Genomic DNA, 72,089 nt, shown 5'->3' on the forward strand with positions numbered 1-72,089 from the left:
TCCTTCCACTAGGCCTCCACTGACCACACCACTGCTGCCCGTGTACCCCTGGAACCAATTTAAAATTGCCTACAGCCAGCCCAATTTTTTTATTTTAGGCCTTCGATGCCTGTCTGCGGTCCATTCTTTCAACTACTACTACACTGACCAGGGCACTGCTGGCCGTGTACCCCTGGAACCAACATCAGAAAATATAAAAATAAGTATTTTGCTTATAAAAAAGAAAATACTGGTGAGATATCAAATGCAGACATTTTAACATTAAAAACAAACACACAACTCTAATCTGGTACAGTACTAAAAATGGCCACCAGCTACAATTACTTTCTCCTGCAAGTAGTTAACTGAAAGTTTTTTTAAATTGAAAACACACATATGGCATCCACCGAGTGTTGTCCTGTCGCGTCTTCTTTATATTATTGCCGAGAAGATGCAAAATAATGAAAATAATAAAATCATTAATTACCAAAATAATAGAGAAAGTCAACACCACATTGCAAATAAACATTCATTCCAAATAAAGAAGCAGGGCGCGTCCGAGGGTGAGTATATACCTAATAAGAATATAATCACCCTCGGACGCGCAATGCTTATTTCCAACAGCCTTCCTTCCTAAGAATCAGCCCTTCCGTCGTGTAGAGAGACGTTGTGTTACACTCCAAGGTGTTCCCCAGGTTGCCTTTCCTGAGCTTCGATCTTCCGGCTCTCGTTTAGTAGTTCTTGGAAACTACTCTGCATTAGGCCTTCAAATTGGGTATGGGGTGTAGAGAGATGGTGTGTTCCACTCCAAGGTGTTCCCCAGGTTGCCTTTCCTGAGCTTCGATCTTCCGGCTCTCGTTTAGTAGTTGTTGGAAACTACGCTGCATTAGGCCTTCAAATTGGGTATGGGGTGTAGCGAGAGGGTGTGTTACACTCCAAGGTGTTCCCCAGGTTGCCTTTCCTGAGCTTCGATCTTCCGGCTCTCGTTTAGTAGTTCTTGGAAACTACACTGCATTAGGCCTTCAAATTGGGTATGGGGTGTAGAGAGAGGGTGTGTTACACTCCAAGGTGTTCCCCAGGTTGCCTTTCCTGAGCTTCGATCTTCCGGCTCTCGTTTAGTAGTTGTTGGAAACTACGCTGCATTAGGCCTTCAAATTGGGTATGGGGTGTAGCGAGAGGGTGTGTTACACTCCAAGGTGTTCCCCAGGTTGCCTTTCCTGAGCTTCGATCTTCCGGCTCTCGTTTAGTAGTTCTTGGAAACTACACTGCATTAGGCCTTCAAATTGGGTATGGGGTGTAGAGAGAGGGTGTGTTACACTCTAAGGTGTTCCCCAGGTTTCCTTGCCATTGCTTCGGTCTTCCGACTCTCGTTTAGTAGTTGTAGAAAAGTACACTGCATTAGGCCATACAAAATGGGTATGGGGTGGAGAGAGATGGTGTGTTACACTCCAAGGTGTTCCCCAGGTTGCCTTTCCTGAGCTTCTATCTTCAGGCTCTCATTAAATTGTGGTTAAATGGAACAACTGCATTTGGCGTACTAGTTGGTTTGGGGCCTACTATCGGTGTCTGCCACTCCTTGCTGTTCTCCTCCACTGAACAAAGCTGTGCCGCCTGTTTACTACGGTTGCCAATTTTGAACTGCATTTCGACTACTTACTGATTTGGCCCTACTCTCTGTGTCAGCCTCTCATTCCAGTTGTCCTCCACTGCAATGCCCCCTGGTTATTCCTGTGTTACCAATTTTGAACTGCATTTAGCCCACTTTCTTCTTTGGGCCTATATCTGTGTTTCCACTTCATCGTGCCCATTGCCCAGCCAGTGATAGATGAGTCTGCTGGTACATTGACCCATAACGCAACATTCCCCGTGCACGCTACACAACAACATTGTGACCCTGCTGAAAGTCAGGTTGCTCTTCCCGCATACCATACCACCTTACACGGGGACAAAGAGGAAGGTGCAGATGAAAGTGCAGGTTCCTTCATCAGGTGGGGGGAGGAATACTAGTTGGCGACGTCACTGGCACAGGGCCTCTCATAGTACGCAAAAGTGTTGCTGCCGGTGGGAGGCGCCCCCGCCGTGCAAACACACCGCTGTACTTTGAGGGGCCCTGTGCCAGTGCCAATGCCAACGAGTGGGCCCCCCCTGCTTGCTCAGGTTCACAGCACTTGCAAAGTTGAAATACTTACCTCTCCCTGCTCCACTGCCGTGACGTGGTCCAGATTTCCTGGGCCCACTAATTACTTGAACCAGCCCTACCCCCCACAACTTTAGCCAAATGACCCCCAATTTCAAATGCCTTCCAATTATTATAAGGTAAATTACGCTTGACAAGCTTCATTAAGAAGAATGGATGGTTTTGACATTAAAATGGCCACTCTAGGTGTTTTCCTGGCCCCCACTCACTGCCGACTATGCTGCCCCATTGACTTGCATTGGGTTTCGTGTTTCGGTCGATCCCGACTTTACGTCATAATCGGCCGATTTCACTCGACCCGACTTTGGACATAGTCGGGTTTCGCAAAACCCGGCTCGACTCTAAAAAGGTCAAGGTCGCTCAACTCTAATGGCCATCGTTAACCGCACCGGCCAACATGAAATGAGGTCATGAGACGGCCTGCACTAACAGGGTATTGCCAAGGGATAACACAAGAGCGCAGTTTCCTGTACTGCAAATAACAACGGTAAGGAATCTGCGCACAGCACCTAGGTGTAAATTTGTACACCTGTGCTGCGTCTCCTTAAAAAGACTAGTAGTCACGCCTCCACTACTGTTTGACAGTATAATGGGCTAAATAGTGTACGTGTTTAATTCAGCGTGTGCAAGGAGCAAAATTAAATAGAGCAACCTTTGACTTGTGCATCATTAATGCTGTTCAAGGTGTGGCTCTTGTACCTTGCAACACCTGAGGGGGGGGTTAAAGGTAACCTTTGAAATTGGTTCAACTAGGCTTCGGCCTACACTCTGCTCCTCTACTCCTCCTGCTGACCCTGGGCTCAAACACCGCTAGTTTCTGCCCGGAACTGCTAGCTGCACAGAGAAAAACACCAGTCAATGTGTTCGTGGGGTTCAGCACCGCCAGCTGTTCCCCTGCTGTGTAGTTGGCATCGTGTCCAGCACAAGCCACGCTGGCACAACCGACCAAAAGCTGCCACCAGTGCAGGCTTCGGCCTACACTCTGCTCCTCTCCTCCTCCTGCTGACCCCGGGCTCAAACACCGCCAGTTTCTGCCCGGACATGCTAGCTGCACAGAGAGAAACACCAGCCAATGTGTTAGTGGGGTTCAGCACCGCCAGCTGTTCCCCCGCTGTGTAGCCGGCAAAGTGTCCTGCAAACGCAACGCAGACACAAAGCTGCCTCCAGTGCAGGCTTCGGCCTACACTCTGCTCCCCCTGCTTACCCTTAGCTCCAACACCGCTAGTTGGGGCTCTAGGAAGACAATCTTTAATAGGCAACGCATCTGGGTTCCAGCACCGCCAGCTGGTTCTCGGCAGTGTTCTTGTCACAGGTACTCCCTCGTGCCAAGCCTGGTTTCAGCACCGTCAGCTGTTTCCGGGTTGTGTCAAGCTCACTGAGACGCCTATGCTTGCCCCGTCGTGGTGCGGTCGGGTTAGCCAACTCCAGGGTGCCTCCAGTTTAGGAGCTTCCTATGTGGGCTGCGTGAACTGGTAGTCAAGGCTGGTTCTGTAGTGCCAGTAGGCCCAGCTCCCCCTGTAGGACTGTTGGGGTTCGGTAACTGCGGCTGCCTCGCGGCCTAGCTGTTCTCTCCTCTCCTGTGGGCCTTGGGGTCCACCACCTGGTTCCAGCACCGTCAGCTGGTTCCAGGCCGAGCCTTTGGCTTAGGTGCCTCCTCCTGGGTATCCGAGTTCCGCCAACGTCAGGCGGTCCTTGGTAGTGCTTTTAAGCGCGGGCACCTACAGCTTAGTAACCGGGTTCCAGCACCGCCAGCTGGTCCTCGGTCGTGCCATTGGCTCTTGCACACTGGGGCAACGCATCTGGGTTCCAGCACCACCAGCTGGTTCTCGGCAGTGTTCTTGTCACAGGTACTCCCTCGTGCCAAGCCTGGTTTCAGCACCGTCAGCTGTTTCCGGGTTGTGTCAAGCTCACTGAGACGCCTATGCTTGCCCCGTCGTGGTGCGGTCGGGTTAGCCAACTCCAGGGTGCCTCCCGTTTAGGAGCTTCCTATGTGGGCTGCGTGAACTGGTAGTCAAGGCTGGTTCTGTAGTGCCAGTAGGCCCAGCTCCCCCTGTAGGACTGTTGGGGTTCGGTAACTGCGGCTGCCTCGCGGCCTAGCTGTTCTCTCCTCTCCTGTGGGCCTTGGGGTCCACCACCTGGTTCCAGCACCGTCAGCTGGTTCCAGGCCGAGCCTTTGGCTTAGGTGCCTCCTCCTGGGTATCCGAGTTCCGCCAACGTCAGGCGGTCCTTGGTAGTGCTTTTAAGCGCGGGCACCTACAGCTTAGTAACCGGGTTCCAGCACCGCCAGCTGGTCCTCGGTCGTGCCATTGGCTCTTGCACACTGGGGCAACGCATCTGGGTTCCAGCACCGCCAGCTGGTTCTCGGCAGTGTTCTTGTCACAGGTACTCCCTCGTGCCAAGCCTGGTTTCAGCACCGTCAGCTGTTTCCGGGTTGTGTCAAGCTCACTGAGACGCCTATGCTTGCCCCGTCGTGGTGCGGTCGGGTTAGCCAACTCCAGGGTGCCTCCAGTTTAGGAGCTTCCTATGTGGGCTGCGTGAACTGGTAGTCAAGGCTGGTTCTGTAGTGCCAGTAGGCCCAGCTCCCCCTGTAGGACTGTTGGGGTTCGGTAACTGCGGCTGCCTCGCGGCCTAGCTGTTCTCTCCTCTCCTGTGGGCCTTGGGGTCCACCACCTGGTTCCAGCACCGTCAGCTGGTTCCAGGCCGAGCCTTTGGCTTAGGTGCCTCCTCCTGGGTATCCGAGTTCCGCCAACGTCAGGCGGTCCTTGGTAGTGCTTTTAAGCGCGGGCACCTACAGCTTAGTAACCGGGTTCCAGCACCGCCAGCTGGTCCTCGGTCGTGCCATTGGCTCTTGCACACTGGGGCAACGCATCTGGGTTCCAGCACCGCCAGCTGGTTCTCGGCAGTGTTCTTGTCACAGGTACTCCCTCGTGCCAAGCCTGGTTTCAGCACCGTCAGCTGTTTCCGGGTTGTGTCAAGCTCACTGAGACGCCTATGCTTGCCCCGTCGTGGTGCGGTCGGGTTAGCCAACTCCAGGGTGCCTCCAGTTTAGGAGCTTCCTATGTGGGCTGCGTGAACTGGTAGTCAAGGCTGGTTCTGTAGTGCCAGTAGGCCCAGCTCCCCCTGTAGGACTGTTGGGGTTCGGTAACTGCGGCTGCCTCGCGGCCTAGCTGTTCTCTCCTCTCCTGTGGGCCTTGGGGTCCACCACCTGGTTCCAGCACCGTCAGCTGGTTCCGGGCCGAGCCTTTGGCTTAGGTGCCTCCTCCTGGGTATCCGAGTTCCGCCAACGTCAGGCGGTCCTTGGTAGTGCTTTTAAGCGCGGGCACCTACAGCTTAGTAACCGTGTTCCAGCACCGCCAGCTGGTCCTCGGTCGTGCCATTGGCTCTTGCACACTGGGGCAACGCATCTGGGTTCCAGCACCGCCAGCTGGTTCTCGGCAGTGTTTTTGTCACAGGTACTCCCTCGTGCCAAACCTGGTTTCAGCACCGTCAGCTGTTTCTGGGGTGTGTCAAACTCGCTGAGACGCCTATGTTTGCCCCGTCGTGTTGCAGTCGGGTTAGCCAACTCCAGGGAGCCTCCAGTTTAGGAGCTTCCTATGTGGGCTGCATGAACTGGTAGTCAAGGCTGGTTCTGTAGTGCCAGTAGGCCCAGCTCCCCCTGTAGGACTGTTGGGGTTCGGTAACTGCGGCTGCCTCGCGGCCTAGCTGTTCTCTCCTCTCCTGTGGGCCTTCGGGTCCACCACCTGGTTCCAGCACCGTCAGCTGGTTCTCGGCAGTGTCTTTTGCTCTTGTACCTTCTGCTCCCCATCCTGGTTCCAGTACCGTCAGCTGGTTCCGGGCAGAGCCTTTGGCTTAGGTGCCTCCTTCTGGGTATCCAAGTTCCACCAACGTCAGGTGGTCCTTGGTAGTGCTTTCAGGCACGGGTACCTCCTGCTTAGTAACCGGGTTCCAGTAACGTCAGCTGGTCCTCGGTAGTTCCATTGGCTCTTGGACCTTCGGCTACCCATCCGGGTTCCAGTACCGTCAGCTGGTTCTCGGCAGTGTCTTTTGCTCTTGTACCTTCTGCTCCCCATCCTGGTTCCAGTAACGTCAGCTGGTTCCGGGCAGAGCCTTTGGCTTAGGTGCCTCCTTCTGGGTATCCGAGTTCCGCCAACGCCAGGCAGTCCTTGGTAGTGCTTTTTAGCACGGGTACCTCCTGCTTAGTAACCGGGTTCCAGTAACGTCAGCTGGTCCTCGGTAGTTCCATAGGCTCTTGAACCTTCGGGTAGCCATCCGAGTTCCAGTTCCATCAGCTGGTTCTTGGCATTTTCTCAGCCTTCTTGTACCTTCTGCTACATTTCCAAGTTTAAGACCCTAAAGTCGACGACCCGGAAGACCACCCCGATGATGACGACGACGACCCGGAAGACCACCCCGATGACGACGGCGGAGACGACGACGGCGGAGACGACGACGGCTGAGACGACGACGGCGGAGATGACGACACTGGAGACGACGACCCTGGAGACGACGACATGGAAGACCGAGAAGCAGAAGAACAAGAGGCTGCAGAACAAAGAGCAGAAGAACATTAAGCATAAGACTTAATATCAGAGCAAAAGATATTATCTAAATTATATGCAGAAGAAGACTAAGCAGTGTATGTCCGTTCCTCCTCGTGGTGCCCCTGGATAAAGCCTGATGCTGCAGGCCAAACTGAACGCGGACAAATGTAACTTTTGTGACTGGCAGAACGGAAGGTGTAAAGTAAAGTAACCGCCGTGGGAATGAACCCACCGTATAACTACCACTTACCCATGGTGTGCCACTACCCGATGTAAAGTGTCCGCCCGAAAGCCCCGACGCGCGTTTCGCGTATTATGTTGCTTCCTCGGGGGGCAGCCACGGCGGTTACTTTACTTTGGCTGGTGGTACACAGATAGGTGCCAGTAGGGGTAGCATTAACATCTAAACTGTAATTTACCCTGCTCTTTGGCAGTGATATTCAGTACATATATACAGCAGTTTTCTGTGTACTAATATGGGTATGTGCTAGGCTTTATATAGCCTCCCCCATTTTTTCAGGCTACGGTTGTGTAGTCTCCCTGCCATTTTTTGTATTCTACCCAGCATTGTTGCACACATGTGTGTGCTGTATTGCCCATTCTTTGCTTGTTTGCATTTACTGTTTTTGAAGGCACTTTACCCTGTGCCCTTATGCATGTGCATATCCCTTTGTATGTGTTCTGTTGTTTATCATACACCGTATCCTCACATTTTGCATGTATTTTCTATTGATTTGTGTTTAATAAAATTTATTGATTTTTTATGGTAGTCTCGTATATTATATGTATTTGTTTTGGGGCATGATGCTCTTTTGAATTTATAGGTTTATAATATATATATTGCACCTAGTTTTCTGGCTGCATAATTTCTTCAATTATAGTTTTAATCAAATTAACCTTTAACCAATTATGATAAGTGTATGTGTCACAGTTTGTTTATGTGACAAGCAGTGATGAGTGAACACTAAAATGCTAAGATGCTTGTTATTGGAATGGAGCAAATCGTAATGCTAGGGTGCGAGCAACGACCTGAGTAACAAGTATAATGGACATAAAAGGGAAACTCAAGCATTTTATGGTGGCCCTCCACAGAGGTCTGGAGGGGTCTAAAATTTGCTTACATCAATGGAAACAACACTGAAATCGCATGGAAACTGCATGAATAAGACCCCTTTTAGATCTGTGAATCCCAGGTCGCTGCTTGGAACAATGTAGTATTATGCCACTTTTATGAAGGTGCGGGGGGGCATAATACTGTGCGGGGTGGGCATAATACTGTGCAGGGGAGGGGGGCATAATAATGTGTGGAGGAGCTGGGGGGGAGGAATACTGTGCGGGGCATAATACTGTGTGGAGGAGCTGGGGAGGAAAATACTGTGCGGGGCATAATACTGTGCAAAGGAAAATAATACTGTGCGGGGGCAATAATACTGTGCAGGGGGTGGGCATAAAACTGTGCGGGGGGCATAATACTGTGTGGAGGAGCTGGGGGGGAAATACTGTGCGGGGGCATAAAACTGTGTGGAGGAGCGGGGAGCCCATAATACTGTATGGAGGAGCTGGGGAATAATACTGTGTGGAGGAGCTGGGGGGACGTAATACTGTGTGGAGGATCGGGGGTCCCATAATACAGTGTGGGGGAGCTGGGGGGCATAATACTGTGTGGAGAAGCACGGGGCCCACGATACTGTATGTAGGAGCAGGGGGCCCATGATGTGCTGTATGGAGAAGCATTACATGGGTCCCATAATACTATATGGAGGACTATGAGGTGCCCATAATACTGTATGGAGGAGCATTATATGGGGCCAATAATACTGTATGGAGGAGCATTATATGGGGCCAATAATACTGTATGGAGGAGCATTATATGGGGCCAATAATACTGTATGGACGACTATGAGGTACCCGTAATATTGTATGGAGCACTATGTGTTGACCATAATACTGTATGGCGGACTATGAGGTGCCCATAATACTGTATAGAGGACTATATGGTTGATCATAATACTGTATGGAGGACTATGAGGTGCCCGTAATACTGTATGGTGCACTGTGTGGTGCCTATATTTTGTACTATATCTGTTTTTATTTATCTGTGCATCAGGAATCGTGGCATGTGTTAAAGAGACCCATGAAAACCTGGAGCCGACCCTGGCGACAATGCACATCAAGATGAATACCGGCTGCTACTGTGACAGGGTGCTCTGCTCTGTGACAGGCCATGTGTTGAAGTTACATGGCAGTCTTGTTAAATGACTCCTGCAGCCTTTGATAGGCCGGCAGCCTTTCAATGTTACTGCTATGTGACGTCAGCGCGCGGCCTGCCACAGAGCAGAGCGCCCTGTCACAGCTGCAGTCGGCAGCCATTGTAACGACCACGCTGAGTATGAAGCCAAAAGATGTCACTGGTGATCACTGTATTACCCGTACACTGTACAATATATACAGAGCTCATGTGTATAATGTCACTGGTGATCACTGTATTACCTGTACACTGACACTATATACAGAGGCACTGTGTACATTGTCACTGGTGGTAATAACAGTGTTGTTAGTATTGTGGTTTGTATTCATAATCAATATTGTAGTATTTGGGCACTATGTGTTGGTAATTTGTGGTCTGTTCACGGCGTGTCAGTATTTCTCCTTGTATGTGGTATCATGTGGTCCCTATATGCTGGTAATATTTATTTTTATTTATTTTTAGTCATTTATATAGCGCTATTAATTTCACAGCGCTTTACAGACATTATTGCCACTTTCCCTGATGGGGCTCACAATCTAGATTCCCTAGCAGTATGTCTTTGTAAATGTGGGAGGAAACCAAAGTACCTGGAGGAAACCCACGCAAACATGGGAAGAACATACAAACTCATTGCAGATGTTGTCCTTGGTGGGATTTGAACCCAGGACCCCAGCGCTGCAAGGCTGCAGTGCTAACCTCTGAACTGTGCTGCCCTAATATGTCATATTATACGGTCACTGTGTGGTGGTAATATGTGATCTGTTCATGATGTGGAGGTATTTGTCCCTTGTATGTAGTATTATTCGGTCACTATGTGGTCTGGTCATGGTGTGGTGGTATTTCTTCCTGTATGTGGTAATATTGGTCTTGGTATAGTGGATTGTGTTGTGTATGGTGGTCATTTGTTCTCTCTGATATTAATTAGGAGAAGATTCTTTATTTCCATTAGAGTTTTAATGCTTTGTACACAGCGGCGGAGATGCACTTACAGGGGGTTTCCTGTGGAAAAAAGTAATCACCTCTCCACAGGATAAGTGATAACGTATTGATTGGTGGGGGTCTGACTGCTTGGACCCATTCAGCAAAATGTGGAATTTTTTATCCCCATTAGACTGGAGTGGCATGTCCAACTAGATCACTGATCCATTCATTCCCTCAGTGGCTGCACTTGTTTTTTTCTGGAAGCCCCAAAGAGAATGAATGGAGCTGCGGTCAGACATCCCACCTGCCCTTGCATTTTAAAATAGTGATAAAAGTGTCCTGTCAGGGATAAAACTTCCCCATTCTTCCGATCGGTGCATTTTCTAATGATTGGACCTAAGCGATCACCTATCCTGTGGAGCCCATCAGTGATCAGTGATAACTTGTTTTAAACAAAGAACCCCATTAATGTAAACTATTTACTATTTGTGATTATACATCCCAGTTATTGGGGCACACGGTAGATGTGCAGCAGCCACCGGTGTTTTACAGCTGATGCTCTACTATAATGACAGATATTTCCATATAGCTGTAGGGTGGGCCCCTAGAGTCCATTCCCCTGATGGGCCCCAGACACCCCAGTCTGACCCTGCTCTTCTCAAGGGGGGCCACCGGACCCCCAGGCTTCCCAGGATAACATGCGTGAAATGCCCTAACCAATCGATTAGCATGGACAGATCACACCGGGACCTTAGAACGATCCTCAGGACCGTAACCACTTCCAATGAACCAAATACTGAAGCAAACTACGGACGATGCAAGAATCCACAATCCATTCCATTTCATACTCGGTCTGACCACCCACAGAGACAGGAGGTGGAGGGGATGGAGGCCCAGCAGAAGATGGTACAAATGACTTAAGAAGGTATTTACGGAACACATTGGGGATCCGAAGCAATGGAGGAAGGCGTAAGCGAAAAGCAGCTGGATTGACAACCTCAATGATCTCATAAGGACCAATAAACCTGGGACCTAGCTTAGCAGAATTAATCTTTTGATGAATGTTTGTGGTAGACAACCACACTTTATCTCCTACCAGGAATATAGGTCCTACAGACCGTCGCTTATCCGCAAAAAGTTTATATTTGCCCTCAGCGTTCCCAATGTTCTTCTGGACCTCCCTCCACACCTCCCCCAATCATTGCACTGCCATATCCACCCCTGGACATCCAAAATCCAGCCTAGAAAATTTGCCAAAATGGGGGTGAAAACCATAGTTACAGAAGAATGGAGAGGTGCCAATGGACTGGTTAATCCGATTGTTAAAGGGACACTGTCACCTGAATTTGGAGGGAACAATCTTCAGCCATGGAGGCGGGGTTTTTGGGTTTTTGATTCACCCTTTTCTTACCCGCTGGCTGCATGCTGGCTGCAATATTGGATTGAAGTTCATTCTCGGTCCTCCGTAGTACATGCCTGCACAAGGCAATCTCGCCTTGCGCAGGTGTGTACTATGGAGGACAGAGAATGAACTTCAATCCAATATTGCAGCCAGCATGCAGCCAGTGGGTAAGGAAAGGGTGAATCAAAAACCCCAAAACCCCGCCTCCATGGCTGAAGATTGTTCCCTCCAAATTCAGGTGACAGTGTCCCTTTAAATGCAAACTCAGCCACGGGCAACAAAGAACACCAATCATCCCGCTGAGACGTAGCAAGACACATCAAAGTCTGTTCAAGTGACTGATTGGTCCTCTCCTTCTGACTGTTGGTCTAATGATGGTAAGCAGAGGAGAAGGTCAAACAAATACCCAATCTTTTACAAACTGCCCTCCAAAATTTGGACACAAATTATACCCCTCTATCAGAAACCACACTCAAAGGCACGCCATGCAGCCATACAACGTGCTCAACAAACAACTTAGATAGTGTTTCAGCATTAGGCAATCCTGCCAGAGGTACAAAATGCACCTGTTTACTGAATCTGTCAACCGCTACCCAGATTACAGTTTTGCCATTAGAAGGAGTGAGAGCAATGATAAAATCCATGGACAAATGAGTCCAAGGTCTATCTGGAATTGGCAATGGCACCAATTCCCCTGCCGGACGGTTATGGGAGCTCTTAGCACGGGCACAGGTATCACAAGCAGACACAAACACAGTGATATTAGAGGTCATGCAGGGCCACCAAATTAGCCTAGCAATGGCTTTCCGGGTGGCTGAGATCCCCTGGAGTCCACTGAGAGCAGAATTGTGGAACTCCTAGAGAACCCTCAAGCGGGACTAAACCAGGACAAAGAGTTTATTATCAGGCAAAGAGGGAGGAGCAAGAGACTGAGCCTTCCGAATCTCCTGCTCCAATTCAGAGGATACCCCCGCAACAACCACCCCGTGCTGAAGAATGGAGGAAGGAGGTTCGGGGTGACATCGGATCAAAACTGCGAGATAAGGCACCTGCCTTGACATTATTGGAACCAGGCCGAAAAGTGATTGAAAAATGAAAACGAGGAAAAAAAAGTGACCACTTAGCCTGTCTAGGAGTTAATCTTTTGGCAGATTCAATGTAAGACAAGTTCTTGTGGTCCATAATCACTGTGATCCAATGAACCGCTCCCTCCAATAAATGCCTCCATTCTTCAAAAGCCAATTTTATGGCCAATAACTCCCGGTTACCAACATCATAGTTCCTCTCAGCAGAGGAAAACTTCTGGGAGAAAAAGGCACATGGTCTTAAATTGGTCAAAGTAATGGGTCCCTGAGACAACACCGTCCCTACTCCCACTTCTGATGCATCCACCTCAACAATGAACAGTTCAGATGGATTGGGCTGAACCAATACAGGAGCAGACAAAAAACACTTTTTTAATGTAGAAAATGCTTCAAGTGCCAAGGGTGACCAAACTTTAAGACCAGCCCCCTTGCGAGTGAGATCGGTGAGTGGCTTTACCACTTGAAAAAACCCCTTCATGAATTTTTGATAATGATTGGCGAAACCCATAAAACGCTGCAACCCCTTGAAGTATCTGGGTTGCACCCAATCAGCAATGGCCTGTACCTTTCCGGGATCCATCTGAAACCCATTGGCAGAAAGGATGATCCCCAGAAAGGAAAGCTCCTGGACACAAAACAAACATTTTTCGAGTTTAGAGAACACATAATTTCCCCATTACCTGTGAAGAACAGCACGTAAATGACCAATGTGGGATTCCTTGTCAGGAGAGAACACAAGGATATCATCCAGGTATACAACCATAAAGCACCCTATAAAATCAGAAAAAACATCATTCTTGAAGTTCTGAAACACCGCTGGCATGTTCGTGAGACCGAAGGGAATGACCAAATTTTCAAACAGCCCCTCTGAGGTGAGAAATGCCATTTTCCACTCATCCCCTTCCTGAATGCGGATAAGGTTATATGCTCCCCTGAGATCAAGTTTGGAAAGCCACTTAGCCCCAGACAATTGGTTATAGATGTCAGGACTGAGTGGGAGATGGTAGATATTTCTCACCGTAATTTTATTTAGTTCCCAGAAATTGAGGCAGGGGGTGTAAACCACCATCTTTTTTCTTGACAAAAAAGAATCCCACGAGCACAGGTGAGACAGAGGGACGGATGTGGCCTTTGCGTAGACTATCAGAGATATAGTTTTTCATAGCGGTACCATCCGGGCCAGAAAGATAGTACAAACGAGCTTTGGGCAATTTAGAACCTGTAATAAGATTAATGGTACAATCATAAGGACAATGTGGTGGCAAGACCTCAGCTTTTTTTTTCAGAGAGCACTTCCCCAAAATTCTTTAGGTACTCCGGAATACCCTCGTGACTGATGGCAGACACAAAACCAGCTGAAAGAAAACCATTGGAACAATTAGGACCCCATTTAACAATATCACGAGATGCCCAGTCTATAACTGGATTATGCCTCTGCAACAAGGGAAACCCTAACACCAGTCCCGCAGGAAGATTATTCATAACACAACATGAAATTCGTTCCTGATGCAAGGAACCCACCTTGAGGAGGAACTCCTCAGAGACAAACTTAAGGACATTTTAAGCCAATGCTGTCTTATCAATGGCAACAATATGGATGGGAGTCTCTAGCCTAATTGTCCCTAACTTTAACTTGGACACCAGACTAGAGTCAATGAAGTTCATGGAAGATCCACAGTCCACAAAAGCTCCACAAAAGTGGATGCAAACCACCTCCATAACACAGTTTCACCTCTAACAAAACTTTTTGAAATTATGAAAATGGTACGTGAGAGTCTGGATGACCTCCTAGACAATCACCCAGACTTGACAGCTTGTTACTCGATGGACAAGAGGGGCAGTTCTTCTTCCAATGTCCCGGATCTCCATAATAAAAACATAATTTCCCATCACGTCGTCGCTTACTCTCTTTCTCCTTGAAGTTGGTGGCACCAACTTCCATAGTCTCTATGAATGACTTCACCTCAGACTTGGCAGGCAATACAGGAATCTCACGCTGGATAATTTCTCTCTTCCGTAAACCTCTGGTCCATACGAATGGCCGGGGTCATGACCTCCTCTAGGGAACTGGGTGGCGTATGAAGTGCCAGCATGTCCTTGAGATGATTAGAAAGTCCTGTCTCAAACAGGCATCTCAAAGCAGAGTCACCCCAAGACATCTCAACAGGCCACCATCTAAACTTAGAACAATAATGTTCAGCAGTGAGTTCATTCTGGGAAAGACCCATGATCATGTTCTCTGCTACCCTGACCCTGTCTGGTTCATCATAAATCATTCCCCAAGCTTCAAATAATCTGTCCACAGACACACATTCAGGGGCAGAAGCAGGTAGAGAGAAAGCCCACGTCTGAGCTCCCTCCCGCAGTAAGGAAATGATTATCCCCACCCGCTGACTCTCATCTCCAGAAGATCGGGGTTATAAGAGAAAACAATAGCTTGCAACTCTCCTTAAAAGTACAGAACCTCCCCCTTTCCCCAGAGAAGGTATCTGGTAGCTTGACTGTAGGTTCAGAAGAGTGCAATGAGACATCAACAGTGTTAGAGTGCTGACAGTCAGTCTGCAATGATTTTACTGTATCGGAAAGCTCCCTTTGCAGGTAGTTATGAGACAAGGCCAAGGCACTCTGTTCTACAAACGGGTCTTGTATCATCAGTGTCAAACTGTCCGTTTGATCCTCCATGGTATAGAGCGGATCCATAGAAAACAGAGCAGAGAAAAAAATGCAGAAATCCCTTTAAATGTATAGGTCAGCTATAACGTCATGCTGCTGCAGTGCAGTATAGCTCAACATCCACCAGGGGGAGCTTGAGAGGGAAGTGAGACTGCACACACAAAGTAGCACAACAGAGCAGCAGCACAGGCACCACCAAGTGGCGAGAGAGTGGTCAGACAAGCTGAGTCAAAAACCAGAGAATCAAACCAACAAACAGGAAAACACTGGAAAAAGGGCAGACAGAGGGTGTTAACAGACACAGGGCAAGTCAGGGATCACAGCAGGACAAATCAAGAGCTACCTGAGTCAGGTACACACGCCAAAGGCAGAACTATAGTTGACACCGCCAGCAGGATGCATCGGAGCTAGATAGCAAACCTGAACCCAGAATGAGGCAGAGCAAAGTTTACCCTTGATATGATCTGCCCAGAAAAAGGGCAGACAGGATTAAACCCTGGAACGGATCATGACAGTTGCAAAGACCTTTTTTGGATTAACTGGACTGTCTTTACAAGACTCAAGGACACCTAACCCTTGGCCTGGCAACTTAACCTGTCTTGGTACTCTGGCGAACAATAGCCCACTTTGAGTCTCTGGCCTCCCCTCTGCCTCTTCCTGCCTCTTTTTGCCTGTTGTGGTTCTGCAGATTCCTCCCCCTGTGCACTGCTGTCCTCACTCTGCATGTCAACTTCCCAGGTTTAGTCAGTGAGTTCATCATCCACCACCTTGTCTTCCACTTCCACACCCTGGTCCCCCATCTGACTTACTGACTAAATAACATCACATGTTGGCAATTGTGTCTCATCATCACTCACCTCTTGCGACAGTAATTGAATTTTCCTACATTCTCCGTGACATTCTCCCACATTGTGACCGTGGTTGCTTAAATATTTGGGCACCGCTACCTGCAATCTCCTCATGCCCCACTTGCAATGACAGAGCAAGAGGCCAGAATTTATAAATAGAATTGCTAACAGTTCTTTAGAGTGTTCAAGTGTGGGATCACTTGTCTTCAGGCACTCGGCATGATGGGAGGAAGGAGGATCACGGTGAGGTCTATATGGTCCATAATCATGGCTACTGAGACTGGACTATTTGTAAGACATTGTCATACTGGAATACTGACTGACAGCTTTATCTCCTATACATCTTACTACCTTTTCACACTGGTCTGGCCTCAAAAGTAGTGTTCCGTGCCCACCTACAAAGTGGGACAGGAAGCTATGTCGACATGATGTATGTGTTTGCTGTGTTCCCGCAGCAGACACAGTTTCACCTTGCTCACGGCCTTGGCCTCTGCTTTCACCATCAGCATCACATCCACTTCCCTGTCCCTTACTACGCTCTTTGTCCATTTTAAATTGCATATGATATATCCCTGTTGAAAAAACGTTGCCAGATTGCTATTGCAGGAAGGTTGGCCCACCTTAAATGGACTTCTCACAGTGTAGGAGCAATATAGCGATGCTATTGATAAGCAACCAATTCAGGCTGTATGCTTTTGATGCACAACTGGTGTAGTATAAATGGCGTACATATATATACTCCCATGCTGAAAAATATTGCAGGACTGGTATTGCAGGAAAATTTCCACCTCAGATGGACTTGTTAAGCTGCTTGCACTATATAGCCATTATATTGCTAACAACCACTTCTGCCTGTATGTTTTTGACACACATATGGTGCAGTAAGAAAAGCTTATAGTGTTTCCCTGCTCAGAACAATTTGCAGGATTAAGAGCAAATAGAATATTATTAGCTCTGAGAATGGCTTTTGGTATAAGTTGCAGCAGAAAGGATGTGCAATTGACCCTATCCTGTTTTGCACTATCCCTTCAGCACAACCTCTCTCCAAGTGCTGCCAACAGCAATATGAATATTGATTATAATTATCCATAATAAGGACTGTTGTTGCAGTTCAAATAAATAGCAATAATGTCTAATCCCTGCCTATATGAAGCTAAAACTCTGTTCCTAGCACTGGAGCGCAGCACCCCTCCCTGCCCTGCCTGTGTCTGTTGGTACACTGTGAGCAGCATGGCGTCACAGGGCTAATATAGACCCGATGATGATATGCAGCCAGACAATCACAATAATGCAGCAACCAAGATGGCTACGGCATTACAGTGACTGTCAGGCAATCCCCACATGATTATTGGCTCTCTAACAAGCGATAAACATGTGGGGTGGGGATTTGAGCATGTGCGTGAGCTTTAAAAAATACTCGCCGAGTAACGAGCACCTCAAGCACACTGATGCTCTAGTGAGTAACGAGTGACAAGGCTTTTGTTTTGTAAAAATATCTATACAGCATTTGTCACAATAGATGTATGTAAATGTGTTTTTGTATATATACAGATAGTTGGTGCCAGTCACTGGCGTAGATAGGGGTTCTGTTCGTGGGGGGAATTGTCTGGAAAAAAATCTGAGTAGAACCGTTACCGGTTTCCCTGACTACAACTATGATGGCGCGCCGCACTCTAATCGTGTAGATTCCAGCTTACCATTGATGTTGACCCCATCCACTTTGAGCTTGGACAACAGCTCTGCCACAACCCAACTAAACGATAAATTAAGTAATGATCCAGATTCACAAATAGATTTTTCTTCATTTAAATGAAATTCATAAACAGGACATAGAAGTCACAATGACAGGTGAGCTAGCTTTGATGTAACACTCACATCTATGTGTCTCAGGTGAATCCTCACCCTTAAATCACCCTAATTGTGGGTATAGGAGAACCTCAGTAAAATACTGCACTGTTACTGAAAATAAATGTACACAAAACCACCACCGATATTACTGTCTTACAGTGCCATTTAGTGGTACATACCAGTCCTGCAGAACACATAAGAAATTACAGTTATAGATTGCGACTTACAGCAGATTTTCTTTCTACTGGAGTCGCTTACTTTTCCCATCTATTCCATCTGGCCCAGACCTACATGACAACTTCTTCCTTCCATGACTTGTCTGCAAAGATTACAACAGACACATTTGATGTCTTTAGTTTCCTGCACTGTCCCTATCTATTCAAAACCTGCACAACCTTCTCATCCTGCCGACTCATGCTGAGACGCTGCTGCTGTATGGGTCCCTATTGCTGCACCTGCTGTGTGGTGTAAAAACAATGCTACTATTACTGCCTTACAAACTAATGCCTACCACTGTGTCCCTAAGGCCGGGGTCACACACAGCGAGATACGGCTGAGTCTTGCTGGTTAAAAACAAGCTCTGGCACCGGCACTCCAGAGCGGAGCGTGCGGCCGCATAGCAATACATGGAGCTGCATGCTCCGCTCCGGAGTGCCGGTGCCAGAGCTTGCTTTTAACCAGCGAGACTCGGCCATATCTCGCTGTAGTGTGATTCTGGCCTTACAAAGTAATGATGCCTTCTTTGTGCCCTCTAAATGGTAAAATTGCCCCCTAGAAAATATTAATGCCTTGTGCTAGTGCTCCAGAAAGCAGTGCCCACATTTTGCCCGTAGAACATATTTATCCATCCACAGTAATCCCACAACTTATAATAACCCCCACAGTAGTTCACAAACTGTATAATGGCCTCCATATAAGTAATGGCCTCTACACTTTAAGGTTCCTGCACAGATGTCCCAACAATGTATGAAGGGCATACCCAAAGTATGAGAGCTCAACACACTGAATAAGGGCTCCACACAGTATTGCCCACACGTTAGCTTCCACACGCTATAATGGCCTCCGCATTAACATCCAAACTGTATAATGGCCCCCACATTAGCTCCGACACTGTATATCAGCCTCTGCCACACATTGTATCCTGATATCCACATTAGCCCCCAAACTGTACAATGGCTCCCACACTGTAAAATGGCCACAATACAAGGGCTTCCACACTGTGTTATGGCCTCCACATTAGCCTCCAAACTTTATAATGGCCACTATATTAGCTAGGTAAGTGTATATGTGACGCCCCATAGGTCCTGGTTGTCACAGTGGCATTGCTTTCCTCACGGTGAGAGTGATGTCACGCTTGGAAGCAATGAAGGCTTCCTTTTATCAGGCAACATGTTCACACTCCAGGCCAGAAGGGGGAGCTCTGAACTCGGATTAAGGGTGAACTTCCCTGATATATAGATTCTGGTCTGGATGGAAAGAGAGACAGTTCGTGCCAAACAGCAGACTGGAGCAGTCTGAGGCAGAGAGACATGTTTGGGGCCGTGCAGCCAGAGTTGCTGCAGCTCCAGTATTGAGAGATACTGAAGGAAAGAACACTGTTAGTGGATGTGTAGGAGCGTGAAGCACAGGAGAGAGACACAAGGGTAAAATAGCAGTGTTTGGACTACCTCCCTGGCCAAGTGCAGATTCCAGTAGCCAGAAGATCAAGGTTTTGTCGGACTCTAGGAAGCACAGCAGAAACCGGCAGGACAGCAGGATTATTACAAGTAATCTGTCCACACTAGCACCAAGGAGGCACAGTGGCACATAGAGCCCGGGTCGTGACAGAGACCCTGTAAAAAGGCTCGAGCTGCCTGTCATACGGGTTTGTGTGCTAACCTATATGGAGGACAGAGAGAACTGTGAGGACCTTGCCAGAAGCCATAAGCAGTAAGGGATTACAACATCACCGCGCTAATAGGAAGGCTTCTAAATCCATCTGGTAAAGGGGAATCTGGATTTGCTTCCAAGCCGGCCGGACCCTGCCTGTACCTGTGATCTGGTGCCTTGGACTGAGGTTGCCTGTAGCCTACAGTTAACCAGGTAAAGAGACTGTAAACCTATGTCCTCGTTCTTACTGCAGCATTCACCATTTTCACCTAAACACCGGGAGCCTGGGGACCTACTTCACCTATAGGATGTTATATCATCTAACTGCCATAACATCACCCCAGCCAACTCCTTTAATCAGCGTCGGTCCCCACACACTGAATACCACAGGTGGCGTCACGAACACAAACTTTCTTCACCAATTCCCCCTTAAAGACCTTTCCCTTTAATTGGGTGCCCAGGGCCACGGACTGGGTCGCAGCCACAGTGACATCCCCTTTAAGTACCAGACCCGGTACCGAGTACCCCACATCCCTGGCGGGCGATTCATATATAACTTCACATTTATTTCCATCAATTAAAAGTAGGAATAGATCCAGCATGAAATACCAACTCCAGATTAACCTACTCATTTTGGCATACCGCCTTAGTCATGGAATACTGTAGGTAGGCAGCAGTACAAATGCAGATGAGAGTGTCACATTCATTCTGGCCGACCAAGCAGGAAAATAATTAAAAATATGCAATTAACATAGTAATAATAAAAAACTAATAAAAACAATAATAATTCCACATTCCACAAACTAAACTCATTATTGTAAAATAAGGTTGTCACGGGGCTACCGCGACAGAGAGGTTCCAGAGAACCGCAGCGCTCTGGGCCTCGTTCACACACAGTGAACAGAAGCTCTTCACCTATATTCTGACCTGGCTGCTTTGTGCCAGCAGTGCAGGAGTTAACCTTATTGCTGAGTTGCTGAGAGCTGGGTCTCTCTCAGCGAAGTGGATTTTGTAATCTGATCCTCTATATAGACCCAGTCCTGACTTCAGCTATTGTCAGTGATCAGTTTTACTGCCTGGCTTGGAGGTTGAAGGAGCGTAGTGTTGGTGTTGGAGGTTTATTTACAGAGATTGGTGTCTGTGGTTTTGGTTGCATGTTTAACCAGTTTTCCTTCCTAGTTTATTCCTTCTCTTCCCTTCTCTGTGTTTCCTCTGTGGTTTTGTGAGCATTTGGTGAGTTTGAGACTTTTAGTTACCTTGTCTGTATACCCTGTTATTTGTTATATTATTACACTGGTGCAGCCCACCTCCTTTGGGGGCAGAGGGGGCCACTGATGGGTCCTGCACAGAAGACAGGGATACGCTGGCGGCTCGGGCCTCCTAACCATCATAGGTACCCCTGAGATAAGGGAAAGCCAGGGCCCCATTAAAGTGGTAGGGACAGGTGCGGGTCCCAGTACGCTGTCCTGCCCCTTTAACGCTGCTTGCGGCGTGACAAAGGTCTTGCTCAATGTTCAAACCTAAGGGAACTCTGGGTTCCAGTTTGAATATCCAACACGATTCTCTATTTACCGGTAATAATTTCCTTTTTACTGAATTTTTCGGATTATAAGACGCTCCAGATTATAAGACACACCCCAAATTTTGAGGAAAAAAGAAAAAATATTTTTTAATAAAATGGTGGTGCTTCTTATAATCCATGCATCTTATCACTTACTTGAAGCGGGGTCCCAGGGTCGCTGCAGGAGGAAGCAGGATTGGGGTGATGCTGGATGCTGCAGGCCGTGCAGACTAGGATGAGGGGGCTTCGATGTGCGGCGCGGTGGTTTGGGGGTCTTGTGCTGCTGCGGGGGTCTTGTGCTGGTGCATGTCCGGTGCTGCTGTCGGGTGTTTCTCTGTGCCCGACATTTGCAGGCTGGTGCTTCAGGTGTCTCCGGTGCCCAGAGGTGCTGCGTGGGCGTCTGGCGCTGTATGGGGCTCTGCAGACATTTTGCGACAGGCCAGAGCCTCGGTAATTTCACAGTTCCCTGGGGACTCAGGGAATATGGCCACCGCCCGGGCGGCGCATGCGTAGATGGTGATCTCTGGACCAAGATCTCGAGAGATGAGATCTCATCATTGAAATCCCATCTCTTGAGATCTTGGTCCCGAAATCACATCTGCGCATGCGCCGCCCCCGGTGGCAGCCATATTCCCGGAGTCCACTGCACACGCACAGTGAACCGTGGAATTACTGGGGCTCTGTCCTGTGGCAAAATGTCAGCAGAGCCACGGGCAGCGCCAGACACCCACGCAGCATCGGCTAGCAGCCACTGGGCACACGGAGACACCCGGACACCCCCTCATCCCAGCCTGCGGCATTCACCCATGGTATCGGTAAGTCATGTCCGCTTTGCAAGACGCATCCCCTATTTCCCCCTGAACTGTAGGGGAAAAAAGTGCATTTTACAAAGCGAAAAATACAGTAAATCAACTCTGATGGATCTGTGGATTTTCTTAGTACCTTTAAATTTGAAGGTAGTAACATCTCTATTGTGAATGTGAAGGAAATGCTTGTAAACCATCGATGTATCTAATGCATTGGGATTTTACACATTAGACAAGTGTCATCTTCAAATTTTTAAAGCGCCGTTAGTACAACCTACAAATTGAATGTTACATGTGGAATATTCTATTAAATATATCACATATGCAGTATTACAGTCAGTTAATAAAAAATGTTAAAGAAAAATGACATTTTTTCTGCACAAAGCTACATGATTTACAATGATTGTACACATATTTGTAAAACCATTTATGGAAAGCCATGTACTAGTTGTTTCTTTATTTACATTTTCTAAAAATAGACTTGGGGACAGAATAAAACCCAAGATGGGAGGGTTTTTTTGCTGTAAACCTGATATTATTTTGAATAATATTATTATCTGGATTCAAGATTGTTAAGCATTTATGAATAATAGCTATAATATCTTTATATTGTGGGCTGTACTGAGTTAAACATGTGATAAGGTTAGAATTAGTATTTTGAGTGGTTTGTTTTTTAAAAGATTGTTTCTACTAATTTTCAAAACTATTTTTTGTTCAGCTAGGATATTCCCTGTTTCTAAATTTTGAGAAGATATTATTAGACTCCCTGACATAATCATTAATATGGGTACAGTTTATTTTTTTAGTTCTAATGAGTTATCCAATGGGCATTTTTTTAATGGCATGTGAAGGATCACAAGACTGAGCTTTTAGAATGAAATTGGTTGCTGTTGGTTTAGAATAGGGCAAAACAGTAATTGCCTGAGTATCTGGATTCGCTTGTAGTGTAATATCTAAAAATTTTAGTATGGTAAGAAAAATTTGTAAATTTTAAATTTAAAGAATTGTTAATATAATTGAAAACATTATCCAACTCTCATAAATTAAGAGAAGGTCATCAATAAAACGTCGGTATCATATAGTGCAAACAATTGTGAAACTAATTGTGTTTCAAAAGAAAAATAGTTATGGCGTAATAAAAATATAACAGCTAACCCAATGAATTCCTATATTTCAGGCATAAATGTGCTGAATGTATCCAAAAAAATATGAAAGACTGGGAATGGCAACATTGTGGGGAATTTTCAGATATAAGCTGATGACATTACAACTTAACTAATTAGATGTGGATTACCAACTGAATATATCAATGATGGTAACAACATGTTTTGTGTCTCCAATAGTGTTGAGCGATACCGTCCGATATTTGAAAGTATCGGTATCGGATGGTATCGGCCGATATCCGAAAAATATCGGATATCGCCGATACCGATATCCGATACCAATACAAGTCAATGGGACACAAATATCGGAAGGTATTCCTCTATGGTTCCCAGGGTCTGAAGGAGAGCTCCTTCAGGCCCTGGGATCCATAATCATGTGTAAAATAAAGAATAAAAATAAAAAATATTGATATACTTACCCTCGGACGTGCCCTGGTTGTCACCGCTGCAACCGCCATGATTCCCTTCCTAAGAATGAGCGCGTTAAGGACCTTCGATGACGTCGCGGCTTGTGATTGGTCGCGGTAGCATCATGTGACCGCTCAAACGACCAATCACAAGCCGCTACGTCATCGAAGGTCCTTAACGCGCTCATTCTGCTCCTTGGATTACTTCTGATGGTGAAGATGCCAGGACCACATATCTTGCCTTAGCTCCTGAATCCATCTTCAGTCTGTACCTTCCCCCACCCAGGGAAGAGGGGAGTAGTAGTGTACCATTAGTACACCAACCAGACTAACAAGGTAATATGAACAGGGGTAACGAAAGGCAGAGCAGAGGGGAATAACATGCACTAAAGCTCAGGGTGAGTGACTCCCTCACCACAGCATCTCCATGTAGATAGACCAACTGCAGCATCAACCTCAACAAGTGAGGAAAGGGCACATTTCAGCAAAATCATGGGTAGCGTGAAGCAGAGCAGACTCCTACTTCTGTTAATGCTGATGTTGCCACTGGCTCTGTGATGGATTATGCACTTCTGTTCTTTGAGGCCCCCTCTTGCTTGGGGCTCTGATGCAGCTGCACTGGCTGCATTGATGCATTGACAGTATCTCAGCCCTTGTTTTTGCCCCTAACTAATTCCTGGGATCACGTAAATTTTTCTGTCAAGATTTACCTTAGTTCCTGCAGCTTTTAGCCTCCTCCTTTTCCCCTTGTTGCTGAATAATACACAGAAATTCATATCATATTGCTTTTTATGGAATATCATATAGTATGAAATTAAATGACACAGATCTTTGCTGTGCTTCCATGTTCTACACTCCCACTATCCTCTGAACAGTAATATCTACCTGCTAAGTAGCAGGAAGTATCCCACAGCTGTCAAAATAGTAAGACAAAAGAGGGCAAGTTTCAGACAGACTTCAATCTCCCTTTCTTAAAGAGCCAGAGTTTTATTGCCAAATGTATACATATATTTTTATTAGTTTTCTTAATTACAAATATTTGAGAAAGATTTTACATTATGGCCTCATTTCACTTCAAAAAGTTTTCCAGGAGGTGATAGGTCCTCTTTAAGCTTTGCCTTCATCACTTCAGACATCATTGCTAATCAGTGGCACCCATTTTGGGGATGCTTAACAATGAGCATTTCTCTCACAAAATCTATTGATAAATACATCACTAATCTCTTGGATTTCCATTTGCTGCTTCACAGGATGTGTTGCGCAGTTGTCCAGCATAAATGTATAAACATTGCATTACAGATAAATTGTATTGTGGTACCATGTTAGCCAGAAAAATCGATGTGAATATTTTTCTGCCCAATGATGACAGAAGTATTGGTTCTATAATTGTTCTCTTGTTTCTACAAGACTGGGGAGTCCACCACTTCCCTGTGGGTCATTTGCATTGAAGCTGTTCCATCCTGCATGTCCACATGGATATTTTCTCTCTGAACCCTGCTTATACAGGTACTATACAAATGATGAGATTTTTAAATATATCAGATAGGGATTATATACATTAGATAGGACTGCTCTATTATGGATATACCTTGACGATTGGTGGAGCAGCTTAATATACATTTTTTTGCAAAAAACATATTAACTAAATACCCTGTATTTTTTTCATTTTTTGACTAGCACTTGCTTATTTACTGTGCTTTTTACAACAGAGTATTTTTGACCTTGCTGTGCGCTTTTGTGTCTTCAAGTTTCTTGGTGGTGTGAACAGGATTCTACAGATTTGTTCACTGTGCAAGTAGCCCATGTGTTTTTGGTTCTATAATTGTTCTCTTGTTTCTACAAGACTGGGGAGTCCACCACTCCTCTGTGGGTCATTTGCATTGAAGCTGTTCCATCCTGCATGTCCACATGGATATTTTCTCTCTGAACCCTGCTTATACAGGTACTATACAGATGATCAGATTTTTAATACATCAGATAGGGATAATATACATTAGATAGGACTGCTCTATTATGGGTATACCTTGATGATTGGTGGAGCAGCTTAATATACATTTTTTTTGCAAAAAACATATTAACTAAATACCCTGTATTTTTTTTCATTTTTTGACTAGCACTTGCTTATTTACTGTGACTTTTTACAACAGAGTATTTTTGACCTTGCTGTGCGCTTTTGTGTCTTCAAGTTTCTTGGTGGTGGGAACAGGTTTCTACAGACTTGTTCACTGTGCAAGTAGCCCATGTGTTTTTGGTTCTGTCATCATTGGGCAGAAAAATATTCACATAGATAACAGATTACAATGGCATTAGGTAAGTCCTGGCCCGTATAACAGGTAGTAACAAGGGCTCATTTAGCCACAGTATGTTATATTTGTAGCAATATGTTGAACCTATTGTCAACACTTTAACATGCTCCCTATTGCAATTCAGTGTAAAATGTATTCAATTGAAAGAAAATTGATATATGAATTTGGACAGAGACAATGAAAAAAATCAATTCAATAAAGATATCAGTCAGCTATATATAGACTTGTACCATAACATGGCTGAAATTATACAAATTGCGGGGAGCAATATTAATAGACTGCAAGTCTTCATTGATCTAAGAGACCCGTTTGTTCAAGAAAATAATATGTCATTGATTCATTCTATAATTATGTATTCACTCCTTATATATGAAGCCAAGATTGCTATAATAGCGTCATCTATAGGGGAACATTAAGATGTATTTTCTTTAATAAAAAATAATCTTTATTATATAGCACTAACATATTTCACAGCGCTTTACAGTTTTGCACACATTATCATTGCTGTCCACAATGGGGCTCACAATCTAAATTAAATTGGTGAAATGTATTCAAGTTTATATTACTTTATCTCAAAAATGTTTTCTTGTAAATTGAAAGCAATGCTTTAGCAATTCATACAATGTGCAATAAATAAATGTTGACAATATGTCTAGAAATGCTAATAATAATAAATCTGGATGGAAAAGGGCAAAGGGAAGGGGTACATGCACAACCACAATGCCTGAAATCATGGGACCATAATGCAAAAGAACTAATCTTTCCTTCCTGATCACAGTTGTCGATTCACTGGTCCAAACATTCAGAAAAGAACTCTACCATTTACATGAGCATTTATATTATATTATTCTAAAAAACATCCAAGTACTTGTTTGAAACCATTAGCAGTTTCCGCTGTGATCAGCTCTTGAGGTATAGAAGACTACTCCACAGACTAATTGCTCTCGTGGTAAAGAAGCCCTGTCTCCCCTGCCTGAAAATTGAACCTTTTTTTCTCTGGGCAAAGGGAGTGCTCCTTTGTCGTTTGATGGGGCTTTACATGAAACAGCTTCTGACAGTTCTTTTTGTATGCACCATTTATATACAATACTTGCACAAGTTTATCACACCAGTCACGTAGATGTCTCTTTTCAATACTAAAGAAAAAGACACCAACAAAAACCACCTTCACACAAAGGCCATAAGAATTAAGAAATAACTTTTATTACTAGCAATGATAAAATAAATCAATGGCGGGAGAATGCCCAAGGCATAGGACAAAAGGTGGGCGACCCGGAGCAAAACTCCAAATATAACAATAGCAGCACAGTAAATACAATATAAATAGGCATGTGCCCATGTGCAAATAATCATGTACAGATATGCGACAATAAATGGCAGAGTAGGTAAAGACTATAACAATAGAGATAGGTATATAATAGTATAATTACCAAGTAGGAGCGCTCCTGGGGACCCACCACACCCGACGCGCGTTTCGCACCAAAATGCTTCGTCTGGGGGTGGTTAGGTACCAGCCAGCTAACATATTTAAGTCCAAAGGGACCAATAGGAATGGTGCTTTAATTAGAACATATAATAGAGATCTGCTGTGAACGCATGCGCAATCATACCAGAACACCGCCGATATATTCACCTGATTGTAGGCGTGTAAGACCAAAAGTGAGGTGGCCAGGGCGGGCACCCAGAAGTGGCATCATCAAACCACAAGCTCATGTCCGTAATGCAAAAGACACTGAGCCGGAAGTGGCAAAAAAACTACTAGCGTAAGATCCGGGGCGACGGTAGTAGTCATGGCAACGGTAAGACATAGATGGCGCACATCTAGGCAACGTCACAGACGCGCCGAGTAATCTCCGGCGTCGGACAATCATGGCCACTGCAAAACATCCGGCGAGTATCCATGGGAACCCTGAATAGCAAACAACGCTATGTACAGGGCGCACGCAAAGAACGGAACAAAAAAACATAGCGCGGACAACCATATCAGGTAAGAATGGCTACCGCTGAACATCCGGTGCGACGATGTTCAGCGGTAGCCATTCTTACCTGATATGGTTGTCCGCGCTATGTTTTTTTGTTCCGTTCTTTGCGTACGCCCTGTACATAGCGTTGTTTGCTATTCAGGGTTTCCATGGATACTCGCCGGATGTTTTGCAGCGGCCATGATTGTCCGACGCCGGAGATTACTCGGCGCGTCTGTGACGTTGCCTAGATGTGCACCATCTATGTTTTACCGTTGCCATGACTACTACCGTCGCCCCGGATCTTACGCTAGTAGTTTTTTTGCCACTTCCGGCTCAGTGTCTTTCACATTACGGACATGAGCTTGTGGATTGATGATGCCACTTCTGGGTGCCCGCCCTGGCCACCTCACTTTTGGTCTTACACGCCTACAATCAGGTGAATATATCGGCGGTGTTCTGGTATGATTGCGCATGCGTTCACAGCAGATCTCTATTATATGTTCTAATTAAAGCACCATTCCTATTGGTCCCTTTGGACTTAAATATGTTAGCTGGCTGGTACCTAACCACCCCCAGACGAAGCATTTCGGTGCGAAATGCGGGTCGGGTGTGGTGGGTCCCCAGGAGCGCTCCTACTTGGTAATTATACTATTATATACCTATCTCTATTGTTATAGTCTTTACCTACTCTGCCATTTATTGTCGCATATCTATAGATGATTATTTGCACATGGGCACATGCCTATTTATATTGTATTTACTGTGCTGCTATTGTTATATTTGGAGTTTCGCTACGGGTCGCCCACCTTTTGTCCTATGCCTTGGGCGTTCTCCCACCATTGATTTATTTTATCATTGCTAGTAATAACAGTTATTTCTTAATTCTTATGGCCTTTGTGTGAAGGTGGTTTTTGTTGGTGTCTTTATGTATTTTCTTCATGGCTATATTTCAGGGATATTATTAGGTGTTAGTCAATACTAAAGAAAATTAACTCCCTTTATCTTTCCTCATAAAAATTAAATCCCACCTACCGTGAAAGCTGCTGAGTGTACTCTGCACCCTCCATCTGTGGGAGTACTGTCGTTTAATCCCCAGTGTATACTCTGCACCCTTCACCTATTGGAGTACTGTCCTTTAAGCCGCTGTGTGCACTCTGCACCCTCCGCCTCTGGGAGTACTATTGTTTAAGCTGATGTGTGTACTCTGCACCCTTTGCCTGTGGGAGTACTATGCTTGTAAGCTGCTGTGTATACATTGGCCCCTGTGACTGTAGCAGTATTGTGCTTTTAAGCTGCCGAGTGTACTTTGACCCCCCTCTCCCCTCCCCCCACCTGGAGTACTGATAATTTAATGCAGTAGTCTGACAAATAAATACTTGGCATTAGTAATCTCATTGCCATGTCTAGGCCCCCCAAAAATAATTTTTTAGGCTTGGTGTGTTTTTTGTGCTACTTTTGCAGATCAATATATCGCATCAGCCATCTCATTGCAATTTCTTGGCCCCCCAAAAAATATCTGAACTAGTGTGCACATTTTATTAGTCTGGAAAATAAAAAAAATTGTCATCAGCAGTCTCATTGGCATTTCTAAGCCACAAAAATAATTTTTCAGGCCTGTTGTGTTTTTTGTACTACGTTTGCAAATCAATATACACTACTCAAAAAAATAAAGGGAACGCTAAAATCCCACATTCCAGATATTACTGAATGAAATATTTCACTCGTAAATCTTTCTTCATTACATAGTGGAATGTGTTGAGAACAAGACAACCTAAAAATGATCAACGTAATCAATCACAACTAATATCCGAGTTGGAATGATGCTCAAAATCAAAGTGGAAAATGAAGTTACAGGCTGATCCAACTTCAGTGGAAATGCCTCAAGACAAGGAAATGATGTTCATGTGTTTGTCTTTCCTCCATATGCCTGTATGACCTCCCTACAATGCCTGGGCATGCTCCTGATGAGGCAACGGATGGTCTCCTGAAGGATCTCCTCCCAGAACTGGACTATAGCATCCACCAACTCCTGGACAGTCTGTGGTGCAACGTGACGTTGGTGGATCGTGCGAAATATGATGTCCCAGCTGTGCTCAATCGGATTCAGGTCTGGGGAACGGGTGGGCCAGTCCATAGCTTTAATGCATTCATCTTGCAGGAACTACTAACACACTCCACATGAGGTCTGGCATTGTCCTGCATTGGGAGGAACCCAAGGCCAACCGCACCAGCATATGGTCTCACAAGGAGTCTGAGAATCTCATCTAGTTACCTAATGGCAGTCAGGCTACCCCTGGCGAACACATGGAGGGCTGTGCAGCCCTCCAAAGAAATGCCACCCCACACCATTACTGACCCACCGCCAAACCGGTTATGCTGAAGGATGTTGCAGGCAGCAGATCACTCTCCACAGCTTCTCCAGACTCTGTCACGTCTGTCACATGTGCGCAGTGTGAACCTGCTTTCATCAGTGTAGAATGTAAGCCCTCAAGGGCAGGGTCCTCGCCCCTCTGTATCAGTCCGTCATTGTTAGTTTGTTTACTGTATGTGATATTTGTAACTTGTATGTAACCCCTTCTCATGTACAGCACCATGGAATCAATGGTGCTATATAAATAAATAATAATAATCAGTGAAGAGCACAGGGCGCCAGTGGCAAATTTGCCAATCCTGCTGTTCTGTGGCATATGCCAAGCGTTCTGCACTGTGCTTGGCTGTGAGCACAACCCCCATCTGTGAACGTCGGGCACTCAGACCATCCTCATGGAGTTGATTTCTAACTGTTTGTGCAGACACATGCATATTCGTGGCCTACTCGAGGTCATTTTTCAGGGCTCTGGCAGTGCTTCTCCTGTTCCTTCTTGCATAAAGGCTGAGGTAGTGGTCCTGCTGCTGGGTTTTTGCCCTCCTGTGGCCCCCTCCACATCTCCTGGTGTACTGCCCTGTCTCCTGGTAGCGCCTCCAGCCTCTGGACACTATGCTGACAGACGCAGCAAACCTTCTTGTCACAGCTCGCATTGATGTGCCATCCTGGATGAGCTGCACTACCTGAGCCACTTGTGTGTGTTGTAGAGTCTGTCTCATAGAAAAAGAAAATGGAAGCCAGCTCACCGATCTTGAAGAGAAGCGCGGAAACAGTCCTGATGAGACGTGCAGTATATAAATGAAAAAAACGGAAATTCCTGCTATTTTAAACCTTCTTGGATTAAAGATTTGTATTTTATCAAGAGCAAGCTGGAATTTCCGTTTTTTTCATTTAGAGTCTGTCTCATGCTACCACGAGTGTGAAAGCGTAACCAACATTCAAAAGTGACCAAAACATCAGCCAGAAAGTATTGGTACTGAGATGTGGTCTGTGGTCCCCACCTACAAAGCCACTCCTTTATTGAGTGAGTCTTGATATTTGCCAATAATCTCCATCTGTCGTCTATTCCATTTGCACAACAGCATGTGAAATTGATTGTCAGTGTTGCTTCCTAAGTGGACAGTTTTGATTTTACAGAAGTTTGATTTACTTGGAGTTATATTCTGTTGTTTAAGTGCTCCCTTTATTTTTTTGAGCAGTATATATATATATATATATATATATATATATATATACTCCTTTCACTTGGTGTTGGTGTTTTGTGGTGGCCATTGTTGCTAAGGTTTTGTGCTGTGGGGTGGTGCGGTCTGGAGTCATGGGAAATCAGTTTTGCGGCATGGGTGCTGTGAGGCATCAGGCTCTTTGCCCTGCTGGTGCATTGTCGCTCTGATGTCGTTAGCGCATTACGATGCTTCTTTAAGGCGATAGTGACCCACTGAGAGTTTCGCAGTGCAATATAGATTTTGTGACGTGTTGTTGGATATGTACATAATTAATTTGGAGGTCCTCTCATGCACTGTAACTCAATTGATGAGGGGGAGAGGTACTACCCTTCCAGTAGGTTTACTTTCCTTGTGGGGCAGATCCCTCTCTCAGGTGTGCTGTCATGGATTCTAGAAAAAAAATGACTACAAGTAACTAAGTGTGTTTTTCTTGATACATGAGTCTTCATTTTATGTTACTGACATATTCTAATTATGTTGCTAATATCAGGCATATTCAGAGATGGACTGGGGTGTCTGGGGCCCACAGGGGGAATTGAGGGGCCCACCCTACAGCTATATGCAAATTTCTGTTAGCCTTTATACCTGTTATAGTGGAGCATTGACTGCAATACAAAGGTGGCTCCTGCACATCTACTGTGCACCCCCATAACTGGGATGTATAATTACGGTAGTTTACATTAACCCCTTACTGGCATCGGACGTACTATACCGTCCGATGCCGGCTCTGTTGTGAATTCTGTGGCAGAGCTCCCTCCTGTGGTCACAAGTGGTACTTCGGCTGGTTCTCTCTGTGAGCTTCTGTTGGTGGAGGGAAGTGGTACTGCGGCTTCTGAGTTTCCTCCCTCAGGTGATCTGGTGAGGTCGTTAGGTGCTTCTCTACTTAACTCCACCTAATGCTTTGATCCTGGCTTCCTGTCAATGTTCCAGTGTTGGACTTGCTTTTCCCTGGATCATTCCTGTGGCCTGCTGCTCTGCATAGCTAAGTTCTTCTTTGCTATTTGTTTGCTATTTTTTCTGTCCAGCTTGTCTAATTTGTTGCTGGAAGCTCTGGGACGCAAAGGGTGTACCTCCGTGCCGTTAGTTCAGTACGGAGGGTCTTTTTGCCCCCTTTGCATGGTTTTCTTTAGGGTTTTGTGTAGACCGCAAAGTTACCTTTTCTATCCTCGATCTGTTAAGAAAGTCGGGCCTCACTTTGCTGAATCTATTTCATCTCTACGTTTGTCTTTTCATCTTAACTCACAGTCATTATATGTGGGGGGATGCCTTTTCCTTTGGGGTATTTCTCTGATGCAAGGTAGGCTTATTTTCTATCTTTAGGCTAGTTAGTTTCTCAGGCTGTGTCGAGTTGCATAGGCAGAGTTAGGCGCAATCGACGGCTGCCTCTAGTGTTGTTTGGAGAGGATTAGGGATTGCGGTCTGCAGAGTTCCCACGTCTCAGAGCTCGTTCTATGATTTTGGGTTATTGTCAGATCACTGTATGTGCTCTGACCGCTATGTCCATTGTAGTACTGAATTGCCTTTCATAACAGTACAGGAAGCCAAAAGTACTAATGATTCTCAATAGAGGGAAAAAAGAGGTTCTGAGACCATTTTTTTTTCTTTGCACTGTGTTTTGCCTTTTTTTTCCCCTAGACATTTGCGTGGTTCAGTACACAGGTGTAGCGATGGACATTAGAAGTCTGTCTTCATTTGTGGATCAGCTCTCGGCAAGAGTACAAAAGATTCAAGACACTATTGATCAGAAAGCTTTGTTGGAACCAAGAATTCCTATTCCTGATTTGTTTTTTGGAGATAGAACTAAGTTTCTGAGTTTCAAAAATAATTGTAAATTATTTCTGGCCTTGAAACCTCGCTCCTCTGGTGATCCAGTTCAAAAGGTTTTGATTGTTATTTCTTTTTTGCGCGGCGACCCTCAGGACTGGGCGTTTTCTCTTGCGCCAGGAGATCCTGCATTGAGTAATATCGATGCGTTTTTCCTGGCGCTCGGATTGCTGTATGATGAACCTAATTCAGTGGATCAGGCAGAGAAAAATTTTCTGGCTCTTTGTCAGGGTCAGGATGAGATAGAGGTATATTGTCAGAAATTTAGAAAGTGGTCCGTGCTCACTCAATGGAATGAATCTGCGCTGGCAGCTATGTTCAGAAAGGGTCTCTCTGAAGCCCTTAAGGATGTCATGGTGGGATTTCCTTTGCCTGCTGGTTTGAATGAGTCTATGTCTTTGGCCATTCAGATCGGTCGACGCTTGCGTGAGCGTAAATCTGTGCACCATTTGGCGGTATTACCTGAGCTTAAACCTGAGCCTATGCAGTGCGATAGGACTTTGACCAGAGTTAAACGGCAAGAACACAGACGTTTGAATGGGCTGTGTTTCTACTGTGGTGATTCCACTCATGCTATCTCTGATTGTCCTAAGCGCACTAAGCGGTTCGCTAGGTCTGCCACCATTGGTACGGTACAGTCAAAATTTCTTCTGTCTGTTACCTTGATCTGCTCTTTGTCATCGTATTCTGTCATGGCATTTGTGGATTCAGGCGCTGCCCTGAATTTGATGGACTTGGAGTATGCTAAGCATTGTGGGTTTCTCTTAGAGCCCTTGCAGTGTCCTATTCCATTGAGAGGAATTGATGCCACGCCTTTGGCCAAGAATAAGCCTCAATACTGGACCCAGCTGACCATGTGCATGGCTCCTGCACATCAGGAGGTTATTCGCTTTCTGGTGTTGCATAATCTGCATGATGTGGTCGTGTTGGGGTTGCCATGGCTACAAGCCCATAATCCAGTATTAGATTGGAAATCCATGTCGGTGTCCAGCTGGGGTTGTCAGGGGGTACATGGTGATGTTCCATTTCTGTCAATTTCGTCATCCACCCCTTCTGAGGTTCCAGAGTTCTTGTCTGATTACCGGGATGTATTTGATGAGCCCAAGTCCGATGCCCTACCTCCGCATAGGGATTGTGATTGTGCTATCAATTTGATTCCTGGTAGTAAATTCCCAAAAGGTCGACTGTTTAATTTATCCGTGCCTGAGCACGCCGCTATGCGCAGTTATGTGAAGGAATCCCTGGAGAAGGGGCATATTCGCCCGTCATCGTCACCATTAGGAGCAGGGTTCTTTTTTGTAGTCAAGAAGGATGGTTCGCTGAGACCTTGTATAGATTACCGCCTTCTAAATAAGATCACGGTTAAATTTCAGTACCCCTTGCCATTGTTATCTGATTTGTTTGCTCGGATTAAGGGGGCTAGTTGGTTCACCAAGATAGATCTTCGTGGTGCGTATAATCTGGTGAGAATCAGGCGAGGAGATGAATGGAAAACTGCATTTAATACGCCCGAGGGTCATTTTGAGTATCTAGTGATGCCATTCGGACTTGCCAATGCTCCATCAGTGTTTCAGTCCTTTATGCATGACATCTTCAGAGAGTACCTGGATAAATTCCTGATTGTGTACTTGGATGACATTTTGATCTTCTCGGATGATTGGGAGTCTCATGTGAAGCAGGTCAGAACAGTTTTTCAGGTCCTGCGTGCTAATTCTTTGTTTGTGAAGGGATCAAAGTGTCTCTTTGGTGTGCAGAAGGTTTCATTTTTGGGGTTCATCTTTTCCCCTTCTACTATCGAGATGGATCCTGTTAAGGTCCAAGCCATCCATGATTGGACTCAGCTGACATCTCTGAAAAGTCTGCAAAAGTTCCTGGGCTTTGCTAATTTTTATCGTCGCTTCATCTGCAATTTTTCTAGTATTGCCAAACCATTGACCGATTTGACCAAGAAGGGTGCTGATTTGGTCAATTGGTCTTCTGCTGCTGTGGAAGCTTTTCAAGACTTGAAGCGTCGTTTTTCTTCTGCCCCTGTGTTGTGTCAACCAGATGTTTCTCTTTCGTTCCAGGTCGAGGTTGATGCTTCTGAGATTGGAGCAGGGGCTGTTTTGTCGCAGAGAGGTTCTGATTGCTCAGTGATGAAACCATGCGCTTTTTTTTCCAGGAAGTTTTCGCCTGCTGAGCGAAATTATGATGTGGGCAACCGAGAGTTGCTGGCCATGAAGTGGGCATTCGAGGAGTGGCGTCATTGGCTTGAAGGAGCTAAGCATCGCGTGGTGGTATTGACTGATCATAAGAACTTGACTTATCTTGAGTCTGCTAAGCGGTTGAATCCTAGACAGGCTCGTTGGTCGCTGTTTTTTGCCCGTTTTGACTTTGTGATTTCGTACCTTCCGGGCTCTAAAAATGTGAAGGCGGATGCTCTGTCTAGGAGTTTTGTGCCCGACTCTCCGGGTTTGTCTGAGCCGGCGGGTATCCTCAAGGAAGGAGTAATTGTGTCTGCCATCTCCCCTGATTTGCGGCGGGTGCTGCAAAAATTTCAGGCTAATAAACCTGATCGTTGTCCAGCAGAGAGACTGTTTGTCCCTGATAGGTGGACCAATAAAGTTATCTCTGAGGTTCATTGTTCGGTGTTGGCTGGTCATCCTGGAATCTTTGGTACCAGAGAGTTGGTGGCTAGATCCTTTTGGTGGCCGTCTCTGTCGTGGGATGTGCGTGTTTTTGTGCAGTCCTGTGGGATTTGTGCTCGGGCTAAGCCCTGCTGTTCTCGTGCCAGTGGGTTGCTTTTGCCCTTGCCGGTCCCGAAGAGGCCTTGGACACATATCTCTATGGATTTTATTTCTGATCTTCCTGTTTCTCAAAAGATGTCAGTCATTTGGGTGGTCTGTGATCGCTTTTCTAAGATGGTCCATCTGGTACCCTTGTCTAAATTGCCTTCCTCCTCTGATTTGGTGCCATTGTTCTTCCAGCATGTGGTTCGTTTACATGGCATTCCAGAGAATATCGTTTCTGACAGAGGTTCCCAGTTTGTTTCAAGGTTTTGGCGAGCCTTTTGTGGTAGGATGGGCATTGACTTGTCTTTTTCCTCGGCTTTCCATCCTCAGACTAATGGCCAGACCGAACGAACCAATCAGACCTTGGAAACATATCTGAGATGCTTTGTTTCTGCCGATCAGGATGACTGGGTGTCCTTTTTGCCTTTGGCTGAGTTCGCCCTTAATAATCGGGCCAGCTCGGCTTCTTTGGTTTCGCCATTTTTCTGCAATTCTGGGTTCCATCCTCGTTTCTCTTCAGGACAGGTTGAGTCTTCGGACTGTCCTGGTGTGGATACTGTGGTGGACAGGTTGCAGCAGATTTGGACTCATGTAGTGGACAATTTGACCTTGTCCCAGGAGAAGGCTCAACGTTTCGCTAATCGCAGACGCTGTGTGGGTCCCCGACTTCGTGTTGGGGATCTGGTTTGGTTATCTTCTCGTCATATTCCTATGAAGGTTTCCTCTCCTAAGTTTAAACCTCGTTTCATTGGTCCGTATAGGATTTCTGAGGTTCTTAATCCTGTGTCTTTTCGTCTGACCCTTCCAGATTCTTTTTCCATACATAACGTATTCCATAGGTCATTGTTGCGGAGATACGTGGCACCTATGGTTCCATCTGTTGATCCTCCTGCCCCGGTTTTGGTGGAGGGGGAATTGGAGTATATTGTGGAGAAGATTTTGGATTCTCGTGTTTCTAGACGGAAACTCCAGTATCTGGTTAAATGGAAGGGCTATGCTCAGGAAGATAATTCCTGGGTTTTTGCCTCTGATGTCCATGCTCCCGATCTTGTTCGTGCCTTTCATGTGGCTCATCCTGGTCGCCTGAGGGCTCTGGTGAGGGTTCGGTGACCCCTCCTCAAGGGGGGGGTACTGTTGTGAATTCTGTGGCAGAGCTCCCTCCTATGGTCACAAGTGGTACTTCGGCTGATTCTCTCTGTGAGCTTCTGTTGGTGGAGGGAAGTGGTACTGCGGCTTCTGAGTTTCCTCCCTCAGGTGATCTGGTGAGGTCGTTAGGTGCTTCTCTACTTAACTCCACCTAATGCTTTGATCCTGGCTTCCTGTCAATGTTCCAGTGTTGGACTTGCTTTTCCCTGGATCATTCCTGTGGCCTGCTGCTCTGCATAGCTAAGTTCTTCTTTGCTATTTGTTTGCTATTTTTTCTGTCCAGCTTGTCTAATTTGTTGCTGGAAGCTCTGGGACGCAAAGGGTGTACCTCCGTGCCGTTAGTTCGGTACGGAGGGTCTTTTTGCCCCCTTTGCGTGGTTTTCTTTAGGGTTTTGTGTAGACCGCAAAGTTACCTTTTCTATCCTCGATCTGTTAAGAAAGTCGGGCCTCACTTTGCTGAATCTATTTCATCTCTACGTTTGTCTTTTCATCTTAACTCACAGTCATTATATGTGGGGGGCTGCCTTTTCCTTTGGGGTATTTCTCTGAGGCAAGGTAGGCTTATTTTCTATCTTCAGGCTAGTTAGTTTCTCAGGCTGTGTCGAGTTGCATAGGCAGAGTTAGGCGCAATCCACGGCTGCCTCTAGTGTTGTTTGGAGAGGATTAGGGATTGCGGTCTGCAGAGTTCCCACGTCTCAGAGCTCGTTCTATGATTTTGGGTTATTGTCAGATCACTGTATGTGCTCTGACCGCTATGTCCATTGTAGTACTGAATTGCCTTTCATAACACGGCTCCCCTGCTTTGATGCAGGGCTCCGCGGTGAGCCCGCATCAAAGCCGGGACATGTCAGCTGTTTTGAACAGCTGACATGTGCCCGCAATAGGCGCGGGCAGAATCGCGATCTGCCCGCACCTATTAACTAGTTGAATGCCGCTGTCAAACGCAGACAGCGGCATTTAACTACCGCTTCCGGCCGGGCGTCATCGCCGACCCCCGTCACATGATCGGGGGTCGGCGATGCTTGTATATTGTAACCATAGAGGTCCTTGAGACCTCTATGGTTACTGATGACCGGTGGCTGTGAGCGCCACCCTGTGGTCGGCGCTCACAGCACACCTCCATTTCTGCTACATAGCAGCGATCAGCAGATCGCTGCTATGTAGCAGAGCCGATCGCGTTGTGCCTGCTTCTAGCCTCCCATGGAGTCTATTGAAGCATGGCAAAAGTTAAAAAAAAAGTTTAAAAAAATGTGAAAAAAATAAAAAAAAACATAAAAGTTTAAATCACCCCCCTTTCGCCCCAATCAAAATAAATCAATAAAAAAAATAGCAAATCTACGCATATTTGGTATCGCCGCGCTCAGAATCGCCCGATCTATCAATTAAAAAAAGTATTAACCTGATCGCTAAACAGCGTAGCGGGGAAAAAATTTGATACGCCAGAATTACGTTTTTTTGGTCGCCACGACATTGCATTAAAATGCAATAACGGGCGATCAAAAGAACGTATCTGCACCGAAATGCTATCATTAAAAACGTCATCTCGGCACACAAAAAATAAGCCCTCAACCGACCCCAGATCACGAAAAATGGAGACGCTACGAGTATCGGAAAATGGCGCAATTTTATTTTTTTTTTTTTTAGCAAAGTTTGGAATTTTTTTTCACCACTTAGATAAAAAATAACCTAGTCATGTTAGGTGTCTATGAACTCGTACTGACCTGGAGAATCATAATGGCAGGTCATTTTTAGCATTTAGCGAACCTAGCAAAAAAGCCAAACAAAAAACCAATGTGGGATTGCACTTTTTTTGCAATTTCACCGCACTTGGAATTTTTTTCCCGTTTTCTAGTACACGACATGCTAAAACCAATGATGTCGTTCAAAAGTACAACTCGTCCCGCAAAAAATAAGCCCTCACATGGCCAAATTGACGGAAAAATAAAAAAGTTATGGCTCTGGGAAGGAGGGGAGCGAAAAACAAACACGGAAAAACGAAAAATCCCCTGGTCATGAAGTGGTTAAAGGGGTAATTTTGTTAAAACAAATTATCACCGATCCATGGGTTCTACATGATAAGTGATCGCTTAGGTTCGACCATTAGAAACTGCACCGATCTGAAGAATGAGGAAGTTTTATCCCTGATAGGACATTTTAAAATAGAGCGGCAGGTGGGATGTCTGACTGCAGCTCCATTCATCCTCTTTGGAGCTTCCAGAAAAAAAACAAGTGTGTGCAGTGCTCACAGCCACAGAGTGAATAAACGGATCAGTGTCATGTCGAACATGGCGCTCCAGTCTAATGGGGATAAAAGCTCCACATTCTGCCTATTGGGTCCAAACAGTCAGACCCCCACCAATCAATACGTTATCATTTATCCTGTATAGAGGTGATCACTTTTTTCACAGGAGAATTCCTGTAAGTGCATCTCTGCCGCTGCCTTCCAAGTATCTAATCTCTAATGAAAATAAAGAATCTTCTCCTAATTAATATCAGAGAGAACAAATGACCGCCATACAGAACACAATCCACTATACCAAGACCAATAATACCACATACAGAGAAGAAATACTGCCACACCATGACCAGACCACATAGTGACCGAAAAATATCACATACAAGGAACAAACACCGCCACACCATGAACAGTCCAAATAGTGACCGAATAATACCACATACAAGGAGAAATACATCCATACCATAACAAGACTACATGTTCCTCCACATAGTGACCGAATAAGACCAGATACAGGGAATAAATACCACCACACTGTGACCAGACCACAAATTACCACCACACAGTGATTGAATAATACAACATATAGGGGATAAATACTACCACTCCATTATCACACCTCAAATTACCACCACAAAGTGATTGAATACTACAATACTGATCATGAATACAAACCACAAAACTAAAAATGCTGTTATTACCACCAGTGACATTATTCACAGCTCTATATAGTGTCAGTGTACAGGTAATACTGTACAGGAATCACCAGTGACATTATACACAGGAGCTCTGTATATAGTGTATAGTGTACAGTTAATTCAGTGATCACCAAGTAACATTATACACATGAGCTCTATATATATATATTGTATAGTGTACAGATAATACAGTGATCACCAGTGACATTATACACAGGAGCTCTTTATATAGTGTCAGAGTACTGGTAGCACAGTGATCACCAGTGGCATTATACGTAAGAGCTCTGTATATAATGTACAGGTAATACAGTGATCACCAATGACATTATACACAGGAGCTCTGAATACAGTATATAGTGTATGGTGTGTGTGTGTACATGTAATACACTGACTCACCAGTGACGCCTCTAGTTGAAGTCCTTCATCTTCGCTTTTCTTCTTCATCCACCACAGACTTCCATCACTTCTTCCAGCCAGGACTCGTCTCTGCAAAAAATAACAAACAGTCATCAATAGCTGATTACTTCCAGAGCAAATTCCCCACTTTTTTCCATAAATTCTACACTATGTCAGATGAAGAAAAAAAGTTACATAGTGCCACTCTAAACAGTAAGAGGACCCCCTTTTGTTTCCTCCATAGAAAACAGTTTCCTAAAAAGAAAATTATATTACAGTAGTAATAATGTCCCTAATTGGACCCTAAAGAAATTATGTTCCCCACTTGTCACCATAAACATAGCATGTTCCTCATTCTGGCCCCCAAACAGTATCCAAGTTCCTCATCCTTGACCCCCTTTATTTAATAATCTCTCCCAGTCTAGCACCCTTTATTTTCAATATGCCCCAGTCTGGCCCCCTAAGTCCCTTGCCTAGCCTGGCCCCAATATCTGCAGTATCTGATCCCCAAATATCCATCCTGCCCTCCCCAGCTATCCATACTGGCCCCCATATGTCCCTTGTCCTTCTCCCCCATATATGGTATCTATCCTGGTTCCCCAATATATCCAACCTGGCCCCTTGTCCTGGCTTACATATACCCATTCTGGCCCCTCCATATATCCGTCCTGGCTCCAAAATATCCCTTGTCCTGCCCCTCCATATATCCATCCTGGCTCCACGATACAGTGGGTACGGAAAGTATTCAGATCCCTTTAAATTTTTCACTCTTTGTTTCATTGCAGTCATTTGGTAAATTCAAAAAAAGTAAATTTTTTATCATTAGTGTATACTCTGCACCCCATATTGACTGAAAAAAACTGAAATGTAGACATTTTTGCAAATTTATTAGAAAAGAGAAACTGAAATATCGCATGGTCATAAGTATTCAGACCCTTTGTTCAGTATTGAGTAGAAGCACCCTTTTGAGCTAGTACAGCCATGAGTCTTCTTGGGAATGATGTAACAAGTTTTTCACACCTGGATTTGGGGATCCTTTGCCATTATTTCTTGCAGATCCTCTCTAGTTCCATCAGGTTGGATGGTGAACGTTGGTGGACAGCCATTTCATGTCTCTCCAGAGATGCTCAATTGGGTTTAGGTCAGGGCTCTGGCTGGGCCAGTCAAGAATGGTCACAAAGTTGTTCTGAAGCCACTCCTTTGTTATTTTAGCTGTGTGCTTAGGGTCATTGTCTTGTTGGAAGGTGAACCTTCAGCCAAGTCTTAGGTCCAGAGTACTCTGAAAGAGGTTTTCATCCAGGATATCTCTGAACTTGATCACATTCATGTTTCCTTCAATGGCAACCAGTCATCCTGTCGCTGCAGCTGAACAACACCCCATCCCTTAGCATGATGCTGCCACCACCATGTTTCACTGTTGGGATTGTATTGGGTAGGTGATGAGCACTGCCTGGTTTTCTCCACACATACCGATTAGAATTATCACCAAAAAGGTCTATCTTCGTCTCATCAGACCAGAGAATCTTATTTCTCATAGTCTGGGAGTCCTTCATGTGTTTTTTTAGCAAACTCTATGCAGCCTTTCATATGTCTTGCACTGAGGAGAAGCTTCTGCAACACCCCAGGTAATTGGTTGTTGCAGTGATGTTGCCTTCCCTTTCAGGGAGGGTGATGTCACGCTTGGAGGCAAGGAAGATTCTTTCTATCAGGTAAGGCACTCACATTCAACACATCTGAATCTAGGCCAGGAGGGGGAGCTCAGGACCCAGATTCAGGGTAGCTTCCTTACACTTTAGGTATCCTGGTTTGGAGGAGGAGCCAGTCAGTCTTAGCCAGTCTGAGGTAGACAGTGGAGGGAGACAGTTAGTCTCCAAGAGTGAGAAGAAGGACGTCTGGAGCAGACATGGGGGCCGAGCAGCCATGAGGGAGCTGCCACCCCTCGTAAGAGGATTACTGAAAGAGTTGAATTGTGCAAGAGCTTAGAGGGAAGAAGCACAGAGGAGGAAGAGGCTCAGCAGGGGAAGGACACCCTGGGGGCCAGAGCGCAGAACCGTGTACTGGGAACCCGAGGCTACAGTGGGACTCTAGGACACTTAGCAGAACCGGAGGGTATAGGACTGTATGTCAATTGCCTGCATCAAGTCTGGGGTGAAGCAGTGACCTTAGAACCCGGGTCATGAAAGAGACCCTATAAACAGGCTCAAACTGCCTATCGCACAGACATCTGTCTTAGGACAGGAGAGAGGGGACTTGCACTGAGCATCAAGCGGCAGGGACCTAACCAACTAAACAGCGCTAGTAGGAAAGGCTAATGAACCTCACCTGGGAGAGGGATCTCCTATTGCCTCCAAGCCAGCCGGACCACAGCTACCCTGCACTTTGTACCCTGGACTGAGGACTGCTATCATCAGTATATCAGGTAAAGACTGCATACCTGTGTCCTCATTCTTTGCCATACCATCCACCATACCATTGGTGCCCTACATCTAGGAAGCCCTGGTGACCCTGCTTCACCTGAGGGAAGCGTCACCATCTTGCTGCATAACATCACCCCAAAGGACCCCTTTGAGCAGCGTCAGTCCCTACTGATCGAAAACCACAGGTGGCATCATGAACATAGACATTACAAATCCCTTAAAGACCTTCCCCTTTAATTGGGCGAACAGGGCCACGGACTGGCTCACAGCCACCGTGACATCCCCTTCCGTTGAGCCACTCTGCCATAAAAGCCCAACTGGTGAAGGGCTGCAGTGATAATTGACTTTGTGGAACTTTCTGCCTTCTCCCTACTGCATCTCTGCAGCTCAGCCACAGTGATCTTGGGGTTCTCCTTGACATCTCTCACCAAGGCTCTTCTCCCTCGATTGCTCAGTTTAGCTGGACGGCCAGGTCTAGGAAGACTTCTGGTGGTCCCAAACTTCTTCCATTTAAGGATTATGGAGGCCACTGTGCTCTTAGGAACCTTGAGTACTGTAGAAATTCTGCTGTAACCTTGGCCAGATCTGTGCCTTGCCACAATTCTGTCTCTGAGCTCATTAGCCAGTTACTTTGACTTCATGATTCTCATTTGGTCTGACAAAATGGCTGCAATGAAACAAAGAGTAAAAAATGTAAAGGGGTCTGAATACTTTCCATACCCACTGTATATCCATCCTAGTCCCTTGTACTGCTTGCCCCATATATCCATCCTGGCCCCTTATGCAGCTCCCACCCCCATATATCCATCCTAGCCCCTTGTGCTGCTCCCTCTCCCCATATATCCATCCAGGCCCTATGTGCTGCTCCCGCCATATAGCCATCCTGGTCCCATGTGCTGCTCCCCTCCATATAGCCATCCAGGGCCTTTGTGCTGTTCCCCCCATATAGCCATCCTTGTCCCTTTTGCTGCTCCCCCCATATAGCCATCCTGGTCCCTTGCTTGTGCTGCTCACACCCTCCCAATATATCCATCCTGGTCCCTTGTCTCTGGCCCCTTGTGCTGCTCCCCCATATATCCAAATCAAGTCCTATCAGTTTAATTAAACACAGCTGGCCTCCAATGAAAGAGTAAAACCATCTCAAGGAGAATCACAAGGAAATGGACAGTGTGTGACTTAAATATGAGTGTCTGAGCAAAGGGTCTGAATATTTACAGTTAAGTCCATATATATTTGGACAGAGACAACATTTTTCTAATTTTGGTCATAGACATTACCACAATGAATTTTAAACAAAACAATTCAGATGCAGTTGAAGTTCAGACTTTCCTCTTTCAGTTGAGGATATCCAAATTAAAATATGATAAAGGGTTTAGGAGTTTCAGCTCCTTAACATGTGCCACCCTGGTAGGTGTTAAAAATTGGATCGTACTTGCATGACAGTAGTGCTACTTTTCTGTACCGAAATAGAAACTTTTTTTCACACATGAGTATGAGCCCTTAATGTCACATAGAAGGAATACCGACTTACTTTATGCTCTGAATTGTCAACAATATGCAATTGACAATGCCATGTTGATTAATAGCTGACAGGATCATATTTGACCTGAAGAACATTGCCTGGCACAAAAATCCCAGTAGCAGAGTTTCTCACAGAAAATGTTTTTCTTTATCAATCTTTTGTTTTTTATATTATAGAACAGGATGTGCGTAAACGCTAAAGATCTGTCTGAGACAAATTTGTCAATTTCACATCTAATGAAAGCAAAAGTCACCAAGCAAAAACAAAATGCCCCTACTATAATGAACGGCAATTTCTTCTGACAAGCAGAGAGCTACGTGCGGAAGTTTTCTCTCCAATCTTGTCCCCTATGTATTGATGGTCGTTTATGTAGAGGGTCAACAATGCTGAGTTCATGATGATCGACAGTCTGGGTAAGTAATTGCCCAGCCAACAGTTATTTTCCAATCAGCTTGTCATTTGCAGTCACACAACATCAACACAGCAGAACATAAGGCGCTGCTAGATGTGACGAGAGCATAAGCAGCAGGATCTGGTTCAGGAGTGATGTGTGATGGCAGATATTTGTCCATACTACAAAAATCACAACTATATTACTGTTCTTTACTAATGAATGTTTTATTACATTATTTCAGAAGTCAAGGAAACTGTAGCATTGACTGAACTAGAAAACACTGTTCTCTTTACCATTGTAAGCCACGTGGAGCCAGTCCATGTCCATTAGAGAGCATACTGTCATGTTGAGTTCATCACCTCCCAATAATAGATCTGCTCACCTTGGTAAGAAAACCAAAGAAACTCAGTCTCAAAATTTGAACTTGTCAAGGGAGGCTTTTGACATGCTCAGACGGGCAGAGCATGAAGATGAGTTTGACTTTATTGCTTCAGTATGGCAAATCACCTACGGTAGATCCATCATGACAGACAGCGATCTTATATATCTGTAATGTTTGCACTACTTGAAGTTTATGAGTCCCCAAACCCCATTCTAAATGTAGCCCAAATAGCTGGGATACATAATGTGCAACATTTGTGCAACACGGCCAACAGCCTCAATTTTCCAACCCCAGTGCACAACCTTTCTATAAGCCATCCCTTTCCACTTTGCCATCCCGTCATCAACCCTTGAACCCCTGCCACACTGCAATCACATCCACTTGTGTTGAAGAATTGGATGTACTGTCCACTATTCCATCACAATATCATACTTTTAATTACATTTCTGTAAAAAATTGTTAATTTTTTTACCAAAAAAGTTATATATTAAATAAGTATTATGTTTTCTTTGTTGTGCCTTTTGGTTCCAACACGCTATACAGTCATCAACCCTTGTACCACAGCCATACTGCAAGCGCATCCACGTTTGTTGTTGAATTTTATGTATTGTCCCCCCCCCCCCCCACAATATCATGCTTATGACATTTCTGCAACAAATGTTTATATTGCAAATTTTTTGTAAGATTGCTCTAACAATATTTATTATATAATTTTGTTATGTTTAAGACTTCATCTTGTGCTTTTAAATGTAAAATCAACAAAATTGGTCAGGGAGAAGTACATGTCAAAAAATTAATAATTTTGTTTATAAATAATAAATGAGACAACATACCTCAATAATGTAAGGTAAAAAAACATGGTTCTTTTAATATTTAAAAGAGAAAAAAAATGCATTACACATGTTTAATAGAAAGGGACAATAAAAGATGTCATTCAGTACTCATTGATTCTAGTTGGAGGATGTCCGTTGTCGGGCCTGCATATCCTCGACACAAGAGTATTGCCATGACACAGACCCTTCTGGACTCATAAAATAGTCTGCAAAACTCTCTTGTACACAGACACTGGATTTGGATGGACATCCTAAAACCCAGTTGAATGATGTGTTAAACAAAAACAGCTGTGAGTGAACGTGCAATTGGGCGCACTTGCATTCATAGTTGTGAAGTACATAGCATGCCTTTATCACTGCATATACTGATTTTGCTTCCAATTGGATGGCTGTGTGCAAGACCCTCCCCTGACTACTCAGAATTTCAAAGGTACAGCTCACAAATTTATGTACACGGCTCATTCAATAGTTAAAAACCTTCTACCAGGCATTCAGTCTCCTTCGTGGGTATGGACGCAGCAGGTTTGTCTTCAATGGAAAAGCCTCATCCAATACCATCACAAAGGCGACTGGATCTATGGAACCCTGCAAAGACCTGTTGTCTGGTAATGTACTGTAATCTTGGAGAACTTGTAGTTCAATCTGTGAAGTTCTCAACACCCAAGAGTCCCCTGTACTGCCATCGGCACCAACATCAATGGCAACAAAACGGTAATGGGCATCAGCCATTGCCATTAGGACAGCAGAAAAATACTTCTTGTACTTAAAGAAAAGTGATTCTGAATGAGGAGGCTGTTGCACCCTGATGTGTTTACCATTGACTGCACCCAGGTAGCTAGGGAAGTTGGCAACAGTTTCAAAGCCTGCTGCAATCTGCAACCAAGTCTGCTCGGATGGGGAAGTCATCACGATGGGCTGCAATTTCTCCCTGATTACGTTACACGTACACTGAACAATATATGAAATTGTGGATTTTCCAACACGAAACTGTAGATGCAGTGAGGTGAAGCTCTCGTCCCTTTTCAAAAAGTTGTGAAATAAATGTAGAAAAAAACAAAATTAGTATCAGAACTTTAATTAAATGGTTTAGAAATCATGTTGTTCAATATCTTTACAAACACTCTGTAAATCCATCTTCAACTTTACATTTCCACATCACAAACCAGATCCGTTCCATGTTGGTGCTTGCTCTACCAATGCTTAAGTGACATTAGTATGCCATGTGAGCCCTACAGCCGGTAATCAGCAGTTAGTCAATAGGCTGATGAATAGTTACATTTTTAAGTGTGTAATCCAAAGGCGTGACCAGCGGCAAAAATGTAAAATTTAGAGTACAGCCACTGTTTAGCTACAGGACTAACGATGCAACATTACTTAAAGAGGCACAAGTTAAATTAAGTAAATACTTGTCTCATCTTCTAAACTTGCCGCACTGTGATGAGCAGCCTTTCCTCAGCACAAATTGATTTTCTCATCAAGGTGTCCTGAAAGGTGATATGTGGATGCAATATGTTGAGGAGACGGTAAAATGCTGGTATTGATAGTCGACAAAAAACAAACTTCTCAGGGAATCTAGAGTAAAATTACAGTACCTGGGAACAGAGAAGAATTTAACGAATTTTCCCAGGCGTTGGTATGAGTCACACTCACCACACACCAATGCCATGTATATGTCACATGTATATCTTACCTGTTACAATTGATCACGGATAATTGTCAGCTGTAGTCACTTTCTATATGTCCTACTAAATCACAATGGATGTCCAGTCTCCATTTTCAACTCAGAGAAATATGGGTGGTTCTACAGGAAGTAGTTTTTTTCCTCTGGGGGCACTCAACTTTATTAGCATGCACAAAGAGACACAAGTTAGCCAAAAAATATGCATCAAAAACGCACCAAAACCTAAGTTTTTGCCCCAGCTTCTTTCCTGCCAAGAAATTAGGTATTGGTGCAGTAAAAAAGCACCACAATCTCCAAGTGTGAACATACCCTTATTAAGTATTTTGTGCGACATATAACTGTGATTTAAAGGCGTGAAAATTCAAAGTTGGAAAAATGCAAAATTTTGGCAAAAATTCAATTTTTTTTCACAAATAAACACAAGTCATATCAAAGAAATTTTACCACAATCATGAAGTACAATAAGTCACGGAAAAACAGTCTCAGAATCACCAGGATCCATTGAAGCATTCCAGAGTTATAACCTCATAAAGGGGCAGTTGTCAGAATTGTAAAAATTGGCCTGTTCATTAACGTGCAAACCACCCTCGGGGGTAAAGGGGTTAAAGAAAAAATAAATAGAAAAGGCATATTTTCTATTGCCGCACTCATAAAAGTCCAATATATTAGAATATCAAATTAATCAACTACTGCATTAAATGCCAAAAAGAGGAAAAAAATTTTAAATTAAGCTTACCGTATATACTCAAGTATAAGCCGACCCAAGTATAAGCCGAGGCACCTAATTTTGCAATGGAAAACAGGGTAAGCTTATTGACTCGAGTATAAGCCAGGTATGTATTGTTCCCACATCCCTATCCCGGTATGCGTGGTTCTCCATGTTCTGTCCTGCTCTGTGTGGCTCCCCCTGTTGTATGCATGACTCTCCTGGTCCCCTCGTTGTATGCATTGCTCCCCTGTCCCATCCTTGTATGCATGGCTTCCCCGGTCCCATCCTTGTATGCATGGCACCCCAAGTCCCAACCTGTCATGATTCCAATGGCAGGGAATCACAAAAGGACAAGCACCAACGAGCTCTAGGGTGATGGAACCTGAGCTGACCGCGACCCTAAACCTGAACACACAAATAACAATAGCCGGGGAACGTGCCTACGTTGATCCTAGACGTCTCGCACCAGCCGAAGATCTAACTTCCCCTATTAGAAGAAACACAGACCTCTCTTGCCTCCAGAGAAATACCCCACAGGAATAGCAGCCCCCCACATATAATGACGGTGAAATGAGAGGAAGGCACATACACAGTATGAAAACAGATTTAGCAAAATGAGGCCCGCTAAAACTAGATAGCAGAGGATACAAAAGTAAACTGCACGGTCAGCAAAAAACCCTTCAAAAGACCATCCTGTAATTACTTGAACTCATGTTCCAACTCATGGAACATGAGGAGCAATTACAGCCCACTAGAGCAACCAGCAGCAAAGAAACAATTACATGCAAGCTGGACAAGACAAAAATAAAGCAAAACGTGAAACAAGAAAATAAAAAACTTAGCTTGTCCTGAAGATTACTGAAGACAGAAGCTGAGGTAACAAAACACTCTGATAACCTTGATAGCCGGCGGGGAAATGACAAGAAGCCCGGTTAAATAGGAAACTCCCAAATCCTAATAGAACAGGTGGACACCAGAGACAGCAGAACACAAATCACCCAGTACCATCAGTAACCACCAGAGGGAGCCCAAAAACAGAACTCACAACACAACCTTGTATGCATGGCTTCCCCGGTCCCATCCTTTCCTTGTATGCATGGCTCCCCTAGTCCCAATCTTGTATGCATGGCTCCCCCTTGTCCCATCCTTGTATGCATGGCTCCCCTGGTCCCATCCCTCTATGTATGGCTCCCCAGGTCCCATCATTCTATGCATTGCTCCCCCATCCCATCTTGTATACGTGGCGTGGCTCCCTCGTTCTCCCCATCATACTCACCCTCCTCGTGCTGTAGCTGAACGTCCCTGCATCTCCATTGTCCCAGCGTGGTAGCTTCTTCCTGTGCTGAGCGGTCACGTGGTACCGTTCAATAAGGTCATGAATAAGTGCTCCACGCCTATAGGAATGGAGTTGCATACATATTCATTACCTTAATGAGCGGTACCACCAGACCGCTCAGCACAGGGGAACAGGAAGAGCTGCCAGCACTGGGTCAAAGATGCAGGGATGCAGATGCAGTGACGGAGGGTGAGTATTGATGTCTTCTGGAAGCCGGCGGCTGCAGCTGTCACTGTGCTACAGCCACCGGCTACCCGCTCCCCTTCCCCTGCTGGCTTTCTGGACCATGACTCATGTATAAGCCGTTTTCAGCACAAAAAAGCTGAATATATACGGTATTTAAATTTACAACTTGGTATGCAAAATCAAGCTCTCATCTGGCTATGCTGATGGCAAAATGAAACAGTTTGTTGAAGAGAAAGAGATAAATAATAGTGATGAGCGAACGTGCTCACCACTACTCGTTACTCGCCCGAGTATCAGTGTACTCGGTGTACTCGCCGAGCACCGAGCATTTCTGGGATTATTCAGCGGTGACTGTTGTCTACACCCAGCATTTTTGGCAGACTTTAGAGACCCAATCATGCTGCAGGGATTGTCTGCCAGGCCATGAAACACCGCAGCCATCTTTGTTGTGGTCATGCAGTGATTGGCTTGGCCTCACAGCATCATCCTGTGTATAAGAGGCCTAGCACCGCCCTGCTTGCCGCCTTCAGCTCTGGATTCAGCGAGAGTAGGGAGAGCTGCTGCCGAGGTAGGGTCATAATAGTGGTTTTTATAGTTAGCGTAGGTCTGCGACTGTTAAATCCACAACTCCTGAGAAACCAACGGTCCTTTTTAGGACTAATCCGTGGGTCCCGATATATATCAATGCAAGGCCTGAAGGCACTGTATGTGCGTCCATTGCTCCCACTGCATCACTCCCAAAGCTCCATAACTGTCTGCTGCTGCAGCTTCTTTACTAAATACCTAGTTGCATTTTTTTCCCCAAAAGTTTACCCCCCAAAAAAATATATGCAGTGTGTTCTGTCAGACTGAGACCTGTTTAAAAATCATAGTTTGTCAGGCATACATAGCATAGTTGTGTGTGCCTGCCTTGTGCCACTGTTTTTTTTCGGAGGGGTTTTAAATTCACTAAAAATGGCCTCATATATCTGCGTGCTCCAAGTTTGGGAATTTTAGGACGTTTTGCCACTGTTTTTGCTGTCTGTTGCTCTACTTATATACAGCACTATTTTGCATTTTACAAAAAAATGCCACACATTTGGCAGTGTGGTATTTCCATGACAGGCCTCATATATCTGAGTGGTCCAAGTTTGGGCATTTTAGGCCATTTTGCCACTGTTTTTGTTGTCTGTTACTATAATTATATCCAGCACTATTTTGCATCTTTAAAAAAACAAGCCACATATTTGGCAGTGTGGTATTTCTGTGACAGGCCTCATATATCTGCATGCTCCAAGTTTGGGCATTGTAGGCCAGTTTCCCACTTTTTTTTTCTGTCTGTTACTCTAATTATATACAGCAGTATTTTGCATTTTAAAAAGCAGGCCACATATTTGGCAGTGTGGTATTTCTGTTACAGGTCTCATATATCTGTGTGCTCAAAGTTTGGGCATTGTAGGCCAGTTTACCACTTTTTTTTCTGTCTGTTACTCTACTTATATACAGCACTATTTTGCATTCAGAAAATACAGGCCACATATTTGGCAGTGTGGTATTTCCGTGACAGGCCTCCTATTTCTGCATGCCCAAAGTTTTTGTATTTTAGGCCGTTTTGCCACTGTTTTTGATGTCTGTTACTCTAATTATATACAGCACTATTTTGCTTTTTTTTTTAAAAACAGGCCACATATTTAGCAGAGTGGTTTTTCCGTGAAAAGCCTCCTATATTTGCGTGCTCCAAGTTTGGGCATTGTAGGCCGGTTTGCTACTTTTTTTCCTGTCTGTTACTTTAATTATATACAGCACTATTTTGCATTCAGAAAATACAGGCCACATATTTAGCAGAGTGGTTTTTCCGTGACAGGCCTCATATATCTGCATGGTCAAAGTTTGGGCATTGTAGGCCGTTTTGCCACTGTTTTTGCTGTCTGTTACTCTACTTATGTACAGCACTATATTGCATAAATTAAAAAAAAGCCCAAAAAATAGAATACAGTCTGTTTTGTCAGGCTGAGGCCTGCCTGGTGTTTGCGTAGATTTGCAGCATACTGATCAGATATTATTTCACTCCTAATAAATACATTTGTGTTGACCTTTTGAAATAGTGCAGTAGTCCATTTAAAACGGGCAAGGCAAGGGACGGGGAAGTGGATGTGATGCTGATGGTGCATGCAGAGGACTAGGCCATGGCCAAGGTGAAAGTGGGCCACAACAAAGAACCACATCTTCTCGCTCCACCTTCCTGTCCCAGATTCTAGGGAAACGCAGCACACCACTATTGAAGCCAGAGCAGTGTGAAATGGTTGTTGGTTGGATAGCAGATAATTCATCCAGTCACTTAGCCACCACCATGTCTTCCACACGGTCAAGTCTGAGTAGCCGTGAGTGTGGTTCAGAAATTCCTCACCCTGATTCTCCTTCCTGTCACCATGCCGAGTGCCCCAAGACAACTGATCCCACACTTGGACACTTTGAAGAGCTGTTCAGTTTTCCATTTCAAGATTCCGGACTCTCAGCCAGTCAACTTAAATTGGTGACAGCTGAGATCGCATGTAGAGCTGCCCAAAGCTTTGATCAGCCCCGGTCACATGAAGGCGATGGTGGGAAAGTGTCAGAAGAGGTGGACGATGATGAGACACAATTGCCAGAAAGTCAGGAGGAGGAGCAGGGTGCGGATGTGGAAGACGAGGTGGTGGATGACTTTGTGACTGACCCAACCTGGCAGGAGGACATGCAGAGCTAGGACAGCAGCACACATGGAGAAGGAGGCATATCACCCCAACAGGCAGGAAGCAGCAGTGTGGTGGCCACAGACAGAAGGCGTGCATCCATTCCCCGTAACACCAACATGAAGAAATTTGCCATTCTAACTGTTAGATCTTCCCAAGTCTGGTTATTTTTTAAAGACTCTGCCAATAACCCCAAATAGGCCATTTGCCCTGGTCACATTATCTACCTGTAACCACTCTCATGGGTGGGAGTGTGGGTGTGTGTGGCTAGTTTGACCATCCCTTCTCTCATAACTAGCCCTGCCAATCTCCCATTAGCATTACACAATTACTTGTGGGACTACAGGTCCCAGCACACCAACTTAAATTCAGACTGACAGCGCAGAGTGTCTTCCTCTGCAACACACACACTGACCATTTACACTCCTGCCGGACTTTGTCTCATCACATTTATGCCTCCAAGTGCATCTTGAAGCGCACACACAGCGCCCCTGGCTGTAACGTGGGTCACTGCACCACAACACATTACTTTAAAAATAATATCTTCATGGGAGTGCTTCTTTAATCTCTTGCCAATTCTAATATACCTGGTACCTTCTTTCCTAAGAATTGATGAAGTTCTTTTCTATCTCAGTCCTGCTAATTTTTTCTCCCTTTATTTATTTTTACTATTTGCGATTGCAAGGCTTTCTATACATTGATATTACCATATTTTTCGGACTATAAGACACACCGGACCCAAAATGTACCCAAATTTGTGGGGTGGAAAATAGCAGAAAAATAGATTTTGATAAGATGGGGTTCTGTCTTATTGTCTGAATTTAAGGTATCTTACCTGAGGGCCGACGGTGGTAGAGCAGGGTCACAGGAGGAATGGTCCCTTCCTTATGAAGCAAGCGGCAGCAGAAGTGGGGCACTGCTGCAGTCTCGGGGTGCGATGCTGCGGATTCGGTGTCAGAGGTGAGACAGAGCATGGAGCAGGATCCCGTCCTCAAGATGCCGGTGGCCGAAATGTGGCGATGCCGTGGCCCAGTGTCCACAGTGAGCAGAGCTGAGTGCATCACCATTTTTTGGCAGCCATCTTCCTGAGGCTGCTTGTGCACAGATTAAGATCTTGGTGGCCCTCGGCTTCAGGAAAATAGCCTCCACGGCCATTTTCCTGAAGCTGAGGGTCGCTGAGATCTCAATCTGCGCAGGAACTGCCTCCGGTGGCCCAGGGCTTCAGAAAGATGGCCGCAGGGAAATCAACGATGCACTCTGCACTGCCCACACCGAGCTACAGCATCGCCACACCTCTGCCGCTTCTGCTGCTACACCACTGCTGCAACCCCCCACGTAAGACTGCGTTCGGACTATGAGATGCACCCCCAATTTTCCTCCCAAATGTTTTGTGGAAAAGTGTGTCTTATAGCTCGAAAGATACGGTATGTTTTTGTTTCAAGCTTCTAAGACGACATGTATAAACCTATAAAGCATTGAGATCAAGAGCACTTAAATGAGAAAATACCATACTGGGCAAAGCGATTACATGGCATACTGTAGATAGATGATATATACAGGTAATTTAGTACAGTATGTAATATGCAGTTCTAATACTTTAAAGGAATAAGACATAAATGCATGGTGAAATTGCAGGATATGATATAAGCACATGCGTTTACATAATACATCAAATGGTATAGTAATGACCAAGTGTCAGTGTAACACGTTACAAACATTACTTGGATATCTCTTCCATGTCACTGGACTAGTGTTGAGCGATACCTTCCGATATCGGGAAATATCAGATCGGACCGATACCCCAAAAATATCGGATATCGCCGATTCCGAGACCGGAAACCAATGCAAGTCAATGGGACACAAATATCGGAATGAAAATAAGCCCTTTCTTTCCTTGCACATCCAGTTCCGGAGGGGGGAAGAGTGTGGGTGGTGCGTGGGCGGAGACTGCGTGTCTATGTGTGCAGACAGGGTCTGAGCAGGACCCTGGGAGGTCTGTGTGGGCCTGCCGGGGGTCTGTGTGGGCCTCTCGGGGATCTGTGCAGGCTGCCGGGGGTCTGTGCAGGCCTGCCTGGGGTCTGTACGGGCCTCTCGGGGGTCTGTGCGTGCCTTTTGGGGGTCTTTGTGTCTATGTGCATGCATTGTCCGATGGGACTACAAGTCCCATCGGACTATGCATGCTACAATTACAGTGATTGACACATTAGCCAATGATGGGACAGTAGTAGTCCCATCATCCAGCTAATGTGTTGAATGTAAAAAAAACAAACACAAACATACATACTACATACATATAATATACATACATACAGTACATACATACAACATACTACATACATACAACATACATATAACATACTACATACATACTACATACATACATACTACGTACATACAACATACTACATACATACATACTACATACATACTTCATACATACTACATACATACATAGTAACATAGTAACATAGTAACATAGTTAGTAAGGCCGAAAAAAGACATTTGTCCATCCAGTTCAGCCTATATTCCATCATAATAAATCCCCAGATTTACGTCCTTCTACAGAACCTATTAATTGTGTGATACAATATTGTTCTGCTCCAGGAAGACATCCAGGCCTCTCTTGAATCCCTTGACTGAGTTCGCCATCACCACCTCCTCAGGCAAGCAATTCCAGATTCTCACTGCCCTAACAGTAAAGAATCCTCTTCTATGTAGGTGGAAAATCCTTCTCTCCTTCAGACGCAAAGAATGCCCCCTTGTGCCCGTCACCTTCCTTGGTATAAGCAAATCCTCAGCGAGATATTTGTATTGTCCCCTTATATACTTATACATGGTTATTAGATCGCCCCTCAGTCATCTTTTTTCTAGACTAAATAATCCTAATTTTGCTAATCTATCTGGGTATTGTAGTTCTCCCATCCCCTTTATTAATTTTGTTGCCCTCCTTTGTACTCTCTCTAGTTCCATTATATCCTTCCTGAGCACCGGTGCCCAAAACTGGACACAGTACTCCATGTGCGGTCTAACTAGGGATTTGTACAGAGGCAGTATAATGCTCTCATCATGTGTATCCAGACATCTTTTAATGCACCCCATGATCCTGTTTGCCTTGGCAGCTGCTGCCTGGCACTGGCTGCTCCAGGTAAGTTTATCATTAACTAGGATTCCCAAGTCCTTCTCCCTGTCAGATTTACCCAGTGGTTTCCCGTTCAGTGTGTAATGGTGATATTGATTCCTTCTTCCCATGTGTAAAACCTTACATTGATCATTGTTAAACCTCATCTGCCACCTTTCAGCCCAAGTTTCCAACCTATCCAGATCCATCTGTAGCAGAATACTATCTTCTCTTGTATTAACTGCTTTACATAGTTTTGTATCATCTGCAAATATCGATATTTTACTGTGTAAACCTTCTACCAGATCATTAATGAATATGTTGAAGAGAACAGGTCCCAATACCGACCCCTGCGGTACCCCACTGGTCACAGCGACCCAGTTAGAGACTATACCATTTATAACCACCCTCAGCTTTCTATCACTAAGCCAGTTACTAACCCATTTACACACATTTTCCCCCAAACCAAGCATTCTCATTTTGTGTACCAACCTCTTGTGTGGCACGGTATCAAACGCTTTGGAAAAATCGAGATATACCACGTCCAATGACTCACCGTTGTCCAGCCTATAGCTTACCTCTTCATAAAAACTGATTAGATTGGTTTGACAGGAGCGATTTCTCATAAACCCATGCTGATATGGAGTTAAACAGTTATTCTCATTGAGATAATCCAGAATAACATCCCTCAGAAACCCTTCAAATATTTTACCAACAATAGAGGTTAGACTTACTGGCCTATAATTTCCAGGCTCACTTTTAGAGCCCTTTTTGAATATTGGCACCACATTTGCTATGCGCCAGTCCTGCGGAACAGACCCCGTCGCTATAGAGTCCCTAAAAATAAGAAATAATGGTTTATCTATTACATTACTTAGTTCTCTTAGTACTCGTGGGTGTATGCCATCCGGACCCGGAGATTTATCTATTTTGATCTTATTTAGCCGGTTTCGCACCTCTTCTTGGGTTAGATTGGTGACCCTTAATATAGGGTTTTCATTGTTTTTTGGGATTTCACCTATCATTTCATTTTCCGCCATGAATACCGTGGAGAAGAAGGTGTTTAATATGTTAGCTTTTTCCTCGTCATCTACAACCATTCTTTCCTCACTATTTTTTAAGGGGCCTACATTTTCAGTTTTTATTCTTTTACTATTGATATAGTTGAAGAACAGTTTGGGATTAGTTTTACTCTCCTTAGCAATGTGCTTCTCTGTCTCCTTTTTGGCAGCTTTAATTAGTTTTTTAGATAAAGTATTTTTCTCCCTATAGTTTTTTAGAGCTTCAATGGTGCCATCCTGCTTTAGTAGTGCAAATGCTTTCTTTTTACTGTTAATTGCCTGTCTTACTTCTTTGTTTAGCCACATTGGGTTTTTCCTATTTCTAGTCCTTTTATTCCCACAAGGTATAAACCGCTTACGGTGCCTATTTAGGATGTTCTTAAACATTTTCCATTTAATATCTGTATTCTTATTTCTGAGGATATTGTCCCAGTCTACCAGATTAAGGGCATCTCTAAGCTGGTCAAACTTTGCCTTCCTAAAGTTCAGTGTTTTTGTGACTCCCTGACAAGTCCCCCTAGTGAAAGACAGGTGAAACTGTACAATATTGTGGTCGCTATTTCCTAGATGCCCGACTACCTGCAGATTTGTTATTCTGTCAGGTCTATTAGATAGTATTAGGTCTAAAAGTGCTGCTCCTCTGGTTGGATTCTGCACCAATTGTGAAAGATAATTTTTCTTGGTTATTAGCAGAAACCTGTTGCCTTTATGGGTTTCACAGGTTTCTGTTTCCCAGTTAAAATCTGGGTAGTTGAAGTCCCCCATAACCAGGACCTCATTATGGGTTGCAGCTTCATCTATCTGCTTTAGAAGTAGACTTTCCATGATTTCTGTTACATTTGGGGGTTTGTAACAGACCCCAATGAGAATTTTGTTACCATTTTTCCCTCCATGAATTTCGACCCATATGGACTCGACATCCTCATTCCCTTCGCTAATATCCTCCCTTAAAGTGGACTTTAGACAAGACTTTACATAGAGACAAACCCCTCCTCCTCTCCGATTTTTACGATCCTTTCTAAACAGACTGTAACCCTGTAAGTTAACTGCCCAGTCATAGCTTTCATCTAACCATGTCTCGGTTATTCCCACTATGTCAAAGTTACCTGTAGATATTTCTGCTTCTAGTTCTTCCATCTTGTTTGTCAGGCTTCTGGCGTTTGCGAGCATGCAGTTTAGAGGATTTTGTTTTGTTCCAATCTCCTCGCTGTGGATTGTTTTAGAAATGTTCTTACCTCCCTTCTGAGTATGTTTTCCTGGGTCTTCTTTGCTCGAGTCTAATGTTTTTCTTCCCGTCCCCTCTTCTTCTAGTTTAACATACAACAAACATACATACTACATACATACAACATACTGTATACTGCATACATACTACATACATACTACATACTACATACAGTACATACTGCATACATACATACAATATACTACATACATACAACATATATACATACTACATACATAAAACATACATGCGTACTACATACATACTACATACAATACATTCATACATTACATACAATACATACATATAGACATACAGGACATATAACATAGAGTGCATATTCACCATGACTTGTCACTTTGTTCCCCGAAGCCAGTGGCATCTCTAAAAAATATTAAAATAACAAACAAACAATATACTCCCTGAACCGCAGAAATCCACGAGTGTCCTACGAAGATCTCCCGTGTATCCATCCACACTGTATTCCTCCGCCACTGTAAAAAAATAGTCCCTAGTCTCACTTTTGGCATTGCTGTGTGAGAAAGTTCCCACGCAGCTTTTGCCATAAAGTGAGACCAGTGAACTACAGTAACCTCTCAGTGATGCACTGCAGGAGCCATTGTCTCCTGTCAGTGTGTCACTGAGGGTCCTATAGAGCAGTGACATCACCCGATGTCACTATTCTATAGGGGAGATCATCGTGGGACACTCGTTATTAATTTGACTACGGCAGACAGGTAGTATACGGTTTATTATTTAACGTTTATTGCAGGCGCTGAAGTATGGTAAGAATGGTTAAATTAAGAGTATTAAAATTCTTTTTTCTGGCTGTGTCTTTATTTTTATTTTAACTCTTTCACCACTGTAGGATTAATAATGGATAGGCATCTTATTGACGCCTCTCCATTGTTAACCCGGCTTAATGTCACCTTACAATAGCAAGGTGACATTAACCCCTTATAACCCCATATCCCACCGCTACATGGGAGTGGGAAGAGAGGGGCTAAGTGCCGGAATTGGTGTTTCTTACAGATGCGCCATTTCTGGGGTGGCTGTGGACTGGTATTTGTAGCCGGAGGGGGGGCTATATCCATGGCCCCTCTCTAGGCTATGAATATCAGCTCGCAGATGTCTGCGTATGCTTTCTGGCTATAAAATATAGGGGGACCCCACATCATTTTTTGGGGGGTTCCCCCTCTACTAATAGCCAGTAAAGGCTGCGCTGACAGCTGCGGGCTGATATTCATAGCCTGGGAGGGGCCATGGGTATTACCCCCTTCCCAGGCTACAAATATTTCCCCCCGGCCATCGGCTTTCCCGCTCTGGCACAGAAAATTGTGCGGGAGCCCATGTCATTTATTTCCCATTTTTTTCTTTATGTTCATTTTTCAACATCAGCCTATCTATGGATATATCTATCTATAGATACATCTATAGATACATAGATGTTTCTATCCACATATCTATCTGGCTAATTTCACACATCAGGTTTTTGCCGTCAGACACAATCCGGCGAGTTTTGAAAAAAACGATCCGTTTTTTTTCTGCTGGATCCGTTTTTTCTCATGGAGTTGTATTAGCGCCGGTTTGCGCCTGATGGCCACACGTTTCATCCGCTTTTTGCCGGATCCGTCAAAAAAGCTGTTTTGGACATATCTATGGAAATAGATATTGATAGAGATATAGATATATATATCTCTGTATGTATCTATCGATCCATCCCATATCTATCTATCTATCTATCTGTGTGTAATGGAGTGTGGGTTGGACAAATGTAAAAAAGGAGGTAGGACAGAAATGACATCTCAAATAATAATAATAATCTTTATTTATATAGCGCCAACATATTCCGCACCGCTCTTTTTGAAGATAGAGGGAGGGGTTTGGGTGTGTTTTGGAGTGGGTGTGCTAGGTTTGGGCTTAGAGGCCAGTGCAATGCATCATGGAACTTGTAGTATTAGAGCACAATAAGTCAGGAGAAAGGAAGTTGTCGATTAACCCCATGAGAGCTGGATCCAGCACTGATGATGTGCTGCTACAGCATGATAAAAGGTAATATTGCTAAAATAAACACAGTGGATGTTTTCAGTGGCACATAATAGCAAGATTTATGAATAAAAAAAAAGTTATAGTAGTGGACAACTTCTTTAAGTAGTAAAATGCCGCTGTCAATCTCTGACACCAGTATTTAACGTGCGCTTCCGGGAAGCGCACTGGAAATCCCACCTATCAGTGACCCCGTCATGTGATCACGGGTCACCGATGGGTTGTCATAGCCAGATTGATATGAGTGTCACGATCTGATCATCGTCTTTATGTAGCAAAGCCAATCAAAGTACCGAAGCTTCAATTTTCCCATGGAGACTATTGAAGCATGCAACAACTTAAAAAAATGTTTTTTAAAATATAAAAAAAATATAAAAGTTCAAAAAAATCACCCCCTTCACTCCATTCAATATAAAAAAATAAACAGATCAAATATACAGTACATATATTTCGTATCACTGTGTTCAGAATCGCCCGAGAATTAACCCAATCGCTAAATTGCATAATAAATAATAAAAAAAAGTCAAAATGCCAGAATTATGTTTTTTTGGTCGCTGCAACATTGCATTGAAATGCAATAATGGGCGATCAAAAGATTGTATCTGCACCAAAATGGTATCAGTAAACATGTCAACTCGGCACACAAAAAATAAGCGTTAACCCAGCTCCAGATCAAGAAAAATAAAGACACTACGGGTATTGGAAAATGGAACAATTTTTCTTTTTTTTTTTTTTTTTTTTTATTTACAAATTTTGGAATTTTTTTTTTACACCATTTAAATTAAAAAGAACCGATACATGTTTAGTGCCTATGAACTTGTAATGACCTGGATAATCATAATGTCAAAACAGTTTTAGCATTTAATGAACATGGCAAAAACAACAAAAAAAACAACTGTGGGATTGCACTTTTTTTTAAGCAATTTCACTGCACTTGGAATTTTTTTCCTGTTTTCCAGTACAAGATATGTTAAAACCAATGGAGTCGTTCAAAAGTACAACTCGTCCCACAAAAAGCAAGTTCTTACATGGCCATTTTGCCCAAAATGTAAAAAATTATGGCTCTGGGAAAAAACTAAATCTCGCTCATCACTACTCCTTAGGATTTCTTTTTACCAATAACAGGCAAACAAAAACACAGGTATTCACAAAGTTAACCCCTGTGTCCGTTAGGAGATATTACAACCATAACGGTCCCGTACACACAGTAATATAAACCTATAAATAAAGTACTAAGACAGACCTCAAAGTATGAACCAATATCAAATTTTATTTAAACATACAATTAAAAGAGACCACCGTTGATGGTGAAATATACCAGTGATAAAAGACACCATAGACCTGAGGTATGTGTTATACACATAATCCTTCTAGCCACATGCATAGTACACATAATATCATACCATAGTCCGTTGCGCCAAAAGGCATACCCTAACAGTGACCGGCGATAATGAAACCAAAAAGTGGCGAAATATGTAACAGACAAAGTTATAACTGCCTTACCTCAGGTCTAATGGTGCCACGTCCCCTACGCGCGTTTCAGCTGCGTCTGCCTTCTGCCGGGGGTATGCCTTTTGGCGCAATGGACTATGGTATGATATTATGTCCAGAATTATCTGGACGTGTGAGACTGGCCTTACTGTGCAATTCTGTTCCATAGTAAAATGTGACATCAAACTACCGTATATACTCGAGTATAAGCCGACCCGAGTATAAGCCGACCCCCCTAATTTTGCCACAAAAAACTGGGAAAACTTATTGACTCGAGTATAAGCCTAGGGTAGAAAATGCAGCATTTACAAATTTTTTGCAAAAATAAAAATAGATGCTCCATACCGTTCATTATTGCCCCATAGATGCTCCATATACAACTGTGCTATATAGAATGCTCTGCACCGTTGATTATGGCCCCATAGATGCTCCTTATAATGCTGTGCCATATATAATGCTCTGCACCTTTGATTATGGCCCCATAGATGCTCCTTATAATGCTGTGCCCCTTATATGCTCTGCACCTTTATGGCCCCATAGATGCTCCTTATAATGCTGTGCCCCATATATGCTCTGCACCTTTATGGCCCCATAGGTGCTCCTTATAATGCTGTGCCCCATTTATGCTCTGCACCTTTATGGCCCCATAGATGCTCCTTATAATGCTGTGCCCCATATATGCTCTGCACCTTTATGGCCCCATAGATGCTCCTTATAATGCTGTGCCCCATATATGCTCTGCACCTTTATGGCCCCATAGATGCTCCTTATAATGCTGTGCCCCATATATGCTAATGTGGCACCCCTGGGGGTATTTGCCACAAAAATAGTTACTGACACTAAACACAAATATTAAGATAGCAAAACTGCACTACCACCTCCGGCCAGAAGGGGGAGCTCCAGAGACTCCCCTTAATCCATTCTGGTCTGAGAGAAGAAATGGCAGTTGGGCTAAGGAGCTGATAGTGAGAGGTCATACAGCTGAATTTCTAACAGCCCTATGACGGTTTCCAGGCCCAAATCACCGGCCTGAGGAGAAGAGGGACAGAGAAAAGGGACATTGTGAGAACCGGGTAGCATTAATCACTACCCAGAACAGGCGCAAAGACGGATACCGGATCCGTGGCTGTATTCATTATATATAATACAGCAACCGGAAAAACGTGAGGTGATATCAGCTTCACTAGGGCCGGACGCAGCAACAGACACAGAGTTCAGCGGTACTCCCGGAGGGGGTAAGCCGATAAAAGGACTCGGGTTGCCCGTCGAACCAGGACCCGGAGGGGACAGATTGGGCTGGCAGCCAGTTCACATACAGCAGCAGGGCCACACAGAAATTGCGCACAATAAGAGGCGAAGACCCCGGCAGGGTCAAAGTAACTCAGAGTTCCCATACAGACTCCGGTGACAGGACTGGTTGTAAATCCTTTTATGTTAAAGTAAACTGGTTAAACGTTTCAGTGCCTCAGTCTTTCATTTGGACAATAGCCATCTATCCAGGATCGGGATCGTCACCGCTGGGAGAACCTGCTGCTGATCAAGTAAGTGCCTGTCCCCTCACGATACCCCTTACACTGTGCATTGCCTGAGGCCACAGCATCGGGTCAAGCCACCTGTGACATCCCCCTCAAGAGACAGACCCCATTGGTCCGGTGCTGGGTATCCCGGTCTCCTGGGCGTCACAATTGGCGTCACGAACAGGATCTAGCCAGCCCGTATACCGGGTATTGTGTGCCGTGATTGGAGCCCAAAACTGTGAAAACTTGGATGAAAAATCTTGAAAATTGACTTTATTAAAGAAAAATCCATTCCCCATTGAAAACTATTGAAAGTGACTTTTCCCCATTGGTTATAATGGAGTAAAGATGGCCGCCATCCCCTGAGGTAATCACCTCATAACCGTTAGGCACGAGACTGTTAATTGAGCTACGCCATCACCTGAGCCCCAGTCTAACTGAAAAACTTCAGAATCCACCATTACAGAGCGCGCGGCCGGCAGGAGCAGCAGGGGGCGTGTCATTGTGGGCGGCACCAAGCTGAGCGCTCTGACATCAGAGCAAGGGGAAAATCGATCCTACGGCACAGCGGAACGAATCTACACTATCCCGACGGAAGCGGAGGACCGGAAGGGTCCGGATTAACTAAGGGGGCACAGTATGTCGCAGCACGGAGACGCCGCAGCATCCGGCGACGCTAATGCAGCTGAAAGACAGAGTGTCGATAGAGAGTCCGGTAGCACAGCGGTGCAAGGAGTGGCGCCCATCATGCCGGTGCTGATGCCATATACCCCGGGTGGCCCATGGCTTCCAATGTATGAAGGTGAGCCTAATACCCTTGACGATTTCAGAGAAAAGATGCTGGCCCATTTTGACATGTTCCCCGTGGGTGAAGTTCAGCGTGTTAGTCTCCTGATGATGCAGTTAAGTGGCCATGCTAAGCGAGAAGTCACAGCATGGGCAGCTGATCTAAAAGGCACTGTTGAACGCATATTTGCTGGATTAAAAGCTACATTTGAAACCACTGCCAGCAGCAAAGCTAAAGTACGATTCTTTAATTGCAAACAAAAATTTAATGAGGGCGTGAGAGACTTTGCCTTAAACCTGCAGGAAGCCCTTAAATCACTTACACTGGCTGAACCCATTTTTAACACCGGAGCGGATAAACTGCTAAGAGATCAATTTATTGAGGGACTCTACACCCCTTCTCACCGGGGGCATGTGAGCATGCTTGTTTTTAAGAACCCTGAATTGACATTTGCCCAATTAAAGGAGAGCGTTATACGTCTCCAGCTGGCAGAGGCACCTCGGGATCAGGAGCCTGCGCAACTCATGGCAGAGGCTCCTCAACAACATGGAGTACCAGTGACATCAGCTATGTCCGGGGCCATTGCTAAGCCCCTGGGGCCCAGTACTAATGAGGCTTTTCAACAAAAGCTTGACTCTTTAACTGATGTTGTTGCTTCAATGGCTAAAACCATGCAGGAGATGAGAGGACCCAAGATGGAGTTGTCAAACCGTAGAGAAGGTGTTCCATGGATGAGACCCCGGAGATACCCGACATGGAGAGGACGACCCCGCGACCGCTACCAACCGGATGGACAGCCCATTTGCCGCCGTTGCCAGCAGCCAGGCCACTTTGCACGAGATTGTGATTTAAACAGGAATCCCCTGGGAATGCGGGCCGCTTCGCAGGAATGAACTTTCAAGGCCCAACACCCTGGCACGACAGGTACATCGGAGGACGACCCATTATCCCTATCGTGCTGGACGGAATGCCCCTCAACGCTTTGCTGGACACAGGTTCCCAGATTTCATCTATACCGTATAACCTTTATAAGAGGTACTGGGCTGATGCAGATATTGATAAAGGGCCCTCTGATGTTGAACTAGATATATGGGCCAGTAATGGTAAGTTGGTACCGAAACTAGGATTCAGGGAGATGACCATAAAGATTGGTAAAGTAGAATTGAAGAAACAGGGTATAATTGTTGTTGATGTTGACCGGCGGAACTGTGAACCAACTGTATTGATAGGAATGAATGTGTTAGAGAACTGCTTTTCCGAAGTCATTTCTGTCTTACAGCAAATTGCTGAAACTGCCCAATCCTGCCAGCAGAGAGTTCTCCGGAGGGAAATAAAAGTATTGATGTTAAGGCAACAGGTAGAAGTTGCAGGTGGAGAAATCGGCAGTGTGAGGGTAAGTGATCCAACGTCTATTGTAATCCCACCAAAAACAGAAATGCTGGTATGGTGTAGAGCAGCCATTGGTACTAAGGGACGAGATTATCAAGCCTTAATAGAACCAGTGTACACCGACAGCAGGCCCACTATACTCACAGCACGAGGGATAGTCGAGGTACACCGGGGACGAGTGCCGGTACGACTTTTGAACTGTGGAGAGGAAGAGGTCACTTTGCCAAGGTATACTACAATGGCAAAGCTATATACTGTTGACAACAATGCCATCACAACCATTGAGCCCTTAGAACCAACCTGTCAGGTGGAAGGCAATGGCTCAGATGGAGAAATGGAGGATTGGTGCCAACAGCTACACGTGGGCATAAATTCAACACCTACCCATCAAAAACAAGGGGTGTATAGGCTAGTGACGGAATATGAACAAGTCTTCAGTAAACACCCATTGGACTTCGGACGGATAGAAGGGGTAGGACACACAATCCCCACAGGTGACCATCCCCCAATAAAAGAAAGATATAGACCCATACCGCCCGCTCACTATCAATGTGCAAAAGATATGCTGAGGGAAATGAAACAGGCCGGGGTAATAAGAGACAGCTGTAGCCCCTGGGCGGCCCCTCTAGTGATTGTCAAAAAAAAAGATGGAACTATGAGAATGTGCGTAGACTACCGGCAGATTAATAACATCACCCATAAAGACGCCTACCCCTTGCCTAGGATAGAAGAGTCCTTGACTGCTTTGAAATCTGCTAATTATTTTTCCACCTTAGACTTAACAAGCGGGTATTGGCAAGTCCCTGTGGCTGAGAGAGATAAGGAAAAGACGGCATTCACCACACCAATGGGTCTAAGTGAATTTAATCGCATGCCGTTCGGACTCTGCAATGCATCCGGTACCTTCCAGCGGCTGATGGAATGCTGCCTCGGACACAAGAAGTTTGAGACCGTCCTCCTGTACCTAGATGATGTGATCGTCTACTCAAAGACTTACGAACAACACTTAAAAGACTTGGCAGAAGTGTTCGAAGCCTTATCCAGGTATGGCATGAAAATCAAGCCATCCAAATGTCACCTTCTCAAGCCAAAGGTACAGTACCTGGGACACATCGTGAGTTCGGAGGGAGTAGCACCGGATCCCGAGAAAATAACCGCCATAAGGGATTGGCCGAGACCTACCAGCGCAAAAGAAGTGAGGCAATTCCTGGGATTGGTGGGTTACTATCGCAGATTTATAAAAGGATTTACCAAGTTGGCAGCACCCTTGCAAGACGCCTTGGTAGGGCAGACGAAGAAACCTTCAAACCGAAACCCTCCTTTCCAGTGGAACGACGAAAGGGAAGACTCCTTTGAACAACTAAAGAAGGCACTAACCGGAGAAGAGGTTCTGGCATACCCAGATTACCATCAACCTTTCATCCTCTACACCGATGCCAGTAATGTGGGACTAGGAGCGGTGCTGTCACAAAAGCAAGAAGGTCGGGAGAAAGTCATCGCCTTTGCAAGTAGAAAGCTCCGGCCTACTGAAAGAAATCCAGAAAATTATAGCTCCTTCAAATTGGAACTACTGGCAGTAGTTTGGGCTGTGACGGAACGTTTCAAACACTATCTGGCCGCTGCAGAATTTATTGTCTATACTGACAACAATCCATTGACCCACCTGGACACAGCCAAATTAGGTGCGTTAGAACAGCGATGGATAGCCCGGTTATCTAATTACAACTTCAAGATCAAGTATCGAGCAGGTCGCAAGAATGGAAATGCCGATGCCCTATCCCGGATGCCACACTTGAGAGATGTAGAAGAAGAAACGGGGGAGCTTGAAGAAATTGAACTACCAGCCTTCCATCATCCCAAGGCAAAACATCATCAGTCAAGTACCTATCAGAAACAACAAGAGGTGAATTTTAATCCGTTAGCACACCATAGATGGGCTGACACCCAAGACAGCAATCCGGCTGTGAAGTTGGTGAAGGAACTGTTAACTGAGCAAAGTGCATATCCCGATGAGGATGCCCCAGAAGAGACGCATCAACTCTGGAAAGAGAGAGGCAAAATGTTCCTGTATCAAGGGAAGCTCTGTAGAAGGTACACCAATCCGAAAACACATGAATTGGTTTGGCAGATTATCGTGCCTAAACAAGATGTCAAGATGGTCCTCGAAGCTTACCATAATGGTGCTGGTCACTTTGGTTGGAAAAAGTTAGAAGTACTTCTAAGAGAAAGATTTTATTGGGTCGGGATGAGAAAATCAATCGAACAGTGGTGCAGAAATTGTGGCCCGTGCAACCTCAGAAGAAACGATCAAAAGAACCAAAGAGCACCACTGCAGCCCATAATCACCAAACAACTAGAGTTGAGCGACCTTGACCTTTTTAGAGTCGAGCCGGGTTTTGCGAAACCCGACTATGTCCAAAGTCGGGTCGAGTGAAATCGGCCGATTATGACGTAAAGTCGGGATCGACCGAAACACGAAACCCAATGCAAGTCAATGGGGCAGCATAGTCGGCAGTGAGTGGGGGCCAGGAAAACACCTAGAGTGGCCATTTTAATGTCAAAACCATCCATTCTTCTTAATGAAGCTTGTCAAGCGTAATTTACCTTATAATAATTGGAAGGCATTTGAAATTGGGGGTCATTTGGCTAAAGTTGTGGGGGGTAGGGCTGGTTCAAGTAATTAGTGGGCCCAGGAAATCTGGACCACGTCACGGCAGTGGAGCAGGGAGAGGTAAGTATTTCAACTTTGCAAGTGCTGTGAACCTGAGCAAGCAGGGGGGGCCCACTCGTTGGCATTGGCACTGGCACAGGGCCCCTCAAAGTACAGCGGTGTGTTTGCACGGCGGGGGCGCCTCCCACCGGCAGCAACACTTTTGCGTACTATGAGAGGCCCTGTGCCAGTGACGTCGCCAACTAGTATTCCTCCCCCCACCTGATGAAGGAACCTGCACTTTCATCTGCACCTTCCTCTTTGTCCCCGTGTAAGGTGGTATGGTATGCGGGAAGAGCAACCTGACTTTCAGCAGGGTCACAATGTTGTTGTGTAGCGTGCACGGGGAATGTTGCGTTATGGGTCAATGTACCAGCAGACTCATCTATCACTGGCTGGGCAATGGGCACGATGAAGTGGAAACACAGATATAGGCCCAAAGAAGAAAGTGGGCTAAATGCAGTTCAAAATTGGTAACACAGGAATAACCAGGGGGCATTGCAGTGGAGGACAACTGGAATGAGAGGCTGACACAGAGAGTAGGGCCAAATCAGTAAGTAGTCGAAATGCAGTTCAAAATTGGCAACCGTAGTAAACAGGCGGCACAGCTTTGTTCAGTGGAGGAGAACAGCAAGGAGTGGCAGACACCGATAGTAGGCCCCAAACCAACTAGTACGCCAAATGCAGTTGTTCCATTTAACCACAATTTAATGAGAGCCTGAAGATAGAAGCTCAGGAAAGGCAACCTGGGGAACACCTTGGAGTGTAACACACCATCTCTCTCCACCCCATACCCATTTTGTATGGCCTAATGCAGTGTACTTTTCTACAACTACTAAACGAGAGTCGGAAGACCGAAGCAATGGCAAGGAAACCTGGGGAACACCTTAGAGTGTAACACACCCTCTCTCTACACCCCATACCCAATTTGAAGGCCTAATGCAGTGTAGTTTCCAAGAACTACTAAACGAGAGCCGGAAGATCGAAGCTCAGGAAAGGCAACCTGGGGAACACCTTGGAGTGTAACACACCCTCTCGCTACACCCCATACCCAATTTGAAGGCCTAATGCAGCGTAGTTTCCAACAACTACTAAACGAGAGCCGGAAGATCGAAGCTCAGGAAAGGCAACCTGGGGAACACCTTGGAGTGTAACACACCCTCTCTCTACACCCCATACCCAATTTGAAGGCCTAATGCAGTGTAGTTTCCAAGAACTACTAAACGAGAGCCGGAAGATCGAAGCTCAGGAAAGGCAACCTGGGGAACACCTTGGAGTGTAACACACCCTCTCGCTACACCCCATACCCAATTTGAAGGCCTAATGCAGCGTAGTTTCCAACAACTACTAAACGAGAGCCGGAAGATCGAAGCTCAGGAAAGGCAACCTGGGGAACACCTTGGAGTGGAACACACCATCTCTCTACACCCCATACCCAATTTGAAGGCCTAATGCAGAGTAGTTTCCAAGAACTACTAAACGAGAGCCGGAAGATCGAAGCTCAGGAAAGGCAACCTGGGGAACACCTTGGAGTGTAACACAACGTCTCTCTACACGACGGAAGGGCTGATTCTTAGGAAGGAAGGCTGTTGGAAATAAGCATTGCGCGTCCGAGGGTGATTATATTCTTATTAGGTATATACTCACCCTCGGACGCGCCCTGCTTCTTTATTTGGAATGAATGTTTATTTGCAATGTGGTGTTGACTTTCTCTATTATTTTGGTAATTAATGATTTTATTATTTTCATTATTTTGCATCTTCTCGGCAATAATATAAAGAAGACGCGACAGGACAACACTCGGTGGATGCCATATGTGTGTTTTCAATTTAAAAAAACTTTCAGTTAACTACTTGCAGGAGAAAGTAATTGTAGCTGGTGGCCATTTTTAGTACTGTACCAGATTAGAGTTGTGTGTTTGTTTTTAATGTTAAAATGTCTGCATTTGATATCTCACCAGTATTTTCTTTTTTATAAGCAAAATACTTATTTTTATATTTTCTGATGTTGGTTCCAGGGGTACACGGCCAGCAGTGCCCTGGTCAGTGTAGTAGTAGTTGAAAGAATGGACCGCAGACAGGCATCGAAGGCCTAAAATAATAACACATGGCTGTAGGCAATTTTAAATTGGTTCCAGGGGTACACGGACAGCAGTGGTGTGGTCAGTGGAGGCCTAGTGGAAGGAGTGACCGCAGACAGGCATCGAAGGCCTAAAATAATAACACATGGCTGTAGGCAATTTTAAATTGGTTCCAGGGGTACACGGACAGCAGTGGTGTGGTCAGTGGAGGCCTAGTGGAAGGAGTGACCGCAGACAGGCATCGAAGGCCTAAAATAATAACACATGGCTGTAGGCAATTTTAAATTGGTTCCAGGGGTACACGGGCAGCAGTGACCTGGTCAGTGTAGTAGTAGTTGAAAGAATGGACCGCAGACAGGCATCGAAGGCCTAAAATAAAAAAATTGGGCTGGCTGTAGGCAATTTTAAATTGGTTCCAGGGGTACACGGGCAGCAGTGACCTGGTCAGTGTAGTAGTAGTTGAAAGAATGGACCGCAGACAGGCATCGAAGGCCTAAAATAAAAAAATTGGGCTGGCTGTAGGCAATTTTAAATTGGTTCCAGGGGTACACGGGCAGCAGTGGTGTGGTCAGTGGAGGCCTAGTGGAAGGAGTGACCGCAGACAGGCATCGAAGGCCTAACATAACAAACTTGGGCTGGCTGTAGGCACTTTTAAATTGGTTCCAGGGGTACACGGGCAGCAGTGGTCTGGTCAGTGGAAGTCTAGTGGAAGGAGTGACCGCAGACAGGCATCGAAGGCCTAAAATAATAACACATGGCTGTAGGCAATTTTAAATTGGTTCCAGGGGTACACGGACAGCAGTGGTGTGGTCAGTGGAGGCCTAGTGGAAGGAGTGACCGCAGACAGGCATCGAAGGCCTAAAATAATAACACATGGCTGTAGGCAATTTTAAATTGGTTCCAGGGGTACACGGACAGCAGTGGTGTGGTCAGTGGAGGCCTAGTGGAAGGAGTGACCGCAGACAGGCATCGAAGGCCTAAAATAATAACACATGGCTGTAGGCAATTTTAAATTGGTTCCAGGGGTACACGGGCAGCAGTGACCTGGTCAGTGTAGTAGTAGTTGAAAGAATGGACCGCAGACAGGCATCGAAGGCCTAAAATAAAAAAATTGGGCTGGCTGTAGGCAATTTTAAATTGGTTCCAGGGGTACACGGGCAGCAGTGACCTGGTCAGTGTAGTAGTAGTTGAAAGAATGGACCGCAGACAGGCATCGAAGGCCTAAAATAAAAAAATTGGGCTGGCTGTAGGCAATTTTAAATTGGTTCCAGGGGTACACGGGCAGCAGTGGTGTGGTCAGTGGAGGCCTAGTGGAAGGAGTGACCGCAGACAGGCATCGAAGGCCTAAAATAATAACACATGGCTGTAGGCAATTTTAAATTGGTTCCAGGGGTACACGGGCAGCAGTGACCTGGTCAGTGTAGTAGTAGTTGAAAGAATGGACCGCAGACAGGCATCGAAGGCCTAAAATAAAAAAATTGGGCTGGCTGTAGGCAATTTTAAATTGGTTCCAGGGGTACACGGGCAGCAGTGGTGTGGTCAGTGGAGGCCTAGTGGAAGGAGTGACCGCAGACAGGCATCGAAGGCCTAAAATAATAACACATGGCTGTAGGCAATTTTAAATTGGTTCCAGGGGTACACGGGCAGCAGTGACCTGGTCAGTGTAGTAGTAGTTGAAAGAATGGACCGCAGACAGGCATCGAAGGCCTAAAATAAAAAAATTGGGCTGGCTGTAGGCAATTTTAAATTGGTTCCAGGGGTACACGGGCAGCAGTGACCTGGTCAGTGTAGTAGTAGTTGAAAGAATGGACCGCAGACAGGCATCGAAGGCCTAACATAACAAACTTGGGCTGGCTGTAGGCACTTTTAAATTGGTTCCAGGGGTACACGGGCAGCAGTGGTCTGGTCAGTGGAAGTCTAGTGGAAGGAGTGACCGCAGACAGGCATCGAAGGCCTAAAATAATAACACATGGCTGTAGGCAATTTTAAATTGGTTCCAGGGGTACACGGACAGCAGTGG

Source organism: Ranitomeya imitator, chromosome 6 (assembly GCF_032444005.1).
Source record: "Ranitomeya imitator isolate aRanImi1 chromosome 6, aRanImi1.pri, whole genome shotgun sequence".
Taxonomy (NCBI): Eukaryota; Metazoa; Chordata; class Amphibia; order Anura; family Dendrobatidae; genus Ranitomeya; species Ranitomeya imitator.